At 41.7% G+C, this 72,089-nt stretch overlaps 2 protein-coding genes, 1 long non-coding RNA gene and 1 pseudogene across 4 annotated transcripts; 2 read left to right on the top strand and 2 right to left on the bottom strand.

Moving 5' to 3' along the window:
• Positions 1-14,914: 14,914 nt before the first annotated feature.
• Positions 14,915-16,314, bottom strand: LOC9270581 (uncharacterized; annotated as a pseudogene).
• Positions 16,315-20,531: 4,217 nt separating this feature from the next.
• LOC4341078 (tRNA(adenine(34)) deaminase, chloroplastic) lies at positions 20,532-27,295 on the bottom strand. 2 transcript variants are annotated; one of them, XM_015788087.3, is made up of 5 exons: positions 24,033-27,295; positions 22,955-23,948; positions 22,782-22,869; positions 22,218-22,345; positions 20,532-21,160 (listed from the first exon to the last, which is right to left on the bottom strand). In XM_015788087.3, exons 1-5 carry the CDS (start codon positions 27,238-27,240, stop codon positions 20,890-20,892), a joined length of 4,689 nt encoding a protein of 1,562 aa, XP_015643573.1. In that variant the 5' UTR covers positions 27,241-27,295; the 3' UTR covers positions 20,532-20,889. The 2 variants fall into 2 exon arrangements, with proteins under 2 accessions (XP_015643573.1, XP_015643572.1); XM_015788086.3 differs by having other exon boundaries at positions 22,955-27,295.
• Positions 27,296-43,118: 15,823 nt separating this feature from the next.
• Positions 43,119-53,712, top strand: LOC4341077 (G patch domain-containing protein TGH homolog). The gene is made up of 16 exons (NM_001423990.1): positions 43,119-43,383; positions 44,032-44,122; positions 44,218-44,312; positions 45,833-45,936; positions 46,294-46,355; positions 46,449-46,523; positions 46,847-46,995; positions 47,461-47,536; positions 47,606-47,686; positions 47,953-48,030; positions 48,239-48,377; positions 48,874-49,357; positions 49,478-49,759; positions 49,832-49,948; positions 50,848-51,054; positions 52,456-53,712. Exons 1-16 carry the CDS (start codon positions 43,246-43,248, stop codon positions 53,230-53,232), a joined length of 2,955 nt encoding a protein of 984 aa, NP_001410919.1. The 5' UTR covers positions 43,119-43,245; the 3' UTR covers positions 53,233-53,712.
• A 7,701-nt stretch (positions 53,713-61,413) lies between these two features.
• On the top strand, positions 61,414-62,355 carry LOC112939298 (uncharacterized). The gene is made up of 2 exons (XR_010742116.1): positions 61,414-61,688; positions 61,799-62,355. It is a non-coding gene; the product is annotated as an uncharacterized lncRNA (long non-coding RNA).
• Positions 62,356-72,089: the final 9,734 nt, after the last annotated feature.

Raw genomic sequence — 72,089 nt, 5'->3', positions numbered from 1 at the left:
ATGGGCATTATATATGTCCTGATACATTCCATTCTTTCTGATTGCTATTTGATTTACTTTTTGCCCAAGTTCTGTTATAGAACCTGTCATGAATCCATTTGATTTGCTATTATCTTAAAAAGATATTAAAATTTTTCGTAGCCTTTAACTTTGATAAACTGGATGCACATGCATTTACTTAGTAAGTGCACATACATCCTTGAGACATCTTGGATGATCCCATGGTGTTTTAATTAGTTAGGAAATTTTATCCGCTCATTCTTCTACCCTATTGATCCAGTCAGTGCTCGCTCAAATTTGTTCATTATACATACATTGCCACATTCTTTGCATGCATTGACAAAATACCATATGGAAAACACTACAGTGATCGTGTTCTTGATCTTGCTTGCTACATCTCAGTATTATCCTTAATTTCCCGCAGCAACGCGCGGGGTTTCATCTAGTATCAAGCAAATGTATGTTCATTACCAAACTTAACCCATGTCATGCTTGCGAAGAAAATTCCATTGCTAAAACACTTCTGAATAATCAAAATTAATGTAGGAGGATAATAAATACATGTAGTGCATGAACTACGTAGCGGTCTCTGATTTTACTGTATATTGTGTGGAACGGTAAATTAAGTAGCTGCAGAAGTGTTGAGATGTTTGAAAATCCCAGTGGGGAGGCAGCAGCGCAGGAAATTGATATTCTTCTCGCTATCAATCTCTGACACTCCTATCAGAGTCCTCGCCCTCACATCAACAGCGACCACAGCAGCCATCTTTGCCCCGCGGATGCCCTTGGACAAGAGGTAAATAACATCGTCACCATCCGCGATGCTCAGCGTGGGGTGAGCCATTCGCAGGCATCCCAAGGACAAGCACAGCCCTGCAACTGCAACCTCCTCCTTCCTCTCATTCCTACTCATCACAAGCCTACGCAGCAACTCGGATTGCTTCGTGCCGTCATCAGGGAGCTTCACATGGTCCGAACTGATCGTGCAGCCGTACTTCCAGTCATTCCATGAATTGGCAGGGATAGGCATGGTCCAGGTGGTGGCCTGCCATCTACCAGGGACCAGGGAGTATGAACATTCTTCTTCAGGATCATCAGGCCCAGAGATGATCTCCTCCTCTATAGCTGGCCTAGTGAGTTCCATCTCGACGTACTTGATAGTGTCCCTGCTCTCGCTGACCGTGATGTCACGGGAATAGTACGGGCAGCGATTGAGGTAGGCACGCCAGTTGGCCCTGGCCGGGAACGGCAGCGGGATGTCACGGACCTTGGGTGTGGCGTCGAGCACGTCGCACAGGAGTATACCGCGCCAGAGATCGACCCAGCCGATCGTGCCCCTCGCGCCTCTGAGCGTGATCACCTTGGCCGTGAGATGGTGCGTCTGCCGAATCGCTGATTTGGGGATCGGGCACACGTCGTCCCTCTGCAGCTGCGACACGGACACGGACACGGGCACACGCTGGGAGGTCCAACTCCAACTCCCTGGCGGCTCGCCATCGCGGTACAGGCGGCGAAGGGTGTAGGTGGTATCGCAGGAGGTGGCTTGGAGGCCGGCCACGACGTACTTGCCATTGCCGCAGCTGAGTATGGCGATCTCGCTGTCTGAGAAGCCATGTTCGCCTGGGTGGGGGAGCAGGTCCAGCCTGGGGGTTTCGGGGTGCATCCTGTACACGAAGTAGTCGTGCAATCTCAGGTCCAGCAGCGCCAGGGGGTCGACGGGGACGCGGATCAGCACGACGTCGGCATCCGCGCTGAGGACCTTGGGCGACAGGAGCGGATTGCGATCGGCACCGACATGATCGAGGCCAGGGCAGTGGATGGAGAAGTGGGCGAGGGCTGGCGGGCGGGCGGCGCAGAAGGTCACCTCGATGGGGAGGCCGGTGCTCGTCGTCGACGAAGCGGTGGTCCGGTTGTGACGGTCGGCGATGTAGCCATTGAGGCCGAGCAGGACGTAGCCGTGGCCGCTCTTGCTCTTGCTAGCCATGGCGATTGATCGATCAATCCAATCTGCAGCCTGACCAACACACGTACAAGATTTTTGGGGCTTCTCTCGGATTCTCGCCACGTACGCGGCTGAATTTGTTTGGGGACTAGGCTACGTGGAATTATCCGGACTTACTTTTGGAATTGGATATTGAGATAATTATTGGATAGCTCTGAATATACCAGAACAAATATACGGAGTAATTTCTTTTTCCAAAACGAATACGATATCCGACGGGAATCGGAATGGTAGGAAACTATCGGGAAACTAATTATCCATGGAATCGTAGGAAACTAATCCGTATTCGTTTCGTTTTGTCGTAGTAATAATCGTAGGTGTCGAAACAATAATTCAGCAATACAGCAATATAAAGGGGATAGCGTACGAGATCTAAAAGTAGATACATGCGAAGACAAGGATTTATACAAGTTCAGGTTCTTTCGATAAGAGGTAATACCCTACTCCTGTTTAAGGATTTGAATCCGCCGGGTGTATTATAGATCTGACGATCTAGTTGTGAATCATGCCCCTAGAGGGCTTTCTACGCACCTTATATAGGATAGAGGGTAGGATTACAACATAGAAACCTTAACCAATACGGTATCGGTTTCTTAAATCTACTTTACAACATTATCAAACAAGGACTTTAGTCCGTTCCATAATATAAAGGAAACGTAATACCCAAGTCATGATTCGTTACATATTTCATAGATATAAGTTATCCCCTGTAACCAGTCGGATAACCATACCGTGTGGGTATAGGGTACCCATAATCTCTACAGTAGCCCCTGAGACCTTCACAGTCGAAAAGATAATCTTCTCTCGAACTAGATTACTCCAAAGCCGAGTGCTTCAATCATCTTTGCCATGATCTCCCGAGTACTTTTACCAAATCAGAAGACTGTGGAGGGCTGAAAAATAAAGTCAGGTGCATCTCGATGCACCTAATAGGTGTAACACATAGCTGAACAAACTAAGCATATAGTAAGAAATAAATAATCCAACCATTGAGTGGTTTTTGATAATTATAGTCAACCGAGTGACTTAATATTAATATATAGCATATGCAGTGTGAATCCCTTAATAACATGATCCAAGTGATATACCGACTGCTTTATTAAATATGATGCGTGCAACCTAAAGTTGACTACATCATTGAAAATTCACATAGCAAAACAGCGGTAAAGAAGCTTGTATGTTGTGAATAAAGAAATTTCCAAAGTATTGGGCATACACCATACGCACACTGCTTTAACAAATGTACTTAAGTCCCTAAAAGACATGGTTTCACCACACCTGCAAATATATGGCATATGTGGTGTAAAATCCGAGTAAATAAACTCATAAAGAATTTACCAACCACCTGAAAAATGACCACAATATAAATAGACTAAGTCATAATATTAGTCAATAAAAATGCACACTTACGTGGCAAAACGCAATGATATTGTATCCAATCAATAGCTTTATAAACCCAAACAGCGTCTTGACTATATAAAAAAGTCAGCGGGGCAGCTATGAAAAACTTCACTGTTAGGCACCTTTTAAAATGCATTGTAACAACTCCCTAAAAGTTGAGTAATTGCGGTATAAAAGGATTTTAAGGTATTGAGCACATAATCACGCGCACTTTTGCCTAAGCAAAAAATGCCTAAGTCCCTAAAAGAACGTGACAGGTCACACCTGAAAATATGAGCTGCAGACATATTAGGCCTAAACCTAAAGTATGTCTACCGATATACCCTTAAAATATGACGAATAGAACACATCAATTAATATGATCCCGAGTGATAAATATCCTGGGTGATGTAGATAAGGTGTATCTCATCTGAGTGGCTTCTGATATGAGTAATTATCCCTTATGAAGAGTGCCAAAGTAGATGTGAAAATCAAATCCCGACTGGCGCAAGTACTCAGCTGATGGCTCTCACGGGGAATAATGAGTGGTCCAGTCGTTAATCATGAGAAATCGACTCATGACCATGAATCCATGTTGAATGTATACGGAACAAGTCCAAATTGAAGGTATGATCCTTGTGTTTGAGTTGATAAGCCCCTGAGCATATATAGCTTGTCCTTCTATCATAGTCAAAATTGTCCATTGGCAATAGCTGATGCAGTCGACATGAAGGCAAGATGACGAACATGGGGATGATATCGCCCGTCAGAGGTGACGAAAATATTAGTGGCGGTAAAAAACAGTGACACCAATCAAAGGTGATGAAGTCGCATAGCCATGGTGGCGAAGAAACCAGTCGACAGCAGACAAATCAGCCAGCAGTGAAGACGAAGGCGCCCAACAACGGCGTCAGAGTTGTGCAACCATGGCAGCGAAATAATCAGTCGATAACAGACGAGGCGTCCGGTGAAGAAGACGAAGACGCCCATCAGTAGAGGCATAATAAGCCATCCATGAAAACAAAGACACCATGGGTGGCGGAGGAGGTAAGCCGGTGGTGAAGACGTAGACGCTCAACAATGGCAATGGCGAAATCCACCAATCATGAAGATGAAGAAAATAGTCGGCGACGGCAAACACAACCAACGGTAATGACGATTAGTATCAATAGAGATGATTGACTATGATGACGAAGTTGCGCATCAACGGCAGCAGAGTAGGCATAGCCGAAGAGGCATGGTAGAATGTTGATGAAGATGACGATGTCGTTGATCCAGTCAATATTAGTGTAGCATTCAATGGTAATGATGAGATCCTCTATCGGCATTTGTGTAGTAGGCTAACCGTGAAGACGAAATAACAAGTCGGCGATGAAAGTCGGTGATGACAAAAGCAACTGACGGCGAGGACGTAGTCACCCCTTAGCAACGGCGGAGACGTCAGGGCCGATGATGTAGATGTGCTGGTGATGATGTCAGTGACAACAATTCATCAAACTGTTGAGAAGAAATCCATGCTTATTTTCTTAATGTTGGCATGTGGGTGACGAAGATATTGACAGTGTCCAGAAATCAAAACTGCCGGTGTAATAATTGGAGTCGCTGAAGTAAAATACCGGCTCTGAAGCGAAGATGAAGATAATAACTCCCAGAGTTGACTCGTTGATTGATTGATTGCCTCATCTTGACAAAAAATTTGTCGAATTTTGAGTCTTGTATTTGTGTAGCCCCCGACTCTTTGGTTAGTTGGAAAGCAACTAAACATAGGGTCGAAAGCTGTAGCTTCTCATCGTCGAGTAGCCATCACTTGAGTGAAGATATGTATTGAGGATGTCCAGGTAGAAATCTTGAATAATGGAACACCACTTGTTGTAGTAAAATAACACGGCATCATATTTGGTGACGCGTACCGAGATGTCGAGGCTCTTGGAGACGTCGTAGTTGGTGAAGTAGCAAAGCTTACAAAGTAGAGGCAATAGAGTTTGCCGGTGCCGAAGATAATAAAGATGAGGTCGCTCCACCATGGTGACGAAGTTTTATAGCCGTGATGAAGTGAACACGAGTCGGCAGCAATAGAAGCAAACCAGTAGCGAAGACGCGTAGTTGTGAAGATACAAACACCAGTCGGCGACAGAAGAAGTAGAATGATGACGAAAACGAAGACATCCCTGAGCGGCGGCATAATAGGCCAACCGTAAAAGTGAAGACACCACGGGCAGCGGAGAAGGCAAACTAGCGATGACGATGACGCCAGTCAATAATGATGAAGACGCGCAGCCGTGGAGGCATACAAACCCATTGGCGTCAAACAAGGCATCTAGCAATGAAAACAATGACGTACATCAGTAGTGGTAGTAGCATAAACCAACCGTAGAGGCGAGGGCATTAGTCAGCAACAGACGAGACGACTGGCGGTGAAGACGACAAGGCCAATCAACAGTGGCAGAATCATGCAGCCATGGAAGTGAAGAAACCAGTCGGCAGCAGACGTAGACAGCTTGCGTTGAAGATGATGATGCCTATTAGCGATGGCGGCGACGTGGCCGGCCGTGAAGATGATATCACCAGTTGGCGTCATACGAGGCGACCGGTCGGTGAAGACGTAGACGCCCATGTTAACAGTGAAATTTGGTAAGCCCGGAGTAGTCATCGGCTTAGAGTCAGCATCGGCTTCGAAGTCCTGAGATTAGCCGATGAGAGTTGTCAATCGTCAGTTGTGGGATTCTAACTATATTCGGTTAAGGAAATTGATCTACTAAAGGAAGCTTATCCAGAAGAGACCGAGTTCAAAGAGAATACGGCATGGCAAGTTATCTATTAATAAGGAATAGTTTGTTAGTTTCCTTTTATCTTTAGGAAAGTGTGTTTAGTGTCCTATAAGGATTTATCTTTTCCTTTTATCTTTAGGAATGTTTTTTTCTTGTCCGACAAGGACTTGTATCAACCCATGGGTATAAATATGTACACCCGGGGTCTATGTAATCTATCTTCACGATCAATACAATTCGGTGCATCACCACCTTTTACCTTTTCTATTTTATTTTATCGTCTGACGGGACTTGGCACCTGACGCGGGGCTGCATCGGTATTCGATCTCCGGCGAAGGGGTAAGTCCAATGTTCCGTCGGTCCAGGCAATTGTATCGTCTACGTCGGCGTCGTTCAAGGCTGCATCAGTACATTTGATCTCTTGGATTACTCTGGTTTGGATAATATATTTGCCTGGCTATTTATCATATGTCTATGTTAATCTAGTCCTAGCATCTCAATTTAGCTCTATCGGCTGTCTCTCGCTTTAGGGTTTCTGTCGGTATCGGCTAAATCGCCTTGCTAGATTAGATTAGCCTAGGCATCCACCACCCTGAAAATCAGTCAACGGCTTGATTGTCTAGATATTGTGTTTCTTTTCATACTTAGTGTTGCATCAGTTAAGTTTGATCTACTAAGTCGTGCTTAGAACCATAATCTCTAGCCTGCTTCTTGATTGCCAATAAGGGTTTCATCGGGGTTTCAGCCGGTGAGTTATCTGCATCGCCTCATAAGGATTGCATATACATATAAGTTGGATTTAGCTGATGACAACAAAGGTTTCATTGTTTAATCTAATCTTGTGGATTTCATGACATCGGACCTCCAGCCAATGTGTGCCTTAACCTTCGGATCGATGCTTATTTATCATATCATTATTTGCCGATTGGTTTATACTGGATTATATTGTTATTTTATTACATCATCATCAGTCGATTGCCTTAATATCATCATCTACATTGGACATATAGCCGATTGCTTAAACCCTACCGCTATCGGCTGGTATCGGCATCGGCTATTATTGGCTATCGGCTGGAACTACTCCATCGGCTTGTCAGCCGATCGACTATTATGATCTACTATTTGCATATCTTGTCAGTTGCAGGATCAAACTGACTGGCATGCCCGCATCTCATCAAGATTGACCTGCACAGGAGCTAAGCATATCTCCCAGGCCTCGTGTTTTTCGTCAACAGCCCAACAACGGCAGCATAATAGGCAAGCCGTGCAGGCGAAGACACCAGTCAGCGGCGGCGATGGCAAGCCGGCGATGAAGACGTAGACACCCAACAATGGAGGTATAATAGGTCAGTCGTGCAAGCGAAGACACCAGTCGGCGGCGGCGAAGTCAAGCCAGCGGTGAAGACGTAGACGCCCAACAACGGCGGCATAATAGGCCAGCCGTGTAGGCGAAGATACCAGTCGGCGGCGGCGAAGGCAAGCCGGTCAGTGAAGACGAAGACACCCAACAACGGCGGCAGAATAGGCCAGCCGTGTAGGCGGAGACACCAATCGGTGGCAGTGAAGATAAGCCGGTCGGTGAAGACGTAGACGCCCAACAACGGCGGCATAATAGGCCAGCCATGTAGGCGCAGACACCAGTCGGCAACGGCGAAGGCAAGCCAGTCGGTGAAGATGTAGACGCCCAACAACAGCGGCAGAATAGGCCAGCCGTGCAGGCGAAGACACCACTCGGCGGCAGCGAAGGCAAGCCGGCGGTGAAGACGTAGACGCCCAACAACGGCGGCATAATAGGCCAGCCATGCAGGCGGAGACACCAGTCGGCGACGACGAAGGCAAGTCGGTCGGTGAAGACGTAGACGCCCAACGACGGTGGCATAATAGGCTAGCCGTGTAGGCGGAGACACCAGTCAGCGGCGGCGAAGGCAAGCCGGTCGGTAAAGACGTAGACGCCCAACGACGGCGGCATAATAGGCCAGCCGTGCAGGCGGAGACACCAGTCGACGGCGGCGAAGGCAAGACAGTGGTGATGTTCTGACTGAACCATTCCTGAAGTGTACGAGATAATCTTAAAGCCATGAATCCCTTTTATGCATATCTGGATCTAGATCCTACAGAACAAACATATAGGATGAGTAGTATCTGATATAAATATAATACTCGACAAAAATTCAAGTATTTTAAAATATTTATAAATATGTATTTCTCCTCTTGTCAATTTTGATTTCCCCGAGCAGATGACTCCGTACGTTTAAACACTCCGTCTGACTAGTCATAGCCCCCAAGTATCGGGAGTCGGCCTAGGCACTTCTCAAACATGCATATGAGTAACATGAGTTCGTCATTAATGGAACAAAGTTTCATGAATCAGAATTTACTACTCGGGTACTTTTGCAATTGTAAAGAGCAGAAAATAAATTTGCCTTTTCTCTATGCTTTTTGATTTATTCCGAACAATAATACTTAGCACCTTGCGTTACTCGGTCCATCCAACGAGCCCCCGGGTGCTAGGAATCGGCCCAAAGGCAACTATCCATCGACAAACCAAACGGAAAGCATAGGAAGATAGAACTCCATAACTCGATAGGCACTTTTGTACTCAGATTATGTCGCAAGCAATCAAGATAAATATTATGAAAATTGTTTAAAAAATATGATATAACATCTGTAGCCCCCGACTCACTAGTCAACGGCGAACCAGTTGACATAGTGAGGCAGAGGAAAAGGAAAATATCATATAAAGAAAAAAATTAATGACTTAGCTTTGTAATACTCCTCTTGATGACAGCAGAGGTGGATGATGTGGGAACAAAGTCGTCCATCAATGGCAATGAAAACACCAGTCGGCGGCAGCGGAAGCAAGCTAGCCGGTGGTGTAGATGACGAGGCCCATCAACGGCGGTGGAGTCCGCCAACTGTATAGGCGAGGACACCAGTCGGCGACGACGAAGGCGGGCCAGTGGTGAAGTCGTAGACGCCCAACAACGGCGGCATAATAGGCCAGCCGTGTAGGCAAAGACACCAGTCGGCGGCGGCAAAGGCAAGCCGGTCGGTGAAGACGTGGACGCCCATAAACGGTGGTGTGACCGACCAACTGTATAGGCGAGGACACCAGTCGGCAGCGACGGAGGCAGGCCGGCGGTGAAGTCGTACACACCCAACAACAGCGGCATAATAGGCCATCCGTGTAGACGGAGACACCAATCGGCGGTGATGATGAAGATGCCCATCAACGGTGGTGTGACCAACCGACCGTATAGGCGCGGACTCTAGTCGGTGGCGGACGAGGTGTCCGGTCGGTGAAGATGATGACGCCCATCAACAGTGATGTGACCATCTAACCGTGTAGGCAAGGGCATCAGTCGGCGGCGGCGCTGGCCAACCGTGGAGGCGAAGAAATTAGTCGGCAACAGCAAAGGTAGCCGACACGGGTACATGCAAAATAAATCAATCAACAGATCATCTGCTTAGTACCACATAAAAAAATATAGGTATAAAGAAGCTTGTGCATGTATGTTTGCATATATCAATGCATATACACGACTCGCATATATTGATTAATTAGCCAACTAATCTCCTGTGGCACGAACGCTAGACACATCCACACATCACCCGACAGGTCCTGCCATGCGCTCGTACAGATCGTAGGTCCGAGTCCAGATCAAATCCCAGTCATCAGAAGCTTTTTGTGATGGGGATCGGACACGTTCAACCGGGGTGCATGCAAAATAATAAACCACAGATCAAACTGAGATTAAAATAATAAACCACAGATCAAATTGAGATTAAAATATAAACCACAGATCAAACTGAGATTAGTAGTAATAAAAAGTATAGATGATTAGGGATACTAATCAATGCATGTATGCAACATGCACGTGTGCTAAGATGCACATGTCCATGCGGCTGGTAGTATTCCATGCGAATATCTGCCCTGTAGTTGACGGTTTGCTCGACAGTCCTTCGGCTTGACGCCCGTGTGAATGTTAGACGTGCTGGAGCAAGAACAGGAAGATATCTCGTGGATGCCACAGGGCAAGAAGGGATGCATAAGCTATCCACCGACGCCGAGCCATGGTGTATTACACTCTTGCTCGTAGTTAATTGATCGGTGATACGGTCATGCGGACGCGATTAACAGATCTAATCAGCCGGCAGTGCATGCACACAAACAAAGCACCTCACGAAAGATCAATCCATTACTAGAAATCAATCTGATAATAATATATTGAAACGACAAACCAGTTGATGTTTGGAGTCGTCGAACTCGTTGAGATTAATCTCAATGCTTGTTTTGGAATTGATTCCATCGCACTCGTCAATAGGAAACTCGACGCACCCCTACCTGGCACGCCAACTGTCGAAACAATAATTCAGCAATATAAAGGGGGTAGCGCACGAGACCTAAAAGTGGATGGATGCGGAAATTTAGACAGGTTTAGGCGAGAGGTAATACCCTACCCCTGTTTAGGGATTTGAATCCGCTGGGTGCATTATAGATCTGACAGTCTAGTTGTGAATCATGCCCCCTAGAGGGCTTCCTACCCACCTTATACAGGATGGGGGCAGGATTACAAGATAGAAATCTTAACCAATACGGTATCGGTTTATTAAATCTACTTTACAATATTATCAAACCAGAACTTTAGGTCGTTCCATAATATAAAGGAAACGTAATACCCAAGTCATGATTCGTTACATATTTCATAGATATAAGTTATCCCCTATAACCAGTCGGATAACCATGCCGTGTGGGTATGGGGTACCCATAATCTCTACAGTAGGAAACAGATTAGTTGCTCCATGGATAAACTATCAGGAATCGGAGTAATTTGTTGTTCAATGGAATCGTAGGAAACTAATCCGTTGCTATGAAAAATTTAAAATTAAAATTATGATAAAGAGTTTAACTTTCTATCCAAGCGCTTTAAGAAAATATTCTTTTAAGTTGCACGTGAACACAATCTCGTGTCAAGGTGTAGACACCATTATTTTTTTAAAAAAACAGCCTATTTCACATTACAACAAGTAAATTATTCTATTTGTATAAGATCGTGACACAAAATAATTGAAACCATACCTTGACATCTCGACCAGATACTCCAACCTAACTGACTCGAATCTTTACCTATTATAAAAATTAAAGATGATACCATACCTTGACATCTCAACAAGATACTCCAACCTAACCCACTCAAATCTTTACCTATTATAAAAATTAATGATGATTCCGTACTTAAAAAAAATCCGTTTGTCTTTGTCGTCTTCGATTTCTATTCACCTTACGTACATGTCCATGCGAAACAGAGCCCGGGCGCGTGAAGCAGCATGAGTGATGCGGAGTCCGGCAAGATTACTTAGTGCAGGACGGCATCTGATTCCGCCTCGAGATATATAGGCTTCGATTCCGTCTCACGCGCGTTCACATCGATCACACCCGCATCACGCACGCCTCCGTTTGATATGTCATTGATTCAAATTTACCACCAATCTGTTTTTTCGCATGCACGCACGCGTCCACATACCTTATTGCCAAAATTTGAATTTTCAACCTTAAATTTGAAGCTGATTTTAAGTTTTTTTTTGTCGAAATTTATTTTTCAGCCTTTGCTTTTAGATCGCTAAAAACATGTACATAAAAGTTTTATTCACAAATTACTTTTCGTTTGCAAATATCCTGAATCGACTAGAAAAATACCCGTGCATTGCAATGGGTAAAATCATTTTTGGATCGTATACGCTTTGCTTTGGGCCAAAACCTCATTTCTTCCTTCCTTTTCAGTCCTAGTCCAACTCCTACCTCTCTGCTTGACCTGCCTCTTTTAGACCTAGCCCACAAGTGGAGCTGTAGGCCCAGCTCGCATTGCCGACCTCCCTCTTCAACAACGGGTAAAAATATTTTTTTGATCGCTATACATTATACTCTTTTGCTTTTGCTTTGGGTCAAAACCTCATTTATTTCTTCCTTTTCAGTCCCAGCCCAACCCGTTATCTCCCTCTGCTTTGCTTGCCTCTCTTTGGCCTAGCGCATAAGTGGAGCCGTAGGCCCAGCTCGTATAGCCGACTGCCATCTTCAAACTCCGAAAGAGTGTTCCTACGATGCTAGAACCAATTCTACTTTTCAGTCCCAGCCCAACTCGTTATCTCCCTCTACTTTGCCTGCCTCTCTTTGACCTAACCCACAAGTGGAGCCGTAGGCCCAGCTTGTATAACCGACTGCCATCTTCAAACTCCGAAAGAGTGTTCGTACGATGCTAGAACCAATTCTCGCCATCAGGTCGAATCAAATCTTTCTCGATCTCCCAAAATCGGTTGAGGGATTTTGATACACTCGATCTGCTCTTTTTGTTTTTATCAAAATCTAAGCGAATCCATAAAACTCAAATTAAAAGCGGTCTTTTAAATTGAGATTAGATCCGATAAATTAAAGCACAAAATAATAAGGGAGTAGTGAAGAATCAATTTTTGCAATTAATTCCAGAAGGGAACGCATTCCGGTCATTGGATCTGAAATTATGATCTATCAGAATATCCGAAATCCTCAAAGTTTTGATGTTCGGTCTGGTTGCAACAAATTTTGATGTTCGACCGGAATATCCGATATGCATGATAGGAAAATCTATTTTCAAGAAGAGTTACTAAACATGGTAAAATTAAAGACCCCGATATCAATCAAACTATGTCATTAACAATGCAAAAGGGAATAATATTTTATTTTCTAACCCATACATAGAGATTCAACATTTGCAGTAATACATATACTCAGTAGTAAAGCCTCACATTTTATTACAGTATCAATGCTATGAAAAATGAAGAAAATCGAGCAGTTTCTTGAAGTTATCTTTTTTACATAAATGTATGAAAAATAGTATGCAGGCATATTATGCTAGTTCTATTTTGAGTTTTACGTTGTCCAAATTTAAAAGAAATATATGGTGGTAATACGTGCATGTTTATGCAAATAAGCACAAGCTAAAAAGTTGATAAGTCGATCTGATGGGAAAAGATGATGCAATAATCTGAATTTTAAAAAAATATTAAAAAAACAAGATGATGCAATAATCTGAATTTTCAAAAAAAAAAGAGACAGAAATCTTTTGTGCTCCACAGGACATAACTGATGACATATAAGAGACATCATATTTTTAATATCCACAAAAGTGAAATATAAAATATATTCCTCTGAATTGAATTGAAGGAGTTGCATACCTTTGTGATTGTATTTTTTGGGAGAATATCTAAGATAAAGGCAGATCTAGAAGTTGAATCAGGAAATTCAGTCCAAGGAATCAAGAACTTGAAAAAGAGATATCGGTGCCTGAATTTCTCAAATCCTCCAAGGGAAAAAGAAAATTCCCTGCGTTTGAAACTGATTCTATCCACAATATTAGCACCTATAGAACCATCTTCTCAATAGAGTAATATAATGTATAGAGGTCAGTAAAATCAGTTTAGGCAATACATCAGTGCTCGCACATTAACAATACAGGATATTTTACATAATCAAGTGTCATTATTTGAAAAGCAATATTATGACGTAACTCACAAATCAACTGCCACACAGATAGTAGACCCAATCTGGAAAAAAAAATAAACAAATAGAAGGAAGCATTATGGAATTTTCAGAAGTCACATAGTTTAGCTCAGGCAAATTTTATGTGTGGCTGGAATTAGCTCAAGGAAAGAACAAATTACTGGATCGATGGAACAGTATGGTAGAGTTCACATTATAAATATACACATGATTAAATATTCCTTCTATAAATTAACAATATAGAATTTTTATCCACAATATAATATGGTGTTGAACCATACACAGTTGAGATGTGTACATGAAAAGACATTGTAGGTATCAGTAGATTAACGTCTACAAGTTGTAAAAATATATGATCACATAGGCTAAATTATGATGGGAATTTATATAGATGATGGACGGAAAAAAGCACGTAACTCACCTAATGCACTTGTCACACAAATAATACACCTAATCTAGAAAATTTTTTCAATTGACCCCAAATTCAGATCCATATATAGGACTCAGACAGAGTGCGGCGGACAGCAGCACTTTGTTGGCAGAAGATCGTCGGCGGGCGATAGATAAATTAACAATATAGAATTTTTATCCACAATATAATATGGCGTTGAACCATACACAGTTGAGAAGTATACATGAAAAGACTATGCAGATATCAGTAGATTAATGTCTACAAGTTATAAAAATATATGATCACATAGGCTAAATTATGATGGAAATTTATATAGATGATGAAAGGAAAAAAGCAATACATAACTCACCGAATCCACTGGCCACACAAATAGTAGACCTAATCTAGAAATTCCTTTCAATTGACCCCAACTTAAGATCCATAGGACTCAAAATTAAAGATCATGGTGGACAGCAGCACTTCGTTGGCGGATGATCGTCGGTAGACGACTGATGGAAAGAGGGGAGATACATAGGGTATGGCGATTTCGGAGGGAGCTTCTCAGATGGCTGAATGTGTGTGGCGACAACGGCGGAGCGTAGGGGACGGCGATTGGGATCGAGGAGAGCGACGGCAGCATTATTTCGGGAGGTCGCGGCGCGGTTGGTGTCGGCGATGTGGAGGCGGAAATTAACCGGCGACGGCGAGATGGCGACCTCAACGGTGATATGGGGCAGCGCGATGGCAGGGTGTTGGCGGCTTCACGGGTCGATCTGAAGAGAAACCCGATTAGCTCTCATGAACTAATGTTGGATAGTATAGGAGGAGAGGAATACTGCGTAACGTGGATTGATTGTACATAAGGAGGAGATAAGGAAGGATTACAGATAACGAAGGAATCCATACAAATCAATCCTATCCTAATACATCTCTAACTACCATATACTCTAACATCCCCCCGCAGTCCAAGCGTGAGCAGCGCGGACACTTGGACTGGAGAAGAAACCGGCAAGAGTGCTCAATACGGATGATACCCCTTTGTGCCAATGTCGACGTAGCCAAAGCGAAGGGTGCGAGGGAGCCGTGGTCGATGAAGCCGTGCGTAGAGTAGCCGTGGTCGTTGTAGCCGAAGTCGGGAAGCTGATGTCGAGGTAGTCGAGCCGCAGGACGCGCATGGGGTGCCGTAGAGTGGTCGTGGACGCACGGGAGGGCGTCGTGGACCAAGGTGCGCGAGAACGCGCTGGAGACGAAGACGGTGACACAATCGCGGTAGTCGTTGAGGAAGAGGACGCCGAAGAGCCGATGTAGTCGAACCGTGAAGGACGAGACATCAAACAGGGTTTGCCAGACCCCGGGACAACTCGGGACGAACGCGCCCAACGGTGTTGCCAGTACTGCGCGGGCAAGGTAGGGGACCACCATGAATCATACGCCAATGTCGGAGGAGACTAGCAGAGAAGGCCTCCGAGATGGTCACGGCGCGAGAACGGCGTAGAGGGAGAATTGCCGGAGCAGCACGCAGTTGCTGGAGAAGAGCGAAGTGTAGTCGAGGAAGATACGGCGACGCTGGCGATGAGTCATGCTGGACGAAGTAGAAGGCGAAGTAGCGGGACCAACGGCCTGGACGGCGACGTTGGTAGCCATGTAGAGGTAGCTGGACCACCGGCCTAGAGCGGCGACAGTGGCAGCTTGGAGATGCGGCGACGATGCTCGAAGTAGACGAAGAAGACCCAAGTGGCTAACGATGACCAGTGTGTTGAAGCTCGAACGGCGATGAAGACGACGAGATGGGCAACACTGTGACCCGAAGGGGCGACACAGATGCAGCTCGATGTCGATGCAGCGGCGAGAACTCCACCAGTAGGGAGGCCATGCTGAGGAGGGCGCCTCTCAGCGTGCCAACAACCAGTGGAGGTGGACCACGGGCGTCGGCACTGTGGCCCGAGAGGGGTGACGCAGCAGCAACCCAAAGCTTGATGGCGTAAACGCGTAGTCGAAGACGATCGGCGGCAAGGTGTCGTCGTAGCCGGGCGCTTGAACGAGTGATCAGTTCGTCGATGCGCGTGGTGGGACGATGAAGTCGATGCCGATGTCGGAGACGTGCAGATGTCGACGAGGCGGTGGGCGACACAATCCCGATCTTTGATCGGGAAAAAAAACACACACACAGACACAAATACAAGCAGCAACACCGTAGTCCACAGTAGCAGCACAGTAGCAATCGTCGGGTCTTCCAATGCAGTCAACCTGACAAACCACAATTAAATCAGCTTCCAGCCTTTTGACCCGGCTGGACGCATCCCATCCTCTCGTTCTCAGCAGAGAAACAAGAGAGATAGAGCAAGTCCAGAAGGGCCGAGTACTGCAGCCAACAATGGCGGTGTAGTGGTTGTGGTGATGCGCGGCCACACCAGAGGCCGCCCTTCCCCGACTGGTGCCGCTAGAGCAGTGCCGACGGCCTCGATCGCGAGCACCACCAGGAGGCAAGCCTACCCGAGCGCCGGCCAACCGGAGGAGCCGAGGGCACGGAAGACGGCCTGGACGACGGAGCACACGACGGCGTCGTGGCGGAAGGACCAGACGGCGACGGTGAGGGAGACAGCCAGTCGGAGACGACCACGGGGTCGACCGGTGGAGAGGCGAGAGGGGCCCATCCCCTTGGCTGCGGCGCTGCACGCCGCGTGGCGGGGCCGGCGGAGGTGGCGTCGACGGTGGCTAGCGGCGCAGTGGAAGTCGGGGACGGCGGCATGTTAGAGGACGACGAGGAATGCAACCAGATCGGCGGTGGGTGCTGACTGCTGCTGCTTGACTCATGTCGATGATGACGACACGACGAAGAACGCGGCCGCTGAGGAGACCATGATCGATCCGTCTCAGCGACAAACGACGACGCAGACGAACGACGACCAGTCGCTAGGAGATTGAATCCTCCACGGCGACGGTGCAGACGACGAAAGAAAAAAAAACGAAAAACGGTGGCCGCCCCCAGGAGCGAGATCGCCTCCCAGGGGCGACGGCAGCGGAAGCGGTGAGCGACGGCCCTAGATCGCCCGCTCTCATACATCTCTAACTACCATATACTCTAACAACTAACACAAGAAAATTTGTTCCTGATGCAGGGACGTTGGGTCCGCAGCGAGCCTACCTGTGCTACTTCAGCGTGATCAAGCAGTGAATCGACAATGCCAGCAGTGAGCACAAGTTGGATACGCGACATAGTGTGCTGATTTTTCAGCATTTAAAGCAGTTTTTTTTTCCATTTGCAGAACGGTAATTGGCAATATACTTGAATGGGAAACTACCCAGTACCCACTACCATACACTTTTTGCTTTCTGATACTCACAGTTTCTTTAATTTGCTGCCAATCTTAGTAGGCTAGTAGCTGGTGCTGAGGTGATTCGCTGATACTGTTGTTAGCGTATATGGGTTTATATGATACTTTTGTCAGCTTAATTAGGAGAGGGGCCTAGGGTTTCACATTTTCTATACAATGGCAATTAATAACTAAAATTAAGCTTCATGGCTGTATAGGAGATTGATACAACAGGAAATTTGTGATCAAGGAGATGTATTAATTAATTGGTGTATGCCTGAAAATTCTTCTCTAAGTTCTCTCTCTAGCAAAGGTGGAATTGATTGGTGTGGCATTTGCTTAATTAGAATATCATCTTATAATCCTACAAAATGCTTTGATTAGGAGACAGTATGTCTTCACATCATTAACCTTTCATTGTTGTTCTGACTACTTTAGTTAACTATTTTTTCAAAAAGAATTGTTCACTTGCGGTTAGCCAAATCCTGTACATTTAGGTTCTCTTTTCCTTTCTTGCAAGCAGCTATTTGCCATGTAAGATTTATTATTCAGTAATGGGAGTTGCATGTTTTCTGCAACTCCCATACTTGCTTTCTATATGGCTTATTTATGATCAATCGAACAACATTTCATCTGATCTGTAAGAGATTAACAAAAACAGATTGCATTGTGATTGATTTCCTTGTAGGATCGAATCACAAGAACTAAGCCAACCAGAGGGAGTGAATGGTTGGTATACCCAAAAACCGAAAACTTTTAGCGGAAATAAAAGTTACCCTCGAAATCGATGGATCGCGGTCTGACCGAAGTTGTCCTGCCGGTCTGACCGCCTGGTCGCCGTTGGTCTGACCGAGATTAGATCTCCGGTCCGACCGCCGAGATCAGCTGCCGCTCGCTGTCGCCGCCGCTGGTCTGACCGCCATTCTCCCGCCGGTCTGACAGCCGCAATGCTGCCGGTCTGACCACCGGTAGATCGCCGGTTAGACCGCCGAAACCCGGTGAAACACAAATCGAAGAACTCTTAAAGTAGATGACGACTTTATTGATTCTCTCTGTGTTTACAAAGTGCACCAACAGCACTCCTTACAAAAATTTCGACTAAACTCGAAACCCTAACTCAAAACTCAACTCTATTGCTCTAAAAAGCGATACAGGGAAGCTTCACGCTCCCCCTCTATTTATACATGAGGTAGGCAGCCTAAAGCCACGAACCAAACTCATACTAGGAGTCCTAAACACCTAAGGAAACCCACTTGTACAAGAAAGAAACTTTACATAATCAATCGTACCAAATTTGGACTCCTTCCAAATTCAACTCCGCATCCCATACGCACACAATAACTTCATCGTATGCCATATGGAATCTCCATCAACCACGTGCATCAACTCTAGCCTAAGTATCCCGCATAATCTCTGACCACCACGGACGTCGTCTTATCCCCAAGCCGACTCCCGGTCCATCACCGCAAATACTCTCCCGAGACATCGAGTCACCTACACATGGAACAAACAAAGAAACCATATTCCGAGACCAAGCTATCTCCAACTTGACTCATTAGCAGCAAACAATAGTATTACATACGTATAGTATCCATCTAGAAGTCATAATCATGAAATAAACACGGATATCCAAATAAACAACCCAAAACCGAAATCGACACAGTGTCGGCTGGTCAGACCACGGGCTGTCCGGTCCGACCGCTCGTTACACGCCGGTCTGACTGGCTACCAGAGCCCGGTCTGACTGGTCCACATAAAATGATAGATCCTGCGATCACCTGTAAATCCAATCATCTTCAAAACCACTTCGTGAATAAATTTAAAATATCAAAACTAATAATCTCCAATGTCCAATTGTTCATCACAGAATAATAATCAAAAACACCTTTGATTTTACATTCCTGAGCGCGATGTCTTACAAAACTGCTTTTATATGCTCAGGTTGTGTGCTATCACCGAGGCCCGCCTGATGCATGCTTCAAGGTTGTATCTCCTAGCGATGGAAGATGTGACTGAATTTTCCTTGCCATAAATGCGGCCTTTTTAATTACATTTTCTACAGCTTTGCTATCATGATTAATATTACGTAAATGCTGCTGCTTGTAGCAGTAAGTTTAATTCATATTAGTTGCAGCCTTGCATGCATTATATTTGGTTTAATTTGCCTGTACGTGTGCGTGTTGCACGTGCACAATTACTGATGGGAGAAAAAAAAAGAGAATTTTAAAATACCTGAAAAAGGTTTGCCTGGTCAATTATAATTGAAATCTATCTTAACTTTGTCTAATTAAGTCTATATACTTAGTGCTATTTTTAATTTTATTGTTGCCCATCCGGATTGAGTAACTATTTTTAAGTTTGACAGTAGCTAGATTTTGGCTATGGTCATTAGCTAGATACTATGTTATGTTGAAATCCAACATGGAAATTTCTATGTTTTGATTAATGGATACCAGATCAGTTGTTCTTGTTGGCAATCATGAATTTTGGATGGAAAACTACAAGTTCAATTTCATGTTATTTTGCACAATCATATTGAATTTACTTAGAATTTTTATATATATTTCCCATTGCAACGCATGGGCACCTAACTATTCGTTTGAAATTCGTGCACGATCGTCATTAGCAAAGGGATTGGCACTTTGGTAGTTTGCAGGAGGGAACAGTCAGTACCACTAGTAGTACACGTTAACACGGAAGATGGTTAGGTTCCCCGGATAATATGATAGTCGTCAATGCAAGCATAATACAACAGGTATTCAGGTCTCATGTTAACAAAGATGCATACAGTGCAAAGCCAAAGCTATTGTATCAGCTCCGATGATGCAACTCAACATAGACCTGTATGTTTCAGTTTAGGATTATTATAATCTGAATTATTAGGAATAAACTAAAACAAACAAATAGCTTATTATGATAGATTATTATAATCTATAAGCCAGATTACTATAATCTAGTAATCCACTCTAATGGTGCTTTTTTAGATTATTGGGTGACTAACAACTAACAAACAGCTTATAATCCAGGGAAACAAACAGGTCACAGCTTATTTTATGTCGGCTTATTATAATTCAGTTTATAGTAATCGGGTTCAATAATCTAGATTACAATAATCTTAAGCTGAAACAATACAAGGCCATAATTAGTAATCCCCAAATAAGCAGATTATCAATGCCGGCCTCTTATTCACAATTTATTTCCTTCCTCTGTTCTCCCAAAAAAGAAAGAAAAAAAAAAGAGGGTGGAAAACAACCACTACAGAATTGGTGCTTACAGAGTGGAATGCCAGTTACCACTACGGCCTAACCAACCAACCACATGAAAGGCGGCGAAAACTGATGGTAGTTTCCTCGGCTCAAATTACCTCCAATCTAACATTACAGAATAACCCAAAGCAGGGGAGAAAAGGGGGGCATACACATAGGGAAATACACAAGAAAGGGGACTGAATCAACGGAAGAAATGTAACTCCGAGCAGAGAAAAATAGAAGGAAATGTTACTACAAACAGAAGATTGTGCCAAACATGTGATGCATCTTACTGAAGAACTTGACTGGATGGTTGCGCCCTTGGGGGTGCGCATGAGGTGGCGACTCCGGCTTCTGTTTCTTCCTCCTCAAATGGAAGAATTGCTGCATTATTTCTGAGCACTCAGCGGAGAGAATGCCGCGCCTTATGGATATCTTCGGATGGAAAGGGTGGACAGGTCCAGCCCCCTGGTTTGTGTTTGCTGAATCCAAACTGCTTGTTTGACCATCACCGGGGAAAAGCCTATAAAACAAGTGAAACAGAAAACAATTCACTTAGTTTTCCAGTCCCCCTGTGGGAAATGAAACATGTGGGACTGGGAGGTTTTCCCTCGCCACCTCAAGTTCTCACACATGGTTGAAGTCTATTTACTTGAAATTCTACACCCTACAGAACTGCCTGTAGTTGGGAATATTGTTGTCTCAACTGGAGTACAAAATAATAGTTCCAAATTCCAACATCTTAGAAAGGAGACATAAAAATGTAAATATCTCCTTTCATTTCAATAAGCATAGCATCAGAGTAACAAGCTTCACCATTTTAACTGAATTACATATGTCACCAACCTATAATCAAACCGACCTTTTAATAGAATCTAGCTTTTATGTGCTACATAATGCATTTATTAGAAGGATAAAAAACAATTACCCCCATTTTCTTTCACAAATTTGCCTATAAACCCCTATACCATAACACGGGGCAGCTTACAATCAATGGAATTATAACCCCAGCTGGTGTTTCGGTGGCAGGTTGCCACATGATAAATTACGGGGTGATATTGACTTTGGCCCACAAAAGCAAACAAAAAGAACTTTGCTTTGTTGTTTTTCACAATCACAACCACACTAGCATGCTTAAAAGCCAGTTAACAGAGGTAGACCAGATAGCTATGGTGGTGCGGAAGCAACAGCATGTAACGAAGCCTCCTATTGGGTGCTGAGGTGTAAGTATGTTACTGGCTTTGACATAAGAGAGACCTAGAACAGCCAACCAAGGAGAGCATAGAAGGAAATTTTCCACCTCCTTGACCAGCCCTTCCCTGTATAGTACAAAAGGGTTGCAGGAATGCGGGAACAGTTCAGAGATATTTCAGGAAAATACAGTGCGCACAATTGGCTGTCAGAAGAATAGGAGGCCATGTGAGCCCATGAAACCACTCCAAATTGCAGAAAGACAGACAATAATTGCTATGTGGTCTGAAGTACAACACTATCTCAAGATTTTGAATCATTAGAATAATAGGAAAAGGAACTTCGAAAATGATACATTATAAAATTTCACAGGAAACTGGATCCCATACCTAACCCAGCTGCCATCAGCTCCAAGAAGCTTGTTTGGGGCTCCCCATACCACCGTATCAACTCTAGCTTGAAGAATAGCACCAGCGCACATGGCACAAGGCTCCAGGGTTACATACAATGTTGTATCCTGAAATGAATTTGATCAGAAATTTTCTAATGAAGATGATTCAAACAAAAAGTAAATTCATCATAAAGTACATGAAAACCTTTCATTTGAAAAGGATCTGAGGAATCCTCACAAAAAGGATGGCTTACACTTAAAATTTTGTGAACTGGAAAGCAATAACCTTACTACTCTAAAAAAAGAACATGTGCACAATTTATCAACCAAAACATAAGGGCAAGGGCAAGTCTGAAAATAAAAGATAATTAGTGCATAGAAGTATTTATGCATAATCAATCATCCATCTTCAATACCAAGCGTCTAACTTGTGATCATTTTCACCAGAAAAAAATGAACAGGAGAATATTTAAAAAGGAAACATTAAAATAAGATTCAATTGTTCCGATGCTTCCACATTGTTGAGCCAGGAAAAAATTTTGCTGGATGTAAAAAATACTACCGCCAGGCGCCATGTCTTAAGTTTGTTAGAAGCTTCTCTAATGCAAACAATTTCAGCATGTGCAGTTGAATCCCTGAGATCTTCAACTCTGAACACAAGAAAGAGATAGAACATAAGAAAAAGTGAAGATCTAATTCAACTTGCATTTAGCTGCAGAATATGATAGTACTTACAAATTACAACCACGAGCAATAATTTCTCCATTCTGTACTAGCACTGCTCCAACTGGCACCTCCCACAAATCTGCAGCCCTCTGAGCTTCATGCAATGCTTCCCTCATGAATAACTCATCAGTTTTTCTCTGTTCAGCATCTCGCTGGTATGCTTCCTCCCATTCATCAAATGTTTCCTTCATTACCTGCTTATTTCTCTGAAACTTTCTCCTCTTCAATTCAGCATCTTTCCCATCAGTTCTGATAACTTCAGGAGTCTCTTGTACAACAATCTTCTCTTCAAACCTCGTGGAACCAACCGTAGGCAACTCTGCTGATTCTAGGATTGCTGGGGTATCCTCATGAGGCATCATTACCTGGGTATGAGGATGACGGTAAGGGGTCATAGCACCTGAAGGATCGTATCTCCACTCATCTGAACCAGCAGTCCAACCAACTCCCTCTGTGCTGATGGGCATTGAAGAGGTGCCAGCGATCACTCCTTCACCAGTGTCATTGTCAGCAAAACCCTTTGTCGTGATCATGGATGAAGTAGAAGCTTCATGTTCAGGAAAATGTTTTTTTGCAACGTCAACCAATGTTGGCGTGCTGTCCTCAGAAAAGCCTCCAACAGTATTTTGTTTTGGTGATGCAGCGACTTTCGATTGTTTTGCTTTTTCTCCTGTCATGTGTGCGTCTTCTTTAGAAGTTCTGGATATAAAATCTCCTTTAGATGTATTTATCTGAGGTACGTTACCAGATTCTGATATTAGGAGATCTTGTGAACCAGTAGGCAAGCTTTCTTTCTTTAGTGATTCTCCAGTGTGTGACTTCATCAGATGATCTTTTGGTTTAGAACTTTCAGTTTTCTTCTGTATGCCTTCATTATCGCGTTCCTGGCTAGAAATCCAGCCTTCAGTATTCTGAGAATTACTTGATGAACTTTTCTTAACTGATCTATTGCTGTTAGAATCAAGAGATTCACCACGTTGAATCCAACCAAGACGGACTATATCTGCAACATAGGCCCAGAGTGATTTGTGAACTTTTCTAGCAAGAGCAGTTTCATTCTTGGGTGTCAGAGAAGTCGAAGTAGTACCTCCATCAACTGATGAGCCTTCCTCCTTATCAGCCGTCTTAAAGGTCTCTTGAGAAGTAGCACTTTGGACATCCCACATCTCATCTGATGGTCCCCCCATTCTAGATCTAGATGAAGATCTTGCTATACCTTCCATTATGGACTTATCATTTTTCCTTGTTAAAGTAGTATCCGCATCTGACACTCCTTTGCGGACCTCACCAACAAATTGCCCGACATGAAATGTAGATGATTTCTCTAATCGAGCAGCTGATTCTAACAAGCTTTCATTCACAGGCTGTCTTGCACTTGAACCACTTGGTATACTGCTTCCAGCAGTAGTTTCACTCCTTACTTCTTGTTCACTGCTTCCAGTTATCATTGGTCTTTTCTCCTCGTCAACAGGAACCATAGATGATCCGTCTTCAGTGCTCTGCATTTCCAAAGTAGCAATATCCATGTCATTAGAAACTCTTCTTGACTCTTCCTGCTGCCAGTTCAAACCCACGTTGTGTTCCATCAATCTCCCAGCATCTTTCAATCTTGCTAGACTTTGTCTAGAGTCCTGAGAGGATTCATAAAATTTGGATGTTACGTGGTCATTTCTGTCTATATTTGAAGCTTGTGTAATTTGCTGATCGCTCTTATCTCGGGTCTCCCTTGTCCTGTCAACAAGATTTGTAGCTGAAGTTCTGCTAACTTGACCGCTTCTAGTATCAAGACCATGGGAACTGCTAACAACTGTGGAGTCACTAGCACAGATTCTAGTAAGATCAATCTGCTCTTGCACACTGCCAATAGTATTTACAGCTGAATCTTCTATTCTTGCTTGGATATGACTTTCAGAAGTACTTGCTATAGCAGCATTGTTGGTACTAGCTTCGACTTGTCCATGCTTCTCCGCTGTCGTGTTAACAATATCGGTAGCTGAAGTCGAGTATACCCGGTTGTGCAGTGCAGCCTCCAGATAACTTTGTGGACCCCTAACCATGGAACTATTACTAGCATGGATCTGTTCTAACTGGCTATTTGCCATATCAGATCTAGTTTCAGAAGCCTTTTGTGAATTCCTTGAGACAGAAATATCACTCGCACGAACTTTGGAAACATCAACATGTGTGACATTCTGCACATCTATGTCCGTTTCATGTATTACCTGCTGGTTTACATATCTCTTTTTGTCTCTTGTAATATGAGTTATATTGTGAACGGAATTAGATCTGTCATCAATATCCATCTGATTCACTTCATCAGAATTTCTCTGTTTGAGAGAGGTCCTGCTAACATTAGAAGTACTATCCATTTTTATATCTGTGAGTTTTTCAGACCTTCTCCTTGAGTCAGTTAGTGCAACCACCTGCTGATCCACTTCATCATGCTGATCAACTTGTGTTCTAGTGTCACTAGTCGTCTTTACAGAACTTTGAAGAGAAGATGCCCTATTTTCAATGTACCTTCTTCTATCTTCCTGGTGATAACTTTGTGTTCTTGAGTCATGTTCAGTGTTGGTACCTCTGACTTCTGACAGCTCCATTATTTTCTGTGATCTATTCCTTGAGTCATCCTTCCGTGTTGTTGATTTCTGATCTACAGTGTTGTGGTGCTTTGAAATCATAGTGTTCTTTGAACTAGAGGCCAAATTTGCATCATCCTCAGTTATAACCCTGACATCTCGTGTTCCTATCCTAGAATCCCTTACACTGATAAGCTGTGCATCGTCATGGTCATGTTTCTTCTCATCAAAAGATTGAACCACCGAGGAAGAATATCGTTGGTTTCTCTCTTCAGATGTCTGCTCAGCTCGTTTGTCTACATTATCATGCCACCGGACCCTTGAGGCTGAATTCTCCTTGTTTCTTGCAACCCTTGTATCAACTATGTTCCTTGAGCTCGAAGCCCTGTTAGATTCATCCTCATGCAATGCAGATGCTCTTGCAGATTTCTGGGTTCTCCCGGAGTAGTACCTCCTCTCAGCAATGTCTCGATCATCGTAATCATATTCTTCATCATGCCAACGATACGACTCCAATAGTGAAACATCTTCCTCTGTACCATCAGTTCTCTGCTGGTGTCGTGTAACATATCTTTGATCATCATTTCTACGGTGCTTTCCTTCTCTCCTCACGTCAACTTCATAATCCCTATCCTCTGTTCTCCAATCAGATCTTTGGTTATTATCAGTGTACCTACTAGCTCCTCTCCTGACATCAACTGCACCCTCATATCCAAAATCCTTCCTTTCTCTTCTCCGATCGTATTTCCTGTCATCCTCGCTGTATCTTCTATCTTCAATTCCTCTCCTTGCAACAGCATCATCAAATTCAGAGTCTCTCCTTTCCCTCCTCTCCTTCCATCGCCTGAATTCAAGATAATCATCGTCATCATGGTAGTCCCTCTGGTCCCTTCTCCTCTGGTTAGAATCTGTAAACCTACCATGTCTTTCATTCATATTCCTCCTCTCCCTTTGCCGGCCACTGTACTCGTCTTCATCATAGTAATCGCTCTCCGCATCCTTCCTCCGATGACAATCCCTACATCTGTCACCCTCATCCTCTTCACTTCTCCTTCTACTTAAACGAAACCTCGGCGGCGCCTCCCACTGAGCAATTCCGCAGTCTTCCTCTTCATCGCCCCAGTCCGTGTGGCATTCCATCGAACAGCTCGTGTGCGGCCACTCGCCACCCTCGTACTCCCACACCTCCTGCCTCACCGCCCTCCCCACCAGCCTCGGCGCATCCCGCCGCGGCCCGCAGCCCGCCCCGAGATCCAACCTCCCACCACCGCCGCCGCAGCGGCACTCAAGTCGCCGCCGGTAAACCGCTCCAAGATCCGACGACCTCCCAGCGCCGTGCCCGCTGCAGCGGCACACCCGCGGCGGATCCAGTCGCCAAGAGACGTGCCCAGCAACGGAGCCGCCGCCGCCGCAGCAGCAGCAGCGGGCGGCTACTCGGCGGCGGCGGTGGCAGCAGCGGGGAGGAGGAGGAGGAGGGCGGAGCCGAGCGGAGAGGAGGAGGAAGTGAGCCGAGTGGCGGAGGAGGTACCCGTCGAGCATGAAGCGGGGAGCCGCGGCGGCGCGAGGGTTCAGCGGGAGCAGCAGCTCCTGCTGGTGGCAGTCGCCGCCGTCGCCGTGGTGGTGGTGGTGGTGGTGGTGGTGGTAAGTGGAGTGGGCGCAGGAGGACGGCTTGGCGGCCCTCAGCGCGAGGGCGACGGCGGAGTATGAGCTGTACATGGCCGGTCGCCGCCGGTCGCCGGAGAGCGGAGAGTATGAGGAGTTGGGGGAGGAGAGAGAGTGAGAGACTGGGGGTGGTGGGATCAGTGGATTGTCTGTGACGTGGCGTGCTACTTGGGTTGGACGGCGCAGGACTCGATGGACTGGACTTGGGGCTTCTCCGCGCCTCGATCCAGAATGGACGGCTTGGATTAACTGAGTACCACCACCTCAACACCAATGTACTGCACCGCACCCACCGGTAAGGCAGTAGGACAGCGGATTGTGTGTGATCGGCCGGAATCAGCAGGCAGCAGCGCATGTAGTAGTGCTCGTGGTAATGATGTGCACCAAATGAATGCCTTTTGAAAAAAAAAAAGAAAGAGAAGACAAAAGAGACAATTTTGTTTCTGCCCCTAATTTGATGTCTAATATTGATTTTACTTCTACTTTTTAGGGTTTTTGTTTTTACCCTCACTTTTTTGAACTGAACGCTTGTTTTACCCCTACTTTGGATGGTGAAGTTAACGGTGTTAAGTAATTGACAAAATGATATTTATACCCTCTCATGTATGTTCATTAATTGTGTTTTTGTCCCCATTTTATACATGTAGCTTTAGAACTTTGTTATTGTGAGTATATTTAAAATTAAATGAAGCACATTGACTAATATCTAAAGGAAACAGATAATTACATTTTACAAAATATTGTCAAAATTTTGTTTAAGTTCTATCAAAATGCTGAAATTTTGTCAAAATTCCATCAAATTCAGAATTTGTCCAAATTGTTATATTAGTCAATGTGCATCATCTAATTTTAAATATACTCCCAAAAATTTGTCCAAATTGTTATATTAGCCGAGCAACCTATTGCTAAGATTGTGTTGCGTTTGAAGTTATGGGCTATCTTTCTCGATCAGTCTCAAAATTAACACATACTCATTTACAAAATTTTATTTGATAACGAGGTTGCATGAGGGGCATGGGTTGATCTGGGATAGTATCAGAATGGTTAAGCAAACGTTAGGGGTTAAGTTCTCAAAAAAAAAAGTTAGAGAAAATTTCATGTGTGCCTCTGAAAGTTCATCCAATCCCTTCTTTCTATACCCCTGAGATTTGCTCATTCCCTTCTATACCCCTAAATTTCAGTTTAGATCCCTTCTATACCCCTTCCTTTAGTTGACCGTTAAATTCATATCATAAAGTTCATTTTACCCTTTGGTATTAAGAAAATATAAATTTATGAAGTATATTGATGGAGTGTATAAATTCATTGTATGCGACTATTATATTTATGAATTTATTTTTGCGAGATATTATTTAACAAAAATAATTTTTATCTCGCATAACAAGATCTATCTCATAAAAAATTTCATACTACTATAACAAAATATGCTATATGTACAATTTTTAATGGTAAAAAATATTATTTTTTGTTTTATCTAAAATAATTTTTGTCATAGATAAAAAATTATTCTTGTTTTCCCTTCGCGAGGTGAAAATAAAATATTATTTTTTTAAATAATATCTCACAAAATAAACTCATACATATAATATTCACATACAATAAATTTAGACACTTCATCAATATACTTCATAAATTTATATTTTCTTGATACCAAAGGGCAAAATGGACTTTGTGATAGAAACTTAACAGTCAACTAACGGTCAACTGACGGAAGGGGTATAGAAGGGATCCAAAGTGAAAATTAGGGGTATAGAAGGGAATGAGCAAGTCTCAGGGTATAGAAGGGATTGGGTGAAGTTTTAGGGGTACACAAGAAATTTTCTCAAAAAGTTAAGGTTAGAGTTGGGTTGATGCTGATTGTAAGCTTTTGCTAGGAGTTGTGGTTCACTAGGAATAATGGGTTTTTAAGATAAATTGCTAAAATCTATTTTGCAAGTTGTATATAGATCAATATCGCTGATGCAGCGATGTTGGGTGCTCTAAAGAAAAAAAAGATTGTGCCCTATTGGACAATGTTCATCAAAAGTTGATGGAAAAGATGATCCAGTTTCGGTCTGAGGATGTCCTACCAAAAAACCTAGGAATTGGGTAGTTTTGTCCGCTATGTGTTGACCTCCCAGTGAAGCCTGGTTGTGTGCGGGTTGTTTTCTTCTATTCTCCTTATGTAAAGCTATGCAAAGTTTAATGTTGAAGATGATGACTTTAATGTTTTATCTATTTTAGTTTTTGTTTTGGTTGTTTTCTTTCTTTTGTTTAGACTCTGTCAACAAGAATTTCTTTCAAAAAGTGGGGTAACGAAATCTAGTATAGTCTATAAAATAAGATTTTTCATGATTTATTTATCTACTTTCTCATCTCAATCACAACCATATTTTATTTAATTTATCCACCTTCTTTCTCATCTAAACCTAGCTTTTTCTTACTAGCCTTAATTTCTACCGAAAACCCCCAAAATAATTATATTTTGAAATATACGGAGTAGCTTATATAAGTTACTTCAAATGTTATCTCCTTGTTAAAAAAAATATCAATTAAGTACATTTGAAGAAAACTTGTAACAATCTATCGTAATCCTTATGCACTACTACTGGATAACACGAGTAGGGTTTGTTCCATACCTCTACCAAAAACTTCAACATTGGTACAAAAGGTTTTATCATATACACTAGTACAGATCCTTCCATCTATGACGGCCCATAACAAGACTGGAATTTGCGGGCCGTCACAAGGAAGTAATCTCAATCGGGCAGAAGTTTCGCCCGATTAAGATATGGTCGCACAACCATGGTATATCGGCATAAAAATAAAGCCCGTCACGGATGACACTTATCTGTGACGGGCTATAGTTGAGGCCCGATTGAGATGAGGGTTCTATATCTCAATCGGGCCCTAAAAGAAGCCCGTCACAGATGAGGGTCATTTGTGACGGGCTCCAACTAGAGGCCCGATTGAGATAAGTTTAGTGCCTGTCACAGATGACACTCATTTTTGACGGCCTTTTATTAAGGCCCGATAGAGATTACTTGTATGCCCATCATGGTTGATTGTTTTAGGGTCGTTACAGATATTTGTTGCACAGTATAAATACCCCCCACCACCTAGTGTAACTGTATCCCACTATTCACTATTTTGGTGGGAGGCTGTAGGGGGCGATTTTTTTTCCTTTTTCGAAGGAAAACAGAAATTAAATTCCTGTAGGTGATCAAAATGGATCAATCAAGTGAGTAATATTAATCATTAATTGAGCAATTTCATCACGTCTTACTTTTGCAATAATGATCTTATAATATGTGCCTCTAATTTGTTTTTTTAATTTTGTAGCAATTGATCGAAGTTGGATGTATGCGAAAAATTTGAAACGTCATTCTACGGAGTACAGAAAGGGCGTAATAAATTTTATGAACGCCGCGGAGGAGAATCGGATAAGAAGAAACAGTGATTAAATGTGTTGTCCATGTGCAGATTGCAAGAATGAGAATATGTTTGATAGCGGAGAGGACGTACACAGTCATCTGATACAACGAGGATTCATGGAGGGCTATACATGTTGGGTGAAGCATGGAGAGCAAGAAGCAGGAAGTGGAGCAGCAGCAGACAGAAGTGGTGCGCATAATCAGGAAGATGAAGATGAGCATGACATGTTTATACCTTCTCCATTGGGCGGTGAAATGGTTGATGTGGATCACGATTTGCTACAAGACATGTTACGTGACATTGAGGACCCAGCCCAAAATGAGAGAGATGGAATGAAGTTCAGCAGGTTGGTAAGTGATTCTGAGACGCCTCTATACGCTGGATGCAAAGCAAAACACACTAAGTTGTCAGTTACCTTGGACCTAATGAAGCTGAAGGCAAATAGTGGATGGACAGACAAGAGTTTCACAGATCTTTTAGGAATTTTGAAGGCTATGCTTCCTGTTGAGAACACATTGCCCGAGACGACATACGAAGCAAAGCAGGTTCTGTGTCCACTGGGGTTAGAGGTCCGAAGAATTCACGCTTGTCCCAACGACTGCATATTGTACCACAAGCAATATGAGGACTTGGATGCTTGTTCTGTCTGCAAGGCTTCTCGATACAAGCGAAAGAAAAGTGTTGACGAAGGAAATAAGTCAAAGAGGGGTGGTCCGGCAAAGGTTGTGTGGTATCTACCTATCATTGATCGTTTCAAGAGAATCTTTGCCAACCCGAACGAAGCGAAGTTAGTACGTTGGCATGCTATGGAGAGAAGGAACGACGGTATGCTTAGACACCCAGCGGATTCGATTGAATGGAGGAATATCGATCGAAAACACAAAGACTTTGCTGCCAACCCTAGAAACATGAGAATATGTCTGTGTACGGATGGCATGAATCCTTTCGGTGACATGAGTAGTACTCACAATACTTGGCCAGTTCTTATTGCGAACTATAACCTCCCACTATGGTTATGCTTTAAACGGAAATATATTATGTTGTGCTTGTTAATCCAAGGTCCAAAGCAACCCGGCAATGATATCGATGTATTCCTGGAGCCTGTTATCGACAATCTGGAGATTCTTTGGAAAGAAGGTGTGGAAACTTGGGATGCATATGGTCAGGAGAACTTCAAGCTAAGAGTTCTATTGTTCTGCACCATTAATGACTACCCTGCACTCGGTAATCTTTCCGGACAAACTATAAAAGGAAAGAAGGCATGCTCCGATTGCAAGGAACATACACGAAGCCGGTGGCTGAAGAAATCACGAAAGATGGTGTACATGGGTCACCAGAGGTGGCTCCCGCTACGTCATGCATTTAGAAGAAAGAAGAAAATTTTTAACGGTAAGAGAGAACTTCAGCCTGCTCCCAAAGATTTGTCCGGAGATGAGGTCCACAATATGGTCAAGGACATAAGCAATGAGTTTGGGAAGAAAAGAAAACGTAGCAAGACAAAGGAGAAGGGTATGTGGAAGAAAAAAATCCATATTTTGGCGGCTACCTTACTGGAAAGATCTTGATGTCCGTCATTGCATTGATCTCATGCATGTAGAAAAGAATGTGTGTGAGAGTTTGGTTGGCCTGATGCTGAATATTCCCGGGAAGACAAAGGACGGGTTGAACGCGCGCCTTGATCTACAGGACATGAATATTCGCAGTGAACTCCAGCCCATACGAGATGCAGAGACAGGTAAAGTGTACCTCCCTCCAGCCTGCCACACGCTGTCGAAGGATGAGAAGATCGCAATGTTATCATGCTTGAAGGATATTAAAGTTCCATCGGGCTATTCAGTGAGGATAAGTAAGTATGTTAAATTGGACGATCTAAAACTTGTTGGAATGAAGTCTCACGATTGCCATGTGCTAATCACACAAATCTTGCTAGTTGCTACCAGAGGCATTCTACCACCGAAAGTGCGTCACACGATCCAACGTCTGTTCGCCTTCTTCAATGCAATTGGACAGAAGGTTATAGATCCAGAAGATCTAGATGGGCTGCAGACCGATATTGTGAATACCCTCTGTCACCTGGAGATGTTTTTCCCACTGTCTTTCTTTGATATAATGGTTCATCTCCCTGTTCATCTGGTGAAGCAGACAAAACTATGTGGCCCGGCTTTTCTAAGGGAAATGTGGCCGTTTGAAAGGTACATGGGAGTTCTGAAGTCGTACGTTCGTAACAGAGCTAAACCCGAGGAGAGCATCATTGAAGGTTACACGACCGAGGAGGCTATTGAGTTCTGTGTCAATTACATGTCCGATGCCGATCCTATCGGAGTTCCCGCGTCTCGTCACGAGGGAAGGTTGTCAGGTGTTGGCACAATCGGAAGGAAAAGAATTAGGCCCGATCAAGCGTCGTACGCGCAGGCTCATTACGATGTGCTCCAACATATGGCAGAAGTTGGCCCATACTTTGAGGAGCACTTAGCGAAAATCCGAGATGAGAACTTGGGGTGATCTGATGCATGGATTAACAGAGAACATAATTCTCGGTTCAACGAATGGTTCAAGAATTGTGTGACAATGTCCTCGGATGTCCCAAATGAGACAGTACAGTTGTTGGGGATGGGACCGTCTTGGACCGTAGACACATGGCAAGGATACGATATAAATGGATATACATTTTACACCATCAAACAAGATGACAAAAGCACAGTGCAAAACAGCGGCGTCCGTATAGATGCATTCCAGGATCATGTTGGGTCAAACACATACTACGGCCGCATTGAGGAGATATGGGAGCTAAACTACGTCAAGTTCAAGGTTCCTTTGTTCCGCTGCCGTTGGGTGAATCTACGCACTAGTGTCAAAGCCGACAAGGAAGGTTTCACTTTAGTAGATCTATCTAAGGTGGGATACACCGATGAACCATTTGTACTTGCGAAACAGGTCGAGCAGATATTCTACATAAAAGACCCTTCAAACAAGAAGATGCACATCGTGAGGGATGGAAAGCGCCGAATTGTAGGAGTTGACAACGTCGTCGATGAAGAAGAATACAACCATAATCTTCATGTAAGACCTCACATTGACCTTGACGATGATCCCCAAGAGCCTGTGGCATATGCTCGTTCAGATCATACGGAAGGCATAACCTTGTGACTGATGCATTTGTACTTATCTATTGTAACGAATGAAGTATTTTGTTTTATTGCAAAGACTTGATATGTGTAGTCATTAATATGGCTAATTTTTTTTATTACAAATGACCAAAATAAAAGTTGTAGATCCTGATGAGAGGATCAACTCTGTTGTTGACCATATTTCCATTTGAAATCATTTAGTATTTACAAAATCAATTTCAAGCTGTTGGGAAAAAAATTATATAGAAAAATGACCAAAATAAAACCAGTAGATCTTCGAAGGCCCTACAACTTTGTTGTTGACCATATTTCCATTTGAAATCATTTACTATCCGAAAATGTATTATGACTAATAAAATGAATTATTATACAGCAGCTATATATTTTGCACTCACTCACAACAAATGAAAGATGGAAAATGAGTCATCGTTGACGGGCCAACGTTTACAGCCGATAGAGATTAATCTATCTCAATCGGACTTTGCCGTAGAGCCCGTCACAGATGACACATCGGTGACGGGCTCCATACTAATGCCCGATTGAGATGACATTCAGGCCCGTCACGGATGACTCATCTGTGACGGGCCCAAAGATAATACCCGATAGAGATAGATTAATCTCTATCGGGTTTAAACTAAGGCCCGTCACCGATGACTATTTTTCCATTATTCCAGATAAGTCTTTATATTTGTGAGTACAAAATATATAGCCGTTGTATAATAATTCATTTTATTAGTCATAATATATTTTCGGATAGTAAATGATTTCAAATGGAAATATGGTCAACAACAAAATTGTAGAGGTTATCAAGATCTACAACTTTTATTTTGGTCATTTGTCTATATAACTTTGTTTCCAACAGCTTGAAATTGATTTTGACAATATGACAAATTTAAACAGCATTTGTAAATACTAAATGATTTCAAATGGAAATATGGTCAAAAACAAAGTTGATCCTCTCATCAGTATGTACAACTTTTATTTTGATCACTTCTTCATCCGTCAAAGTGATAGTTATACTATTCACAATAATCACATTTCTCTCATCTGGTTTATAAATATCAACACAGATATGTCAATTTTGTAAACATTGGTAGTATCACTTTGTCGGATGAAGAAGTGACCAAAATAAAAGTTGTAGATCCTGATGGGAGGATCAACTTTGTTTTTGACCATATTTCCATTTGAAATCATTTAGTTTTTACAAATGCTGTTTAGATTTGTCATATTGTTAAAATCAATTTCAAGCTGTTGGAAACAAAGTTATATAGACAAATGACCAAAATAAAAGTTGTACATAATGATGAGAGGATCAACTTTGTTTTTGACCATATTTCCATTTGAAATCATTTAATATTTACAAATGCTGTTTAGATTTGTCATATTGTCAAAATCAATTTCAAGCTGTTGGAAACAAAGTTATATAGACAAATGACCAAAATAAAAGTTGTAGATCTTGATAACCTCTACAATTTTGTTGTTGACCATATTTCCATTTGAAATCATTTACTATCCGAAAATATATTATGACTAATAAAATGAATTATTATACAACAGCTATATATTTTGTACTCACAAATATAAAGACTTATCTGGAATAATGGAAAAATAGTCATCGGTGACGGGCCTTAGTTCAAGCCCGATAGAGATTAATCTATCTCTATCGGGCATTATCTTTGGGCCCGTCACAGATGAGTCATCCGTGATGGGCCTGAATGTCATCTCAATCGGGCATTAGTATGGAGCCCGTCACCGATGTGTCATCTGTGACGGGCCCTATGGCAAAGCCCGATTGAGATGACTCATCACTCTACTATATCTAGGGTTTCTCAGATCGGATCGAAAATTTTTCTAAGTCCCGCTACAGTTTCCCGCCTCCTTAGAACCCTAGCGCCGCCGCCAACTCCTACTTCGCCGCCGTCGTCCTCCCTCACCGCCACTGCCACCAAGCCTGCCGCCGCCGCCACCGAGTCCGGCGCCGCCTCCACCGACCGGCGACGCCCTCCACCGAGCCTAGCGCCGCCGCCACCGAGCCCGCCGCCACCGCCGTCGTCCTCCCTCGCCAAGCCTGCCGCCGTCGCCACCGACGCTGAGCCCGCGGCCGCCGCCACCGAGCCTCCTCGGCCCTCCATTCGGACCACCGCCGCCTCCTCACCGACGACCCCCACGAGCCCGCCGCCGCCGCCACCGAGCCTCTACACCGACCGGACCGGTGTCGGCCTTCCTCGTCGTCGCCGCCCGCATCCTCACCAACACACGTCGCCGACCCCCACCGAGCCCGACGCCGCCCGCCCGGCGCCGACCTACCCGACCGGCATCTCCACCGACCGGCGCCGCCCTCCACCGAGCCCGGCGCCGACCCCCAGGTGAGTCCTCCATCGCGCATGAATGATGAATAGATGAATGTGGTTTGATTGATGAATGTGATGAATAAATGATTAGATAAATGTATTTGAATAGTTGAATGTGCATGAATAGATGAATGTGGATGAATAGATGATTAGAGATGAATGTGGATGAATAGATGTATAGATGAAATATTTAATTTATTTATATGTGATATTCAATTCATTTTACATGTGGATGAATAGATGATTAATTAGATGAATGTGTTTGAATAGATCAATGTTTACGCATAGATGAATGTGGATGAATAGATGATTATAGATGAATGTTGATGAATAGATGAATAGATGAAATGTTTAATTTATTTATATGTGATATTCAATTCAGTTTATTAGATTTGTGAGATGTGCAATTTAGTTTATACATCCGACAAAGTGATTTTAGAACTTTGGATTCTAAGCCATTGAAGCACTGAATTGTGTATTTTCGTTATTTTGAAAAAAAGTAGACAATGTCTCAGCAAGGCGAACCAATGTCGACGACAACTAGTGAGTCCTCAAGGGCACGTACTCCTAGGACAGGGAACAAAATCCCTAAGGAACAGTTCCGCATAACAGCGGTGGACGCCGTAGGGTTGCCGACATCTCCAAGGAAAACATTGAGCCGATTTAGGTCTATCTGCGGGGTCATAGGGAGGCAGAAATTCAGTATTCTGCAAGATGACATCAAGCTCGTGCCGGCCGCAGAGAAGGACATTGCTTGGCTAACGTTCAAGGAGAGCTTTGATTATCCTGCGGAGCTTGAGGACCGTCTCAGGCGGGCTGCTTTCCAGGTTATGGGCAATGCTTGGAAGAACTTCAAGACTAAGCTAGTCGGCGAGTTTGTCTACAACCCGGTGAATCCAGATCCAAGAGAGAAATTTTCTTGGATCACGGAACAGGTCTGGGAGGAATTCCATGTGAAGAAGTCGACCCCCGAGTCCAGAGCTAGAAGCAAGGCATATCGCTTGCTCCAGACCAGGAACCAGCATCCGCACCAGCTTGGCACCGCCGGATATGCCGGTAAGGATGAGGAATGGCAGCGTGAGGATGAAGAAGCATCTCAATCGTGCACACCGCTTGTCTTTGGCGATATCCCACACTCTCGGGCTAGGAACTGGGCCAGGGCTAGGTACCAGAAGAATGATGATGGCACAATCTTCATGTCAAATGTAGAAGATCAACGAGTATACGAAGCTATTGTAAGTCTCTAGTCAAACTAGATGTTCGCATTGTTTCCCATCGTGCAGTTTATTTAACCCCACTAAATTGTAATGCAGAAGGAGTTGGTTGCCGAGCAACAAGCCTCGCAAGAGGCCTACTCTCAAAGACGCGAGGACGACCTCCTCACGAAAGCGTTGGGCAACAAGGAACACCGTGGACGGACACGGGGCGTTGGGTCTTCTGTTCCCTGGAAGTATGGATTTCCAGAAAACGCGTGGCAGTACAAGAAGTGGACTTCCAACAAGGCGGAGAAAGATGCACGCCTTGAAGCCAAGATCCGGGCGTCGATAAAAGCTGAGCTGACATCTGAATTCGACGAAAAGCTCGAGTCGATGAGGGCCAAGATTAGGCAAGAGATCCGAGAAGAGCAACAGAACCCCCAGGCCGCCGCTGCTGCGCACGAAGAGTTAGGAAGTCCCACCCAAAAACGCAGCAGTTGTGCATCAACTGAGTTGGCGGAAAATCCAACATCAGTCGACAGCGCCGTCGACCATATAATGGTAACCGTGAACTTACTCAATACATGAAAAACTTAACGAATCCATATGATATATAATATTCTAAAAAAATTGATTAATCTATCGCAGGAACTAACGAGCTGCACCCTCACAGTTAGGGTGATGCCGACCTTCACAGTTCCAGCAGCCGAGGGACTTGCGTACAAGCCGACCCCAGAGACAAGAGTGCATGGAGCACAACTCAGGGCCGACTGTGCAAAAGTTCAAGTCGATTCGGTGAAGCCCGAATACGAGCTGTTCCCTCTGAAGTATCCATCGAACGACGAGGTTCTCTCACTAGGAAATGCCCGTGGTACCTTCATCCAATGGCCCAAGGACCTCATTGAGATCAAGGTTACAGCGAGGCCAACCACTGCACCAGGCGGTCGTCCACCAAAGAGACCCGCCTCTGCTCCTTCAGCCCCTCCTGCTCAAGATCATCATGCACAATCTTACGATGTGCAGTTGCAGTACGACACAGATTTTGGGGAGGACCGAACGGAGGCCGACAGCAAGGCGATTCATGAACCCCCACCGATGAAGAAGAGCAGGAAGGTACACTCTTCCCCTCAGAGAATTACTCTCGATAAACCTGAAGCAAAGGGGAGAGGAAGGGGAGGAAAGGTGCAGGCCTCGCTTCTAGCTCTAAGGAAGCTAGATCTGGGCAAGGGCCAGGAAGAGACTAAGGGCAAAGAGGTCAAGAAGAAATACGTCGCTCCACAGGAGTTCCAACTAGGCATGCCATTGGTTGGAGATGACGTGCTTGCCGCAATGGGAACCGCTTGCAAGGACCTTCACTACTACATGGAGAAATTTAACGCCAGGAAGCCAAGTAAAGCTACCGATATCCTTGGAGAGCACGATGGAAAGCCATTCCTTGGTTCAACAAATTATATCGTGGTCGACTTTAAGGATCTTTTCGACCTCTACAGGCTCCGAGCGGTGGACACAAGCCTCCTTAAGTGCTACTCCTTGTAAGTATTGTCGCCCAACTCAATCTGGTAATAACAATCAGTTTAACTTGCTTACAAGATCGTTTATCCTGTATGTAGGTTAAGTTGGCAATGGTGTCAGAAGCATGCACCGGAAGTTGCCTTCCTTGATCCACAAGTGGTCACTGTCACAAATCTCCAGAATGACCATCAAGGAATGGTCAACTACATCTACGACACCTTGTGGTCCCGCCGAGACAAGGAGTACATTATGTGCGCCTATAATCAATAGTAAGTGTGTTAACTAAATATACACAACAGCATGACACATTCCTTGAGTACTTAATTAACTTTCACTATGTTAATGCCGCAGTGCCCATTGGATCCTTCTGGTCATAACACCTAAGTGGAGTACATGTCACTACCTGAACTCCAGAATTGATAAGAACACATATGATTGGACCCCAATTCAACTAGCGATAGATGAAGCGTGGGCCCAATACATGCAAAGAGGAGGCCTCAGGAAGACAAGACATGACACCCTCATCCACAAAAAAGACTTCCCGGTGAAGCAACAAATAGGTGACCAGTGCGGATTCCATGTGTGCCACAACATGCGCCTTCTATATAGAGAAAAGGTGAAGACTTTGGCTGAGTTTGAGGTCGGTGGTCTCAATTGTGATAGACTAACTACATTTTAGTACTTATATATGATCGATCAACTAATCTGGAATTATGACAATGTAGGGCACAATAACCAAGTCTCTGCCTACCAGCTTTGAGGAGGTTCGCGAGGAGATAGCCAGCTTCATCCTCCGTGAAATAATTAATCCCAAAGGAATGTTTAGGCTTAAACTAAAATGATGAACAATGTTGAACTTTTATGTTTAGGCAATGATGAACACTTATTATGCAACTGTGATGATGTAACTGTGATGTTTATATTTATGTATATATTTCATATGTTTATGTTAAGACTTGCTAAATAAATATTTGATCCAATTAACTCGGTTTTGCAGGTGAAACATGATAAATATTTGAATGGATGTGAAATATGTAAATGGATGTGAAATATGAGATGGCTGTGAATGTGTGGTTGTGTGAAATATGTTGATGTCTGTGTATGTGAATGCATATGTATATGAATGGGTGATGCTGGGGAGTTGGGGATATTGGATATCTGTGTTTGTTTCTGTCATTTTTGCAGCGGGCATGGCTAGCAAAGGCCTGAGGCTAGCCAAAAAACAAATTTTTTTTTTGAGTATTATAGTCATCTGTGACGGGCCATAACTAAATGCCCGATTGAGATGAGATCATCTGTGACGGGCTATAGTTTAGGCCCGATTGAGGTCAGTAGTCATCTGTGACGGGCTATAGTTTAGGCCCGATTGAGGTCAGTAGTCATCTGTGACGGGCTATAGTTTAGGCCTGATTGAGATGAGTATCATTTGTGACGGGCTCTAGTTTAGGCCTGATAAAGGTTAGTAGTCATCTGTGACGGGCACTAGTTGTGGCCCAATAGAGATAGGTCATCTGTGACGGGCTATAGTTTGACTGGTCCTCTGGGTCAAAGCTATCTGTGACGGGCTTTACTTAGGGCCCGATTGAGATATATTCATTCGTGACGGCCGTTTGCCCGATTGAGATAACTCTTCACATCAGTGACTTCTAGCCTGTGACGGACGCTGTGCCCGATTGAGATTGGGCTTACCGCCCGATTGAGATGAGGGTATCCGTTCTAGTGATAGGAGAAAACGTGTCGAAGTAAAAGGACTATGGTGGCTAGATTCGATGGGGGGGAGGTGTGAAGTTGTCAAATCTAGTGGCACAAGTGGTTGTCTCTCATCGATGTTATCCTACACAATATTCTTATGCCTTCCTTGTCACTGTCATCAAGGAGGAGTGGGCAACATCACTTTGGACGTTGATGTGGAGGACTAGCTATCGTCCCCTTGAGCATTGTCATGGAGGTGGATTGGGCGCTAACGTGGAGGACCGGTTTTGGGGTGGTAAGAGTACTGTTATGCTTACGACCCACGTCTGGCCATTCCGCATCCACCAATCACAGCCTTCGACTTCTCTCCAGGCAAACCCATGCAAGCATCAGTTGTGCTTCTGTATACACTGGTCAGATGCATGTCGTATGTGTTGGGTCCAATGTATAGCTATTTCCTGGTGGTAATGGTTGTTGTAGAGGTTTTGGGCGAGTGATAGCAATGCCAAAGATGATTGGGGCCATGGTAGGGAGAAGAAAAGGGTATGTGCAGCATAAGACAGAACCATCCACTCTCATTACCTTTCAGCCAAACAAAAAAAATATATAACCCATTGTATCTACGGTCCAAATAATATATCATCCTATAATAAACAAGAATGGCTATATGTCATCCACGGAAAAAAAATCTCTGCAGCAGTGCCGCATCACGCCTCATGTGCGACACCGTGTAGACAGCTGACGCATGTCCAATCTCCCGCTGCATCCAAGCCTTCTTTAGAGTTGAGCCAATGTATTGAAAGACTCAAAACAACAAACCAAGCCGAAAACTTTGGGAGCCGCTGACCCCCTGTCTAGGAATACATCGAGCCATCCTCTTCCTGTCGCACGGCCGCCGCAGCCGCTGGCGGGGGCACAGCCATCTCTCCACCCTGAGATCCACTGCCGCCTCCATGCGCATAGCTTTGGCACTCCTCTCTGCAGACCATGAAAGAAGATGTCAGGTTTGTTGAAACGATCTTGAAGGGTGATTCGTGGCTTGTCTTTGTAATGTATCTTCTTGAATTTCTGGTGTGATTAAAGCTCTTTGGAAATTTTAGTGGTAATTTGCTGAATATTGCTGAAAATGGTGACTTGTTACACAACTTTTATTATGCAGGAAAAGAGAAAGGAAAGCTAGCAGTGGCCAGCGGCAATTGAGGAGCTGGAGACTCTGATGGTCTGTCCAGTCCAGATAGGAACCTATATATTGAAGTGCAATACTTCTGGAAATCTTGGAGCCTGACGGTTTGGGCTAATTAGCTCGTACTAGTCTTGAAGAGTTTTGGCTGCTCTTTTGCTTCTGAAATATAGCAGTTGTTAGCTGTGGCTTGGTGCCTGTCTTAACGAGCTGAGGGAGACGGCTTGGCTCCAAAGAAAGCGCTTCATTGCAGTATGAGGTTGGACACGTGTCAGCTGTCTACGCGGTGTCGCACATGAGGCGTAGTGCGGGGCACTGCCACAGAGAATTTTTTTCCTTAGTCATCCACCTCCCCTTTAAACCAAATGCACCCTCAATATCAACCCTGGTTATTTTTCCCTTGTTGCAAATCAAGATCTATAATGCCTTGTTCCTTTAATCCTATAGATTGAGAGGAGTAAACTTAATCAGGTATTAACCGAACGGATTTGCTATAAATCTTTCGACAGATTTTTAGTTACACATCTGTCGATTTTCTGGCCGTAGGATTTGTGTCAAGATTAGTCATCCACCTCCCCTTTAAACCAAATGCATGCCTTGTTCCTTTAATCCTATAGATTGAGAGGAGTAAACTTAATCAGGTATTAACCGGATTTGCTATAAATCTTTCGACAGATTTTTAGTTACACATCTGTCGATTTTCTGGCCGTAGGATTTGTGTCAAGATTCGTGCTGTACAGGTGGGAAAATATAAAACAGATGCCCACATGTGAGATCGATCTCGCGGCCTGCGCTTCCCGCTAGAACCACTACGACCAACCGAGCAAGCATGCAATGCTGAAAAATAGTTCCCTAAAAAATATATATACAATAAATATTGATTAGAGTTACAACGATAAACTTACATCGTAACTATTATGTAATTCCAGAAATTACAGCGTAACTTTATATAATTAAAGTGTAACTTTTATGTAATTGTAGTGTAACTATTATGTAATTGCAGTGTAACTATACTGTAATTATACTGTAGCTAATATGACTATAATGTAACTGCATGTAACTTTTTAAGTAGATGTATTAGTAATATTTATTCATTCATCTCGGGTTTTTTCTAGACAATCAAAATGAAGGGATGTCTTGGCTTTTTTTTTTTCTTCACCGAGCAATCGGTTAGAATGATTAACTAGTAAAGTCGTTCACTCGGCAACGTGTCATCCGGATAGACGTTGAAAAATCTAAGTGAGATGGATGACAAAAATCATTCGAATGTTTGCTAGACACTCCCACCGAACACTCCCTTAACCGAATAAGGTCTACTGGGACGGGAGAGATGGATCAGGATGGACCAATTCCTTTGTGGGCCACCAATTTCGGCCCAAACTGTATCACCGCACCTCTACTAGCTCGGTCGAGGGAGAGCCCACAGCTTCTCCCCACCGCATCGCCATCGCGTCTCCTCGCCGTCCCACTTTCCAGAAACACCCTCCACCCCCCACCTCACCGGCCCCTCCGCGCCGCCCGCACCCGGCGCGGCGAGCTAGGTCTTCCCGTCGCCGGGCCGGCGTTCCCACCACCCGGCCGCCACCATGGGGTTCGACGACGACGACGAGGATCTCGTCGTCTACGGGACGCCGATCGAGCGGGAGGAGGACACCTCCGCACGCAAGCGCCGGGCCGTCGCCGAGGCCGGCCAGCTCCGCGCCCTCCCCGCCTGGAAGCAGGAGGTAGAGAGCTCTCTCGGCGCCCTCAGTGTTTTTCCTCGGAAGCGGCGTTGATTGTTTCGCGTGGTGGTTTGCTCGGTCGATTCCAGCTGTGAGCCATGGCACACGCTTTTGCTCCTGGTTTAGCATTTGGGGGCTTTTGGAGGAAGTTGGCAGGCGATTTCTGATCTATTTTTAGGGTTATACTATCCGTTGAATTTGTCTATTGATGTTTCGCGGCAGTCGCAATGCATTTGGCCGCATATGCGCTTCATCTTTGGGTTTGGGGTAGTATTGCATGTGATAAGTTGTACTCCCTCAGTTTCTAAATGTTTGGCACCATTGACTTTTTAGCACATGTTTGACCGTTCTCTTATTCAAAATATTTTGTGAAATATGTAAAACTATATGTAATATGAAAGTATATTTAACAATAAATCAAATGATAGGAAAAGAATTAATAATTACTTATTTTTTTAATAAGACGAATGGTCAAACATGTTTGTCAAATATTTAAAAACGGAGGGAGTACATATGTCTTAACTTCCTTCTTCTGTCTATACATTTCGTGGTTCTATATGTCATTGCCATAAAGTTACGCGGTAGATGATTTGCTTCAAGTAATTGTGGTAATATGCTTACTTAAAAATCGAGATGGTGATTGGCCTGCAGGTGAGAGATGAGGAAGGGCGAAGAAGGTTTCATGGTGCATTTACGGGAGGTTTCTCAGCTGGTTATTACAATACCGTTGGCACAAAAGAGGGTATGTTGTGTTAGTCATGTAATTCTAATATGGAAGAGTACCAGTGATGATTGTATGCCAATATATTGTAACAAAACTAATATGGTTTACTGCAGGATGGACTCCACAGACTTTTACATCGTCACGGAAAAATAGGGCTGAGATGAAAAAGCAAAGCATATACAGTTTTCTCGATGAGGAAGACATAAAGGTACACAACTTCTTTTTTACTGCTCATTATTTTAGGGAGAGATGTTCTTTTTTTTTTCCTTTTTGCAATTTGCAACAATGGGACTTTCTTTTGTCTTTCAAATCAATAACCTACATTTTGTACCAATAAACATGTTGGTCTCTACGACAAACAAACCGCATTATACTGAGGAAGAAATAAGTGCATTCAAACACTTCAATTTTTACACTTCCTCCTTTGACAAGTAAATTGAGCTTGTAAGCAATATTGCTCCTTGATTGGGTAATTGACGTTTAGACTCCCATCTTTTTCCCTATAGCTTATAAGCCGCAGCCAAAATTTGAATTTTAAAACTTAATCTTCAAGTTGGTTTTGAGGTGTTCTTTTATCGTAGTTTATTTTCCAGCATGGGCCTTTAAACCGCCGAGGACACATATATAAAAGTTTTACTCAAATTATTTTTTTGTTGCTAACAAGCCATACAACTTATAATCAGCATATGGCCTACCGATGGGAGCGTTAGTTAAGAAAATAGTGTATATCATATCATTCTCGTATGTGCCTTTATCTAACTAAATCTTGTAACAGAAGAAAGTTCTGCCCTGGGATTTTCATATTTAAATTATTAATTTCACATGGATGGAACCAGTCAATTTTTAAATTTAAGGTTTTGCTTGTTGAAACTGCCTAGTGGAAAACCTGTCCTGACCATCTGGCTGGGAACTGACAATGCCATAGATCCAGTCCTGCAGTTTCTTTTCTTTTTGTTTTTCTTTTTGAATTTTATGGTGCTTGAGAGGTACCCTAGTTCCTTTCTTTCAATGAAATATTAATGTATAGGAAGTTATATGGTTTATGGTTTTTGGAAGGCATTGGAGGTTTCTCCACCTACAAGCAATCAAAGATTGACATTCTTTAATTGAAGTGACCTCTAGTATCTTGCAAGTTATCATAGTCCTAGGCAGTTCTATCAAGGTGGTCATTGCTCTCTTCTTTATTCAATGATAAGAAGCATTGTCCAGAACACATGCAACAAACTGTGTCAAGTTGTCTGCTTGCCATTTTATTTGTTAATATTTGCATTAAAAGTGGATATATCATATTTCATCAGAAACTTAGTATATTACGAGGTCAAGTAAACGCTTTGCGATGTAAGTAGTACATGTGTATAAATAACTATGTTTTAATTTTCAATTTCTGTACATTTTTATTTGATTGTTAGGGAGTGAGTTCAAGAGCGTGCAAAAGCATATTATGTCTTTTCTTGAAGCAGTTGGTACTAATTGATTGTCAGTCTTACATATACTTTTGTAAAGGTACCTTTAGTGCTGCATCACATAAGCAAAAGATATTTACCCTTGTAGTCCATGCTGGTTATTAAAAAGTAGAAAGTTAGTTAAACCTCACCATAGTGTATCTGTGCTTCTTGATCTGATATCACACAAGGACCTGCTTAGCTATAATCATGTGGAACTATTTCACCTCACAAATTCCATGTCAAAAAGTGAATCAGTGTAGTAACAACTCAGACAAACATGCAGGATATGGGAGGTAATGCCTTGGAAACATCTCAGCAGTATGATACATTTGGTTTTACAGCTACAGAACATGCCCGAAAGCAAGCTTCCAAGGAGCAGAAAGAGAGGTTTGATAGTTTTATCCTCTTGTATTAAATGTACTACCCACATGATTTATAAAATTATCTTGGTCCCTATCAGCTTTTCTGGAGAATAGCCTCAATGTAGAAACATCCAATCCAACTCCCCTAAAATGCGAAAATGATCAAGGAAAAAAAAGAAGGAACAACAAAATCAGCTATGCACATCTGATATGCTGTATGCTAGAATTTAGTTGGCTATATGCATGCTAGTTTTTTAGTGTTGCTTGTTCTTTATCTATTTATGTTATTACAGCCTTATAACTCAAATGCCACTGTAGTCTAAATGTACAATACTTGAATTGGCTTTCTTGTTTTTATATATTCATCCTTCTATATGTGCAGACCATCGGCTATACCTGGGCCTATTCCTGATGAGCTGGTGGTCCCTGCTACTACTTCTATTGGTCAGTTACGTTCTGTTTTTTAACATTAAAACCATGATGAGAATTCATATGTACCATTTGAAATGAATTGACAGTTTCGAATAATTTGAGCAGGAGTGAAGTTATTGATGAAAATGGGCTGGCGCCAAGGTCGTTCAATTAGAGATGCACATGCTGACTCCTTATACGGTATACATTTCACAGTTGAAGCTTGGACTGTTAAACTGCTCTATTAAAGATCCTCCTGTTCTTTTAAAAATCTTTTTGCATATAACTTCTGCCGTTCCTACCCGAAGCAGCCTATCATTTGGAGTGAAATCACTAAATACTGCACTCTACATTCATGAATAACAGCTATACCTTCTGAGAATCTGACTTCAAAAGTTATCGTTAGTCCAGAAACATTATTTCTCCCAAATTTTGTTTGTGCTTTTGAAATGGTTCTGTAGTTCCAATTGTTTCCAAGTTACTAAACTATTGTTGGTTTTTACATATTTAGTGCTGATGTGCAGAATCGCGCAGGGAAGCAAGAAAAGCCTTCCTTGCACTCTCTGGTACAAAAACTGGTGGTCAAAAAATACAAGTTGATTCACACAAGTCTGATAAGGATGATGGTGCCACAGAATCATTTGAGGAGTTACATGCCTCTGGAAATACCCCTGTATGTACTAAGTAGACCAAGTGTTATTTGCACCATATGTCCAAAATGGATACATTTTTCTGCCTGGTTTATCATGTTGTACTTAATGTATATTTTTTTTCCAACTTGAACTAGCTTGTTTTTTGAAACCTTGTATGTTGTAGCCATGCATAAAGTATACTTTTGCATGTTTCAGTTGGCGACATTGAAACCGATATTAATTGCTATTCTTAAAGTATAGTTTTTCTAGTTCCTAAGAACACACTGTTCCTTTTCAATTAATTGTGAGTATGTTAGCTTGAAGACCACAAGAAGTTATTGATAACTCATAAAAGAAGTATAGACTAAGGACTACAGTTGGTTGCTAAGTGTGCATGCAAATGCTAATTATTTTCCACACATATGGTTGTGTTGCATGGTAAATTAGCTATATCAATGAAGAAATAAAAATCTACTGATCTTTCTGATATTCCATAAATACTTTAGGTATACGTTCTTCATCCCAAGCAGGACTTGCATGGGTTAGGTTTTGACCCATTCAAGCATGCTCCTGAGTTTAAAGGTACCTTATTCCTACAAGATACTCACTATGGTTCTTTTGTAGCATGATCTCACATCTGTTCATTTGTAGATAGGAAAAGATTGCAGAAGTCAGCGAGGGACCGTAATAGAAGTGATGTTTCAATGAGGGGGAGTCTTCTGATTTCAAACTGTACGACACAGCAATTTTCTTCTGCACCATCTTATTCTGTTTCTGTCGATATTAAGGGAACTGACCCTAGCTCAGTCAGTGGGAAGGTGCTTGTAGATGCCATTGACATGAAACCCAAGTTTGAGTCATCTTGAACTATATCTTGGGTGCCTTTCTTCTCAGTGAGAAAAAAAATATAGTCTTCCTGACTGTTCCTTTATTATTCTATTGGCATTGCTTAAATATTTGGAAAAAAAAGAGATCTTATCTATTGTTTGGATCATCAGCAGGACAATATGCTCCTGGCTTTGGGATTGGAGCACTTGAGGAGCTAGGTGTTGAAGATGAGGATATTTATGCATCAGGTAATAAAATAATCTTCAAGTCAATTTTGTAACCCCTTGTGACATGGGAAGTCTTGATGGAAGCATACTGAAGTTTCGTGTGCACGAGTACCTGCTGAAATGCAGTAGTGGGTTAATCTTTGTAATTGCATATTTAGCTGAATAAAGCCTTCTGACCCTTGATTTTCTTCCCTGAGTTTCTGTTCTGAACCTGTACTCTTGTCTTCAGGTTTTGCTTATGAACAAATGGAAGTTGATATTGAGCCTTCAAAAACAGCCAGCGATAGTAATTATAAACTTGAAGACAGGAAAAGAGGTGTCTTCCTGGCTTTTAAAATCGCCTCAAGTTCTGAGTACAAGCTTGAAAGGTGATGCTTATTTTTAATTCACAGTAAATGATTTTTTCCCATTTTAATTCTTTAATTTGGTTTATGAGCATACTTGCTTAAATTGTGGACAAAACTGAATCCTTTGGCCTGTTTATGTTCTTTTTTTCTGTGCTTTCTGATCACATAGTGCTATCCGGCTATGTTCGGCAATTATTTAGTTGAATTCTACATTTTTATACCAATTTACCTGTCAGCTAAGTGTTACATGAATCAAGTCTCCATAACTTGATATGTAAATATGGAGCTGCAGTTATGAATATGTTGACCTCTTTAGACCTTTTAATATTAAGCTATTATGTACTTGTTTGTGTTAACACACAATGATAGTTTAAGCCCCCAAATAATGTGTACCTGCAGAAGGAATGAACAATAAGCATTGCTACAGCAATTTTGATTGATTCAATTCTGTACTTCACCCACTATATATGTGTGTTGCATGTAATTGTTTAGTTTTTGTTGCATTTTGACTTTCCAGATTTGATCCTCCTGAGATCCCATCTGATTTTGATGGTCGCCACAAGTTTCTAACTCCACGACAGGATGTTAATAACCTTTCTGATCTGGCTCCTCCTGAGGTTCCTGCTCCAGAAGATACTAGCTTGAGATTATTGATTGAGGGTTGTGCCGCTATGGTTGCTCGTTGTGGGAAACATATTGAGGATTTTTACAAAGAGAAAAGCAAAACAAATACACAGTTTAATTTCCTCAATGAAGGAGATGGCTGTAGCTACTATGCAAGGAAGTTATGGGAGTATCAGCAGAAATATATTGACCAGCAAAAGCCTGATACTGTGCAATCCAAGTCTTCTGACAAGTTGACTGCTGAAAATCGTGGAAAGATTCTTGGTGAAAGGCCCCTTGATAGAAGCACTAAATCATCTAGCTCATCCTTCCCTGCAAAGGAAGCAATTCAACTGCAGTCCAATCTGGCTGACAACTTTGTGAAGCCAATATCTCTTGTAAGTTTGTGAATTGATTTGTTACACTATTTATTGTTTCCTCACATTAACTTTATATTTGTTATATGAATCACCTAAGCTTGGTGTAATTACGAATTTATTATTCATGTTTAACAATAGGACGGCCTACCAGAGTATGAAAAGCCTTTCAGAAATGATCCTGCAAAGCAAGCAAGGTTTGAGCAATTTCTTAAGGATAAATACCAAGGAGGCCTTCGCCCTGCAAATCTTATACCTACAAGTACTATGTCAGATGTTGACCGTGCCCGGGAAAGACTAGATTTTGAGGCTGCTGCTGAGACAATTGAAAAGGGCAAGGAAAAAAAGGCTATGGATCCTTTATCATTGTTGGGTTTATCTGGAATAAATGAGCAACGTTTTGTATCATCTACTGAATCAGAGGTATTTTAACTTATACAATCCAATTAATAAGTTCATACCTTACATATATTGACCCTTGTTAAATTAATTCAGAGATCTATACCTGCACGAGATGAGAAATCAATTTATCCACGAAGGGAGGAATTTGAATGGCGACCATCACCAATACTGTGCAAGCGTTTTGACATAGTTGATCCTTTCATGGGAAAGGTAAATATGATTTTTTTTGTGGTTTTATATTTATTTATGAAAGAATGTCCTCTGGGATAAATGACATAAAAGAATTATTGCACAGTATAACCAAAAACATTTTGTACTCTTGCAAGCTCTGCTAGTTTTTGTATAAAATAGACGTAAGAATCTATCAAAGTTTCCCTTCTTTACGTGTTTTTTTTCCTGAAGACTCTTTTTTCATCTACTCAACTACAGACTACCCCTAATGAACTGATCGAAACATATTGTTAATTTATTATTTATGGAAATGGAACACAATATTATTTTATTGGGAAAGTCATTTTGTCCCTTGAACTCTTCTCAAAGTCAATTTCACATTGAATTTAAAAACCGGAGAAATAACACCTAGATCATATTTCTTAGTGGTTTTGTTTGAAATGAAGGTGGTTTCTTCTAGTACAGACTTATTATGCATATTTTGGTTAGGTAGATGTCACTCAGTTCGCTCCATAACAATGAGATTTACATAGTCAGATTCAGATAGTGAAAAACCACTATCAGATTAGTCAAACCTCCTCGGAATATTGTTTAGGGTTTCATTTGTGCCTGGTTTTGAAAATTGAGGGTGACAACGATCAGTTTTGAAGTTCAGGGTTAAAAAAATACTTTACCCAATGTTTATATAGCAGCCATAAATAGACTTTACCCAATGTTTATATAGCAGCCATAAATAGAGCTGAATTTACAGTACTAATTTATTTCTTATAATGAATTGAATGTACTTTTCTTTGGCAAGTTTTCTCCATTTCTACCATCTGCTATGTTTGGTTTAGACCTTAATCTGGCTTCAAATTGAACTTCATGTTACCATGTTGGCATGTTCTAAATAGCATTCATGAGACATCGGGCACTGATAATATATTATGTATGTGCAGCCATTTCATGTTCAAAGGCCAAGAAGTAAGATGGACAGCCTTATCTTCATGTCAGAATCCACCACGAGGACAAACGAAGTGGAAAGTTCGAGTATTGCTCCACAGCATACTTCTGTGGCAGGAGCAACAGAGACAGAAGCAAAGGGAGCTGCGACTGACCCTGAAATTGAGTCCAGCAGTGTGCAGAGACCTGTTGATCTTTACAAGGTAACATGTGTCCCCTATAGATGTTCTCAATGGTAACATTCACCATAAAGTTGTATTAAAATGAATTGTAACCCATCACAATAAAATGGCATATTTAGTCCATGACTCATTGTACTTCATCTCAGATTAAAAATGATCTAAGAGCATTTAATGGCTCCTGTCAAGCGATACACAAGTTCCTCCGCTAAACAATTGGATAGAAAATTAACTGGTTGTTTTGGTATACATTGCATCCCAAATAATTAGTAATAATTCTGTAGATTTAGTGCATCCTCCTTTGTACTCATGCTGGTCTTCGATTATAGTTTAGAAGTTTAGGAAGTATTACCATTGTACCATGTCATTTGCAGGCTGACAAATGTGCTGAAATGCAATGCCATGTGCTAGTGAAGGGCACTTTTTATATGGCACAGAATGTACTCATGCTTTTTTTTCATCTTGTATAATAAATGTCTACATGTTGAAATGGCAAAGAAATGGATAATAGTATTTTTTGAAAGAAGTAAAGTAAATGATCTGTAAATTAAAAATATAGTAAATTATTTAATTACAACATTGGTTCAACAACTTGTGAGATTTGTGTATACAGGTTATAGAACATGGATTTGTTCATTTGAGTAACTGATCTTGATTTTCTCTTTAATTTAAAATTTCATGATTTTTTTAGCGTACTCTATTCTCTGTTGGAATTTCGGGCCTGTTCACTTTGATGCCAAAAAAAACCTTACCAAATTTTGGCAACTATGCCAAAATTTTGGCAGGATTTCTTATATAGTTACTAAAATTTGGCAGGAAATTAAATGTAGCCACTTTTTTGGTAACTTTACCAAAATTTGGTAAGGTTGAAAATGGCATCAAAGTGAACAGGCCCTTCATGATTGTTACCATGCCACCAGATGTTCTATTTTTAGAATCTTATTACAGGAACTATGGAGGGACTGAATTACGTCTGCTGCTTAGTATAGAATCTAGAAGTGGCGATCACATTCTTTAATACTCCCTCCATTCCCTAATATAAGGGATTTTGACATTTTGCTTGCACTGTTTGACCACTCGTCTTATTCAAAAAATTTTGGAATTATTATTTATTTTATTTGTGACTTACTTTATTATCCAAAGTACTTTAAGCACAAGTTTTCGTTTTTTATATTTGCACAAATTTTTTGAATAAAGACGAGTGGTCAAACGTTACAAGAAAATAGTGAATATCCCTTATATTAGAGGACGGAGGTAGTAGGTGTTAAAGCTTCAGCTATCTCATTAGTCCTTCAAAAACATTTCATTTCTAAAATATCATAAGTCTTTGGAGAATTCTACTGCTAAAAAAAATGAACTTACTCCCCTTGTCTTCTATTAGTGTACACTTGTGGGTCTTGACAATGTATTTGTTGTTGCTTGCAGGCTATCTTTTCTGATGATTCAGATGATGATATGGCTGAACCTCTTGCTAATCAACCAGTGGATCCAGTAAAGACCAGTGAAGATGCCAATATGGTTCTCAATCGTCTTGTTGCTGAGGATTTCCTAGAATCATTGGGTAAAGAACTGGGGTTGGATGTTCCACCAGAAAAGCCCACACCACCCAATGTCTTATTTAGATCAGAAACACCTTCAACAGCTAATGCAATTGGCATATCTAGAAACAGAAAGGCAATTACTTGTCAGGAAATAAAGGAGAACGAGAGTGCTCTTGACAAGGAGGAAATTGCCAATGCCAGTGCAGATGTTCCATCAGATAATGTTGAAGAGCTTGGTTTGAAATATGAGAAGCAGGAGCATAGAGCTGAGAAAAGCAGGTCACGCTCTTCGCACCGTCAAACCCAAAGTGGTAGTCTAGATTCAGATTCGACCTCTGATCAGCATAGGAGTAGGGAGAGAAGATCACGCCATAAAATTCGAAGTGGAACTCCAGGTTCTGATTCTTCTATTGAGCATCATAGGAGTAAGAAAAGAAAGTCACATTCAAAGCATAGAACACGCAGGAGTAGAAGTCCTTATGCTGATTCCAGTGACAGCCAATATACTAAGAGGAAACACCGTGAGAAAAGGCATCACCGGACTCGCAATCCTGATACTGATTCTAGTGATCATGAATATGAGGAAAGACATAAATCCAGTAGTCGAAGATCATCTGATAAAGACAGATCCAGAAGGCGTTCTAGACACCACAAACGTTGAGGAAAAGATTCCACAAAGCATTCATTAGTGATAGCTACAAGAAGTTTTGAGGGAAAAATCAGTGAAGAGAAATCCCCAATCAAGGAAATTCTGGTAAACTATTTCAGGACACACATATGGTGACTGTTGAGGCAGATATTCTTATTAAGTGCTTTACACAATTTTTTTCTTAATTAGTTTGCTGTCCTGTAATCCTTGGGTGCAACCATTTTTTCTTTTCTGCAATGTACTGCATAGTGCCCCATGTTCACAACATTTAATTGAGTCAGTGGGTTCTGTACATACATGTGCAATCATAGACTATTAGACATACTAGGATCTTCTCTCTATTAATCTACAGGATGTAGTGTTGCTGCAGTTAGTAGGATTTGTAACCGCCCTATTTATGTAACAAACTTTTTTCTCCTTAATTAATTTGCATATTCTCCAAGAAGGAAAAACTATAGGATGGATGCTTATGGAAAGATTGTGTTTTGCTGGATGAGCAAGTTCTGTTCTTTATTTGTCCATGGAACTGTTCTCGGTGTTATAACCCCTTTATAATTTCACCTGTCACCTTGCAGTACCCATTCCTTGATACTCCGCAACACATGCTTAGTTTGGCACTTGGCAGCTTGTTTGGGAAAATTGTTAAGAATATTAATTTTTGTTGGTTTATTTTAATTGTGGTATGATAGTGTTACGATAAAATGAAGATAAGTATTTTGTTAGATTTCTCTGCTTAGGTGCACGATTGAACTCTATGCTTATTTGCAATGTTTGTTTCCTTGCCATCTGAAGCCTCCTCTGGTGCTATTTATTTTATCGATACATGCATTTAATAATTCCCATTTTAGTTAATTTTGTGGCACTTCTGTTTAGGAAATAAAAACTAATGTATGAAAGTTCATTTTCCCCCTAATCTTGTTGCAGTTACATGTCCAAATATTATGAACTATCAAAGGGACCACCAAAATTGTCAGCATGTTAGTACATTATAGGACCAAGAGGATCTGGTGTCAGGAGGATGCTTTGGATGTTTTGTTCTCATCATGCCTGGACTAGTATTGTTTGTCTTGTTATAGTACATATTCCGGGTGGACTGTAAAAACTACTAATATGTAAGTTGCGCATTGGACTGTCAGAACTTAATGTAATCAGCGTGTTGTAGAGCCTTTTGAAGGCCCATGTTTTGCCACTTGGTACAGTTTCTGTTCACCCAGATGTCTGGCTAGCTCAAATGTACTCTCTGAAGTTTGTGAGTGCCATGGACTTAACATACAAATAAATATGACGATCCAATCAGAATCATACATCAGAATTAAGTTCTGAATCTCCTGAAGTTGGAAGCACCCCTGCACTTTTCTTGTTGCAGCTATAGTGATCATGAGAAGCTAGCAAGATTCTCCCCCAAGACTATAAAGGCCACTTTTCTTGTTGCAGTCACTATTTCAGAGGAATCGAAGCCCACAGGTTATGTCAATGCATTGCCTTTTACTTCCTAAACCCCCCTTGAAAAGATTCTTTTAGCTGGTGTTTCATGTGCAAAAAGTTGGGAGATGGATATCGCTGTTTTGCCTGGGAGAGCATCCATCGCTGTAGCCTGGCCCATGGATGTTCCTTCTTCCCATGGCAACTCTTTACCTTTTGTTTTTTTGGCAATCGCAATTGGTCATGGCAAGGAAGAGGGTGATCCGTCCACGTCGTCCTCTTCGCCACCACGGTGGTGGCTGACAGCCATTTTGCCGAGAGATGGAGTGTCAACGCCATTGTTAGAGGTTAAAAAAAACGCAAACAAAGATTATTTGTCCGTTTCTTAACCACACTCTCGAAGCATGAACGTCTTTTAAGTCATCTCCAATGTAGATGCTTAGTCGGGTTCTTATCAAAATATATGCGAGAGCTAGCCCTGCCCGGACGGACAACGTAATTGTCGTGGATGCAGGAATTCAAGGTAGTTTTAGTGCTACTGTCCGTAAATTCCGTGCATGACAAAATCTTGTGCTGCACAGTTTCTGGCGAGTGCTTTTCTTGTGACTCTGCACTGATTGTGCTGCACGGACTCTGCTTTTTCTTGAATGACAAAAGTATACCTGAGTACACAATTCATTTCATGGTAGTATCTTCCGGTATCTTATAAGTGAAGGTGAAATTACCCTTCTTATACGCGATTAGCGTGAGAAGATGACATGCTAATTGTAAAAACTAAACCATTCGGAGGAGGTAGCCAGGATGAGGTTTGTGGTCAACTCAGAAACGGAGCTCCTCCCAATCATCGGCGCACACAAAGGAACAGGTTAACCTAACCTCTCTCTCTCCCTTTGCCTGGTGGTCTGCTCACCAACTCCCCGAAAAAGAAAGGCACCACGTCGTCACCTTGGATTCGACAACAAATCGGCCGTTTGGCCGCTTGCACTCTCGATCGGTGACGCGAGGTTGACAAAACGGAAACCCAACCCAATTAAACTCAGCCTCGGCCTCTCAGGGTCAGGGGACAGGAGAAGGAAATCGTTTTTACTTCTACGATTACGCAAATGGAAGGCGATGGCTGTGTCATTATGGTTAGCCTGCACGTACTGTTCCGTTTCGTCTGGTAACCATATCTGGGGGCAGTTACGTCTTTGTTATTCTTTGCGAGGGGGCGATACATATTTTTACTATATAAATTTTTCGTTCAGAGCTTAGATTTAGAATTAGTTTAGCGTTTTCTCGGCGCTTTAGTCGATTAGTGTTATCTTTTGTACCGCTAAAAGCAGGATATAAAAATTCACGCTAAAGCTATTCATTTGACGGAATGAATATAGTATATTATTTTTGTCAGTTATTTAACTAATGTCTGCGGATATAATGATTTAAACCATAACTTTTCTACATCAATGATACGAGATTTAATAGCAAAAAAGTGGTAGCAGTCACGCCAAATAGGATACTTTCTCTGTTTTGAATCACTTGTCGTTTTAAATTTGTAATAAGTCAAACATTTTAATATTTGTCCATCAATTTCTATAACTCATAGTTTAACATCATAATTGTTATATTTTTAGATTCGCCACAAGAAATACTTTAATAATATATAATTCACATGAGGTTAAACTACACATTTTTTTAAAAAAAAATATCGTTGGTTGATATATTTGATTTAGAAAAAATGTAAACGACAAGTAATTTAAAATGAAGGACATAGCATAAGTCCAAACTACACATCTCACCAGTTCTATACTGCTATTTATATATGTGTGTGCGCGATTGGGGAATTCCATACAGAAATGGCGGTACCAACCTTCAGGCTGGCTGCGAACACCGGCCAGGACTTGTTCATCAACGGCTGCAGCTCTCTTACGTGGCCTCAACGGCTTAAACAATATATGTTCTGACTTTAGGGCTCAATCACTTTACGTGCCTACGTGTCATGCGTTTTATATTCAACACCTAACAGTTGAGGTGATGACGACACGGTCCTCCATTATACACCACGACTTACGCTCTGATGTGTGTAGGTTCCAATTAATATCCCAGAGTCATATTGAATATGCTGCAATTAGCTAGTTAGTTGCGGGTTTGATAAACAACTTGGATTATTGGAAACATAAATTATTATGGATGTAAAGAATTCTGTCAATTATTGAAAAAAGTTGGAATCCAAACAGCAAACAAGTAGGTCTCGTCCAAAATCTAAAGTTAATCTCGATGCAAATATGATAAGTCAGATAGTCCTAAGCAGATACAAGTTAAAGTTGGATTATGTGTGTAAATTAGATAAAGCACTCTATGGTCTCAAGCAGGCACCAAGAGCATGGTTTTCCAGACTAAGCCTTCCTTTCGTAAATTTGGAATAACGAAAGTCTCAACCGCTTGCTGGCATGCCAAAAATCGGAAAAAAGACGTTTTCTCTTTGCGAGATCCGAAAGTGGAGAACGCATTGCGTTCTCTGGGCACATAGGATCAAACGTAAAGCAGCGCTTTCTTGGCAGAGTTTGAGGCAGCAAAAAACTTTAGAACTTGTTGGAGCTGCTGAGCATAACGAATCGAATTGACGTACAAAAATTATTCTGTTGGACCATGTGAGGCTAGCTTGTCTTGGCTGCTAGAGATCATGTGGCTCAGAGTCAAATCTGTTATTCAATATGCAAATTGACATGCATAGCAGCTATACAATTTCACATGCATATATGAACGCTAAATCCTTTTTGTTTCTGAACAGTAGTGAACACAAAGGAGAAAGTTATATTACCTTTGTCCTGAAATATAGATTTTCTCCATGTAACCTATATAGACAAAATCCTTTATATTTTAGTATGAAGGTAATATACAATATTCTGTTAGGTTGGGATATATGTCTTCGTTGGTGAACCCAGAACAAAAAATACTGGAGATCCAATACATATTAATTATCTAATATATTAATTAATATGATATAAATTAGTTAGAATTAAATAATTTACCCGGGGTCCGGTGACGTCGGAAAACACTACATAGGAACACCCCTATATATCTTTTAGTTTTCTTCTGCTATGTAAACTGGTTAACATTATCTAAAAATGTAATCTAGTTATAATTCTTCTTAAATCCAAGTTCAGAATTGCCACTATCTTTTTTCTGCTAATTGTAGGGTTAACTATAGGACCAATTGACATATAAGTAACTAGTAGTGCACGATATAGAGAAGCAGAACAGACAAGGACTCCAGGTGATCGTTACATTTGACCTATTCCATATTGCAGCGATGGTACTGGTACTCCATCTGGTAGTAGTTGATCGATTAGGTAATTATGTCATCTATCTATGTGGTTCAAAAAGTGTGTCATCACGAAGATTTGCCAATTTGCAATCCTTGATATTTCAGGCTAGTAGTTATCCACGAGTTACTTAACTGTTCGTTTTTTTTTTTCATTTCTACAACTCTTTAAATAAAATTTGAAAACAGAACCGCATGAAATTTCTTTTCGTATATTTTTTCTTGCCAATGTGGCAGGACAACTATAATAATGTTATATCCCAAGGATTTAGCCATGCTAGCCATTTGATTTAAATTTATGGGAGTTACAAAAAAAAAGTTGTACTCACAGGTCACAGCTTGATATATTGGTGTCGGTAAGAATGATTTAGTAAGTCTTTTCCTTTATGATGACACCTTAAAGCTGAGTATGTAACACAATATAACAAAATTCACTAGGAAAAAAATACGGTAACTCACATTTCTTAAGGATAGTAAAATACACTTACTCCGTTCTAAAATATAACATACTATATACTAATTTGGATAGACCCCCTATCTAGATTCATAGTAGTATTAGGTTGAGTCTCATCCTATTTTAAATTGCTATATTTTAAGGATGAGGGAGTATCAAAATATCAAGACTGCTCCACCCCAAGGATTTTTGGTCAGTAGATTCATTTCTGCGTGCCAACAACTGCCAAGAACTACAATTTGATCGATGACTGGAGGATTTTGAAATTCCGTTGTACCAAATTTCATTGTAGGTTTAGGACTACCTGTGGCCTCCTATATTAGGATCACACATGGACTAGTCGGCATTAGTAGAATATATATTAACATACATTGTTTGGATTCTAGAAAAGCACCAACATAGCACCATGTATACATGCCAGAATTCCCCCAACATTTTACATACATCAATAATGATGTGGAGCTTTCAAACTGTGAGATGTTAATTACGAAGAGGACCACTACCAGTCCACCACATGACAACAAAAAAAGGTAGAATCATTGACAAACATGATACCTTTGGCCGAGGTAGGAATGAATGCCTTCGCAGTGAATTTTCACTTGACGTGATGTTCTGAAAAGCTACGGCCCCAGTGCTCCCAGATAATTCAGGCCGTGTTTATTTCCTCCTTCAAATTTTTTTTAAAGTATACGGACACACATTTAAAATATTAAACGTAGACTAATAACAAAACAAATTACAGATTTTATATGTAAATTGCGAGACAAATTTATTAAGCCTAATTAATTCATCATTAGCAAATATTTACTGTAGCACCATATTATCAAATCATGGCGTAATTAGACTCAAAAGATTCGTCTCGCAATTTACATATAAACTGTGCAATTGGTTTTTTTCGTCCACATTTAATGCTCCATGCATCTGTCTAAACATTTAATGTGACGGATTTTTGGAAGTTTAAAGGGAACTAAACACAGCCTCAGTCTACTTCATTCATACTCCCTCCGTCCCATAAAAAATCAATCTAGTATTGAACTAGAAAATGGCCTGCCAGTTGGCGCGTTTATTACTTATAACGTGTATATAACACTTATGACTTATTTAGAACATATATTTATTAGTTTTCTAGTTTTTCTACAATTTTCAATTTTGTCAATTTTATTTGTTTTTAAAACTCATGGAAAATAGATTGTACATATTTTCTGGTTTATTTAGAACACAATAATTTTACACAATTGTCAGAACGGCTAGTTCAATTCTCGTAAAATTTATTTAGGATAGAGAGTTTAGTTTTGTACTAACTTATCGAAGATTAAAGTATTTCCAAATATCATAAGGAAATTTGATGTATTTTTGTAAAAAAAAAAATCACAAATCTGAATATTTTTCCTTTACATAATATTTAGTGTATATCTCTATCTCTAGGGGGGTATGTGGAAACATCATAATTTACCCAATAGAGTTTCCTATGCACACGACATAGCAAAATTTAGTTTGATATATGCACATGAATTACATAACAAAATTAGTTGTCCAACTTATAAAAAAAATAGCCTACTTATTAATAAGTTTTACCTTAGGGCCATTTATAAATACTCCAAACCAAGGGCCTATTTGTAAATTTAAATTTTTTGAGATGAAAAAGTTCAGCAAAATTGTTTTGGTAGAACTGGACATTTTTTTTATCCTCTGCATAATTTTTACCCAGGGTGTGTAAAAATCATAATTTACCCATTAGAGGTGCGTACGCATATCATTTAGCACAATTTTAGTTTGATATATGTACATGAATTATATAGAAAATTTTAATTTGATGCCCATTGCCTCATGGCAGAGCAAAATTTGAACTTGATAAAATTAGTTGCGGGCAACCTATCAAGCAAACGGCACCTCTCTTGCTGTTTTTTTTTCTATCCACGTTTCATTTTATTCCTCGTTTCAACGGGTGAAAACAATCTATCTATTTTATTATAAAGATAGCTTGAAAATAATACGGTATTTGCTTTGATCGCATAGAAATTGTTACATTAATTAATAAAAAAAATATAATAGTTGTATATACGTAATATAATGATTGTATTTATATTAAATGTCACAAAACTACAATTATTTGGTTAAATCTAATCATGTTTTTAAAATATGTTACAAAATATATTGTATAAAACCTAAGAATTGCAAATTTAATTCTATAATTAAAATATGTTACATAAAACAATAATTGCAAAAAAGAAGTACATGTAATCCTAGTGATATTTTCGTGTGACTTTTGTCGAGTTCGGGTAGAATCATCGAGAGTTTCTACAGTTTTTGGTGCACCGTACTACCATACTATATAGGTTATTTGCTCAGTGAATCATAGTCGAAAATACTCATTATTTCTCATAGTTCTTGTTCTATGAGTGATAGGGTGCATCATAATATTCAAAAACTGCTATCCACTTAGCATACTCATTCATCATAGTAGCTTGGACGTACCGACAAGAGATAGAAGTGCTTGCTCAATTACATCGAGTTAGTGAACAGAACACTTGGTTTGATGATATGATTGAGCTTCTAGGTCCATTATAATTTCGATATTGAATGTATATGTCTGATATACTATAGATTCAACAAACTTCTAGTTCGCGATATCAGTCATCTTGGTTAAAATTCCCGCAAATAATTCCAATATATTTTACGTAATTATATATATTTTACTGCAATATTAATTAAAAATAATAAAAGCATTACAAATAATCAATAATCATAAATGCGATTAATAAATTTTATAATCATAAATATCTGAAATATAATTTAAGTGCATTTTACAAATTTACAATGTCATTCAAACAAATATTCCAAATACAGAGGGTCATTTATATATTTTTCTAGAAATGTCAGGGTTTGAAACGCAAAGTTTCCAATGCGGAGGAATATGCGATTAATTTTCGAAAACCACAAGGGCCTTTTTGCAAAATATATGGAGATTTTTTCCTTCTATTCTCTTCTTTCCTTCTTCCTTATCTTTCTTTCCTTCTTCCTTATCTTTCTTTCCTTCCTTCTCTTTCTTTTTCTTTCCCCTTCCTCCCCTGATGGCGCCAGAGGGTGCAGAGGCCGGACGGGCGGTGGTGGCGGCGCGGCGGGTGCGGAGGCCGGTGAGACGCTATGACTTCTATTCTCTTCTTTCCTTCTTCCTTATCTTTCTTTCCTTCCTTCTCTTTCTTTTTCTTTCCCCTTCCTCCCCTGATGGCGCCAGAGGGTGCAGAGGCCGGACGGGCGGTGGTGGCGGCGCGGCGGGTGCGGAGGCCGGTGAGACGCTATGACTTCTATTCTCTTCTTTCCTTCTTCCTTATCTTTCTTTCCTTCCTTCTCTTTCTTTTTCTTTCCCCTTCCTCCCCTGATGGCGCCAGAGGGTGCAGAGGCCGGACGGGCGGCGGCGGCGGCGCGGCGGGTGCGGAGGCCAGTGAGGCGCTGCGGCTGGCCGTAGGCGTCGTGGCCGGGCGACGTCGAGGACGAGGCCGTGCGGCGGCTCCGTGCGATGTGGAGGCCGAGACGGCGTGGTGGGGCTGGCTGCGGCCTCGGATGGAGGAGGCGGTGGCGGCGGCTGCGGTCGCTCACGAGCGCGGACCCTGCGGCAGCGGCCGCTCGAGCGCGCGGATCCGGGTACGCGCCCCACGGCAGCGGCGCGCCCTTTCACTCCCTCTCCTTCTCATCCCCTCCCCCTCTCTTCTGATCCGGCGGAGGCGTCGGCGGCCCGGTTGCGGCGCCATCCCCTCCGCCAGATCCGGCGGCGAGAGGGGAGGCGGTGGCGGCCCGGCAGCGGGAGGCGGTGGCGGCGTGGCAGCGGGAGGCGGTGGCTGCCCGGTGGCGAGACGATTATTTAGATTTTAGATATTCTTGTGTAATGTTTTAGTGAAAGATTTCTGTGATATTTTTAAATGTTTCCTGTGATATTGTTTGATCTGGGATTGGGATTGATTTGGGATTGATTGATGCGGGGTGGATGAGCTCGATGCATGCAATCTGCTGTTCTTGATTCGGCGGTGATGGACTGGTGGAGATCGGCAGCGGGGGTGAAAGGTGATGCCGGCGCTAACGGTTTCTCCCCAGTGACGATTTCTCTCGAATGCTCGATCGCTTCGCCTGAATGTTTTTTTTTTTGGACTGGGCGGAGTAGCGGATGAGGAGGGCCACGTGGCACGATGTTAGGGGAGGCAATCCTGGATGCTGGTAGCGCCACGTGGCCCAATCTCAAGCCGGGTCTTGGACCTGGAAATCGTATATAGAGATTTGACACATCCTAATATAACGAATCTGGACATACCATACTAATTCAGTTTTTATTTTACGGAGTGAGTATATGTTAGTACATTTTTTTTTCTTTTGTGGCATGTATAAACTTGATAAAAAAAAGCTAAGACAACTTGCATATATTATTTATCACGAAAATTATTAACAGACCATAAAGCTTATGCTGATAGAAAACGATGTATAGGATTTGATAGCGAAATAATTTATTCTTTGAGTTTCCATTTACAAGTATAGTGCAGGAATATACCTGTCCGGGGAGAAAGGTTACTCTAGATAGTAGCAAAATCAGAAGAGAGGAAAGGTACCAAGTTCCATAGGAAGGCAGTTCATGAGGACATATTCCAAATGTACGGTACCCAGGGTGAGGAATATCCTTTCCTTTCCCCGTCCTAGCAGACTAGCAGTTGCAGCCAACCCAAGATAGCACAACATTTCAATAGCTAAGGAGAAAATAACCAGCTATTCCCTCTGTTCCAAAATACATCCAATTTTAGATATGTATGTCAATAGATTGTTGTATTTTGAAACAGATAAAGTAGTATTACGCATGGTTATTTTAGCTGAATAAAACACTAAAATGATAACCAGTCATGAATGGAGATAAAGTGGATTGGGTTTATTATTAGTTGTGCAAAAGTCACATAAAGAAAGATAACATGACAAAGCTATCAATGACATGTACTAGCATCTTTGTACTGCATGCATGGTCCCTATCTATCCATCAACAATTCACCATAAATATCGCACTCCTACAGTCTAGCTACATTACAATATACCAGCATGAATATCATGATGAATCCTTTGTTGAGTTCTTGGTGTCATTTGGAAATGAAAGCTTATCATTTGTGTGTGTTGGTCTACAATATACGAGATATTTAACTATTTGCCATTAGACTCATATAACATAAACATATGGGGGCTCACATGTCATAGACTAAGAGTAGCAAATGCTTAATTGTCACATCATAAAAGTGGCAAATAGTTAAATACCTCATAATATACACATGTAATCATACAATACAAATTATAAATAGAAAATTTTGTTTATTTTGAAGTTTGAACTGCTGATGGAGAGGATATGACCACCGCCTCTAAAAAAATTATTAATAAACAATTGCTTCTAAAAATGAATTTTAACATGCAGTTGTTCTCCCGCTTGTGGAAATGCAACATTTCTATAGGCGGTTGGCTAAACGAATGTGCAAATGCCGATTTAAACACCCATAAAATGACTTCTTTTAAGTAGTGTGGATATCTCGTTAGGGCAGCGTAAAATCCTACTCCCTCCGTCTCAGAATATAACATGTTTTAGAGTTGCATACGGTTATTAAGAAAGTAGGTAGAAGTGAGTAGTGGAGGGTTGTGATTGGATGAGTAGTGGAAGTAGCTGAGAAAAGTGAATGGTGGAGAGTTGTGATTGGTTGTGAAGAGAATGCTTGTGGAGAAGTTGTTATATTTTGGGACAAATCCTGGGCTAAAAGTTATTATATTTTGGGACGGATGGAGTATTTTTTTTTATTTCGTGTGCTAGCTTTTGATTTAACTAATTGGATGTAATTAATATTTTAACTGGTTGTGACACACTTAGAAATTTTATACTAGATTTATTCTATGTTTTCACTATTTATCTTTTGTAAAGGACAAACTTTTACTCCCTCCATTCTAAAATATAAGCATTTTTAGCTATGAATCTGGACAACTGTGTGTCTATATTCATAGCTAAAAGTTACTATATTTTAGGATGGAGGTAGTACCTTTTGTTTTTAGCTCAGCTCTTTATCCAATACTCGATCGGTTTGAATCCAAGGACAAAAATGAGATGTATCAAACGCTTGAAGACAAAAGTTGCCCACTTTTTGGTATCTAAGCACATGCAGCCCTTCCATTACGAATATGAGCATATAATGTTCAGAATTCCATCTCTAAACATGTACGATAATAACACATCAATCCTTGACACACACACACACATATAAGGACCTTTTTAGACCAAAAAAATGACCTTTTGCAACCTTGTTTCTAGCAATAACGAGTATAATTTAGCAGCCCAGTGGTATAAACTCACCTATTTTAAGGTTGCAATACTTGTTTAGGTATCTTAACTTGCCATATTCAGATTATACTAAGAAATATGTGCAACAATGAATCGTAAAAGCAAAATAACACAATCTAAACCATACTTAAAACTTGCATACTCTGAACAAACCACCAAGTATGTCAAACATTATTACAATGTAACATAATTCATCAATTTAAGAGCCAATCATTTTGTTGGACATCAAATTCGATGAAATAACACTTGTATGTAAGCATCTTGCCTATGGACTGAAATCTAGGTTTGGCGTGCTCACTACTAAAAAAGGCTTTTTGCTGGTGGCAAAAACATGATTTTGTTGGCGGCCAGAGGTGCCACCAGTGCCTAAAGGCCAGTGAAAATAATGCGTTTTCACAAGCGGTTATGCTAAGACAACTGCTAGTAAAAATGGCGGCAAAATAAAATGCACCGCCAGTGAAAACAATTTTTGGGATAAAAAAAATTCAAAATGGTGCCGTCGACTGCCACAACCGCAAGCACCGCCAGTGGCCGTCGCGACACCTCGCCGTGGCCGCCGCCTGCCGAAGTCCACGCCGTGGTCGCCAGGCAGTAGAGGGGAGGGGTTGGAGTCACGGTAGCCGATGTCGTCATCGTCATGGTAGCCACCATCGTCATTCTCGCGGGAGCCGTCGTCGTCGTTGTGGCAGCCGCCACCGGACCCACTTCCTACACCACCGTGCAGGACCGCCCGAGCACCGATGTCGTCGGATCCGCGCCCACCCTCCCACCACCGTCGCTGCCCTCCCCATCAGCCTCCCCCGTCGTCGAGGCGGCGGATCCCGCCGTCCCCCTCGTCGTGGCAGCGGATCCCACCTTCCCCGTCGTCGCAGCGGCGGATCCGGCCTCTCCTGTCGTCGCGGCGACGGATCCGGCCGTAACGTCCCGCCTCTCCCAACCACCACCGTCGCTGCCCTCCTCACATACCAACAAAAGTCTTTTCTGCAGACTTTGTCCTCACTCGTGTGCACCCGGGAAGAATTTCCCGGTCGGTCACCCATCTCGAAATTGCTCCAGGCCAAGCACGCTTAGCCTTAGAGTTTTTTAGAGATTGGCTTCCGGAAAAGAAGTTAAAAAAAAGAAGTTAAAAGAAGATTGGCTTAAAAGAAGTTGCAACTTGTTAATATGAGTATTCTATTAATCCTATTAAGCCCTTGGCCGGGATGTTACACCGGCCACCCCCGTCGTCGTGGCAGCGGATCCACCCCCCCTCGTCGCGGCGGCGGATCCGGCCCCGAGCTCGTGGCACGGCGAAGAGGAGGAGGTCGCGCCCCCGCCACCGCGGTGGGGAGAAGACCGTGCGCCACTCGCCGGCCGCCCGTCACCGCGCCAACCCCGGAGCGCCGCTACTCGCTGAGGAGAAGGAGAGGGAGAAGGAAGGAGGCGGCCGGAGAGGAGAAGGAGTTGCCGCTGCTCACCGAGGAGGAGGAGGAGGAGGAGGAGAGGGAGAAGGGAGGAGGCGGAGAGGAGGAGTTGTCTCCGAGGCGCTGAATCCGGGAGGAGGAGGAGATAGAGATGGATTCGTCACAGTCGGTGGTCATTTTAATATAGTGAAAGTATTTTTGTAGATGGTGGTCCTCGACAGCCGCTAAGGAAATTGTATTTTCGCTAGCAGTCACTTAAGAGCTCCGCTTGCAAAAATACCTCTATTTTTGCAAGTGGAGCTCTTAAGTGACCACCAGTGAAAATTGATTTTCGCTAACGGTTGGTAACCGGAATCCCTCTCATTTATTTTCACAAGCACATTTTTATCAAACCTGCTAGTAAAAATAAAAGGGTAACGGTATGAAAAAAGATTTTTCTAGTAGTGGCTCACTTTTGAAATTACATTGCTGCATTGTCTTACATGGAGTATAAAAAAGGTAAAGAATAATTGGAGCATGACCGATTGGATGTTCAAGACATATGTCTTCTAAATTGACCTTCCATTATGTAGTAACTACTCCATCTAAAAACATGCCAACCTGGATATTGTGCAATCAAGGCATATTAATTATATTTCGACTAAACATATTGTCGGATATATGAAAGAGGCACAACTAAAACTAATTCGACAATACCTTAATAACATCAGATCACAATCTTGTTATTTCAGGTGAAATAGATACTTTTCATTTTTGCCACATTGAAGACATTTTTTCCTTCACTGCAAGTACATACCAACGTTTTAAAAACCGATATTTGTAGAAATACCTGTCCGCTGGGCTGGACTATTGATCAGGCAGGTTTCCAGAATTAATCGAACAAAATTTCAAATCAAAATTCTGAACTCAAATAATGGTCACTAGCAGGTAACCTGTAACCTGAAAGAAACTGCTGGTATTATAGGCCCATAACCAGCTGGAAAAAAATAAGCTATAAGAAATTAACACAATCATAATTTTAGAGTTCAAATGTGAAATTTGATTTTAAAGTATTTCAGATGGTTTGCTCAGGTTCCTGTCATTGGCTTCAGGGCCAGTTACAACCAGTTACTACTGGACATCTCCAGAACTCGCCAACAAATCAATGGACAAAAAAATATGATGTAAAAGTTTTCATGTCTTATATTGCCTTTAAAAAGTCAAAATGATTTGGTTTCTGTTGCTCGGAGGAAGAGTGCACTGATGTTTTATGTACAACTGATTATAAATTGTAATGCTTATTAGAGATAAAAAATAAACGGTGTAAAACTTTTATATGTGTGCTTTCAGTGACATAAAAGCCAACTCTATAAAATAAATTAACAATGGTAAAAGAAAAATGAAAATCAACTTTAAAATAAAGTTTTAAAATTTAATTTTTTGACTGCGGCTAATAACCTTAATAGCAAATGACCTTAGTACATCTAGCGAGCTAACTCCATGCCAAATAAAAAAAAATCTACCTTGATTAATAATCATTCATTTTCATATATATAAGCTGCATTTTGATTTCAAAGTGTCTATAAGATTGAAGTTTGAATAATATATAGTGAGATTTCTCAAAAAGTATATTCTAAATCGCTGTAAAACCAATTTTACGTGAACATACATTAAAGTGTGAATCTATTGGTATGAATTCCATTCAGTAAATGTAACGAATTCTACTTTGAAAAATTGAAATACAACTTACAAAAATGAACGGAGGGAGCACTCATGAGATGTTTCGTAGACGTGCTAGATGTGTTAATTAGCACTAGGAAAAAAAAGAACACACCATTTTGGTTAATTAGTTAGTTAACTTATGCGGAAGTTAGGGCACCCACAATGGTTATCTATAGGCTCTCTACAAGAGATCCATGTCATCATATTTTCCTACTTGGAAAAGATTAAATGAAGAGAGAGAGCGAAGCTATCTACTAACATGGAGATAGTCTATAGAGAAAAACGAGGCAATGGATTAGAGAGCTATAGATACCCATGTAGACATACCATTGAAGTGGTTTTCTATTAATCTAGTCTATTGCTGAGATGTACATATTTTATAGATAGCACCTTACTTTACCATTGTGGGTGCTCTTAGGGACGTCATAGCTTTAGTCAGGAAAACTCTTTTAATGTGGTGATAAAGTTGTGAATGGCATGATTTTGCCTACTAGGTTTGCTCGCTCAAGTACAATAATTTATGACACTTTGAGTATTTATCATTGTGGTCTCTAGTTGTTGAGCATGTGTTATGAGGTTTACTCGCTAGTGTGTAAGAATTGTCGGCATGTTTTATTAAGCTAACATTTTCTATCACATCAGTGTTTCTGGGGGGTGGCCTTCTAAAATTGACGCCATTGTAATGATTTTTTTTTTTGAAAAAAATGCACTGAATCTCCATCATATATAATTACTCCCTCCCTTTTTTTATCGAAAAACTATAGAATGATCTCCCGTTCTAACGGGATGACTCAATATAATAGAGCCCGACTGTTTCCCACATCCGTTTTCTTCCCCGTCTTTCCTTGAGCTCATCACCATCGTCCTCCTCCCTCCCTTCCCCTACTCCCCCAACCCCATCGATCCCCATCGATCCCATGTCCAGTTGCCAGAGAACCAATTGATGTCGTTCCTAACCCTAAGGCGTCCTTCATCCTCCTCCCCCTTCATACACCAGATTGGACATCGGTGAGAGAAACCGGCGAGGTCATGGGGCCATCGGAAATCGGTGAGGTCAGCAAACGGAAGGTCACTGCGACAACAAGATTGGCATTGTCTTCGTTGAGGATGGAGAAGACGGGAGAACGCGAGGCTGAGAGAGAGGGGGACGAGGACCAGGGCACCGACGACAAGGTGGAGGTGGTCGCAAGGTGCTTCCTACGTGTCTCGAGCTTGCCGCATCGCGCTCCCTCGCTGCTCGTCTCTATTGTTTGCTGGTACATCATCCTCAATTGATATCGGGTACCAGGCCTGATACCTCAGGTATCAGGTACTAGGTATCAAGCCTGATACCTCGGGTATCATTCCTGATATCTCGAGGTATCAAGCCTGATACCCACTGGTATCAGACTTGATTGCAAGGTATCAGCCGATATGGGGTATCAGGTGCCAAGTACCAGGTATCAAGTATCATGCCGCAAGGAGGAAGCGCGGTTGTCGCTTCCTAACCAGCCAGTGAGCCATTTACCACCGATTTCTCCTCTCCTATTCTCCCTCTCTCCCCTCGACACGCTCCCTCCTTTCCTACTATTGATGCAGCCCGCGAGAGGGCTGAGGGATGTATTAAATCGGCCGGGTGTTTAGTTATCCCGGACTTCTATAATGTAACGGAATCCCGTGCAGTAGCTGGCCCTTTTTTATACTATATACTATAAAGAGAGAGAGAGAATAAACATGTTACTCCCTCTATTTATATTCTAAGTAAAACTTTTATAAGTTTGATCATGTTTATAGAAAAAATAGTAGCTCTTGCAACACTAAATTAGTTCCATTGAATATATTTTGATAGGATATTTGTTTGATATCAAAAATATAGAAAACACTAAGATCATGTTTTTCTACAAACTTAATCAAGTTTTAAAAAGTTTAACTTACAAAAAGTCTTTGTAATATAAAACGTAGGGAGTATCATGTTTATTCTCTATCTATAAGGGCAGCTAGCGTCAAGCCGTAAATTATTACTCCACTTAATCTACAAGAGCTCATATAAATATATAGTCATATTAGGGCTTTTCAGAAATTCAACAAAATTCTGAGTACTGCTAGTTACATGACCTTGCATCCATGCGTGTCTCCAAGCTGTCTCTGCGCACACGCGCGTGCAAAGATCCAGTGATGGTGACATGTTGCACGCTACATAGATGAACCATCATTCGGTCAAGATCCAGGAAACCCGGGCCTCCGATCCTATGAGAACCTGTACCTGCATGCTCACTCACACACAGGACTCTCTCTCAGTAGTCTCTCTCTCTCTCTCTCTCTCTCTCACTTTTGGGGGCTGTTTAGTTCAAAAATTTTTTTTTTCCAAAATTATCACATCGAATCTTTGGACATATATATGGAGCATTAAATATTGTTAAAAAGAAAAACTAATTGCACAGTTTGCATGTAAAATCGCGAGATGAATCTTTTGAGTCTAATTACTCCATGATTAGCACAAGTGTTACAGTAACCCATATGTGCTAATAATGGATTAATTAGGCTCAAAAGATTCGTCTCGCGGTTTCCAGGCGAGTCATGGAATTAGTTTTTTCATTTGTGTCCAAAAACCCCTTCCGACATCCGGTCAAACGTTCGATGTGATACCCAAAAATTTTCATTTCACCAACTAAGGGCATCCACAATGTTATCTAAAAGTAGTCCATAGTCAATTTTATATTCTTTTTAGCTACCTAGTCACATTGTGCAAGTAGTCTATAGCAAGGATATAGCAAAAGCTGTCCATAGCACTATGGGTAGGCAATAAGATAATAAAAAATAATAGTTGAACAATAGCACTGTTCACAAATGTTAAACAACAAATTTAGTAACCCTGTATGGAGGGTACGGGAGTAGCGACACGATAGGAGTGCTGATTTTTTTCACCTTTTGTGGGACCCACTTTAATTACTCACATTGTAGTGGGTTCTATAACTATGGACTCCCAGCAGTGGGTCCCACATCTATGGACTAGTTAGCCAAATACATTGGAGTTGCCCTAAACAGACCATTTTTCTCTTGGTCCTGACCTAGTCACCTAGCTTTGGAATACCCCTAGCCAACTGTACAACGACTCATGTGTACACTAGTATATGTTTTCCATTCTAGATTTTCGTATGAGTGTAGGGCCACTCAGCTTTAAGAGCTGCTACACATATGATGTTTGCTTATGATATCCTTGCGATCAAACATTTATGTTAACAGGTGCATGTTCCAACAATCCTAAAAAAAGTTTTCTCACATCAGATCGTACAAAGATTATAACCAAAAACATCGTACGCATAGTATTTTTCTTAGCTATATATGGACTTAGAGTTCTGTGATAAGACGATAAAACAGAATAAAACAATAGACATCGATATGATACTTTCAGGTAAACAGTGTCTGGCCCTCAATAGTCCGACCCTCTGCTAGGCGACTCCCTATTCTTCAGTGACCTTCATACTTCAGTGGTCTCTTGTCTACCAATAATACTTTCAGATAACTAATTGGTTCATGCAACTCAATGTTATTTATTTGGATTTTTTTACCGTGCTTCAACTTTATTTTAGACTGTCCATTGTGTGATGATCCAATGAATAGTATTTCCCTTGCCTCATTGGAGGTAATACATTATATACAAGGAAAGAAATAAATTTTAAATCTGCTATAAAAACACTATTGCATATAAAGTAAGTATTAAATGTAACAATTTTCATATTCTTAGTTTGCCATATTTTTAAATTAGAATGACAATGCACAAGGGCACTTAATTTTAAATTTTGAACACCATATTTATTAATCAGGAGTAAAGAAACAGGTTTCTATAAGGTCAACATTGGCATCACAATATATGCATTTGTCCCAAGCTCAAGCCTTCCCAGTTAAAACCCAACTTTGGATCTTTATTTCCCAGTTGCAACCAGTTAGCAAGTTGACTAGGCAATCCATAATGCCGGCTTTTATAGGCAGACAATAATTTATGGGAGGATCACCATCACAATTATTGGACCTTCTGAAGATTATTGTCCCATTGTTCTCTAGCCGTTTTGTGCACCAATTCCATCCATCCACACATTGACACTTTCTTTGCTGGACCTGGACATGGTCACTGTACTCTCACAGTCACACTGACAAAGGGCAAACTGAATTACAGGACAAGTTTCATTGTCCTCTAGGTCCTCTATGACCTGTTTTAGTTTGTAATTAACTAATTTAATTGTTCTCAAGGAGACAGTTTCATTG

Source organism: Oryza sativa, chromosome 6 (assembly GCF_034140825.1).
Source record: "Oryza sativa Japonica Group chromosome 6, ASM3414082v1".
In the NCBI taxonomy this organism is placed as follows: domain Eukaryota; kingdom Viridiplantae; phylum Streptophyta; class Magnoliopsida; order Poales; family Poaceae; genus Oryza; species Oryza sativa.
This window is presented reverse-complemented; position numbering and strand designations above follow the sequence as displayed.

Excerpts from the sequence above, each read along its gene's own strand:
- LOC4341077 (NM_001423990.1), top strand. The coding sequence starts at position 43,246 with ATGGGGTTCGACGACGACGACGAGGATCTCGTCGTCTACGGGACGCCG. Across the intron at positions 46,524-46,846 it reads ACATGCTGACTCCTTATACG|AATCGCGCAGGGAAGCAAGA; the intron begins GTATACATTTCA and ends GCTGATGTGCAG. Across the intron at positions 46,996-47,460 it reads ATGCCTCTGGAAATACCCCT|GTATACGTTCTTCATCCCAA; the intron begins GTATGTACTAAG and ends TAAATACTTTAG.
- LOC4341078 (XM_015788086.3), bottom strand. The coding sequence starts at position 27,240 with ATGTACAGCTCATACTCCGCCGTCGCCCTCGCGCTGAGGGCCGCCAAG. Across the intron at positions 22,870-22,954 it reads ATTGCTCGTGGTTGTAATTT|AGTTGAAGATCTCAGGGATT; the intron begins GTAAGTACTATC and ends TCTTGTGTTCAG. Across the intron at positions 22,346-22,781 it reads TTAAGACATGGCGCCTGGCG|GATACAACATTGTATGTAAC; the intron begins GTAGTATTTTTT and ends AATTCATTTCAG.